The sequence below is a fragment of the Bidens hawaiensis genome, unplaced genomic scaffold (assembly GCF_021521415.1).
Source record: "Bidens hawaiensis isolate Kalapana, Puna unplaced genomic scaffold, B.hawaiensis_p1.1 tig00030279_1, whole genome shotgun sequence".
Taxonomy (NCBI): Eukaryota; Viridiplantae; Streptophyta; class Magnoliopsida; order Asterales; family Asteraceae; genus Bidens; species Bidens hawaiensis.
In genome coordinates, this window is record NW_027495051.1 from 154,709 (window position 1) to 226,797 (window position 72,089).

The following is a 72,089-nucleotide window of genomic DNA, read 5'->3' on the forward strand; positions in this document are numbered from 1 at the left end:
CTGTCAGGTGATACGAAGGACTCACCGGATCTATCGTCCCGTATCAAATGACGCTCAACGTTGAGGCGACGGTGGTCGTACTCCTGAATCGTCGGTGTCTGATACAGGACCTTCCACCAGTACGCAAAGTCCGTCCCCATTTCCGTGCTATATAGGCCCTTAAATTTTCTCCTTATATTCTCGGATATGTGCCGCCTGCGTAAATTTTTGGTGGCATTAGGGAAGACCGCGTCGCATGCGTTCATGAGGGCCTGGTCCTCATCAGTCAGGATCACGCGTGGCTCCATGCAGTCGTAGAGCATTTGTTTAAGTTTCTCCAGAGCCCAGCCGAAGTTCCTCTGCCGTTCCCTGGTCACAAACGTGGTGGCGATACAAAACGACTGTGATGTCGAGGTCACACCGATAAACTGAACCAACGGCCAGTCGTACATGTTGGTGTTGTACGTCGTGTCAACCATCAGCACCTCGGGGAACGCACGCCAGAAAATTTCCTCCGTCTTGTCGTCGGTATCACTCTCCCGGGTATAGAACGTGAAACCGTTGCCTGCGAGAAAGTTTTCCAGCGCCTGCATTGGATGAAATAAAACTTTGCTAAATATTACAAGCACGACAAGTAAACATTAAAACTACAAGTGTTTTGAACTACCTTCATAGGGGTGTCGCCTAGTAGCCCATCCCTCCTAATCTTGGTGGTGTGGTTGTATATATCTTTTAATGCAGGTTGCACACCGGGAAACTTTTCGCGGAGGGCTAATTCGATTTCTTGCGGCTTCACGCCGGCCCTGTGTAAACTCTCAACCATATCCAACTGGTCGGTGTTCATTTTTCTAAAAGAAGCACACCCCGCCAGCTGATCATGGTTGTGAGTCTCGTTTACCACTTGAACCCTCCAACATGCACCCCTCGAATCGTACCTGCCCAGGATCTTAAACGGACAGCATTTTTTGATGCTGCCGGTATGTCTCACCGTCACCTTTATTTTGGGTTCGCCTCCACGATTGCATACAAGGTCCACGGCGTTTTTCCTTGACCGCTGGACCACAACAACAAACCCATGCTCTCGTCCTCTAACTTTTACCCATTTCTCCAGCTCCTCGTGGCTCTCAAAAATCTGAAACAGTTTTACGCTAATTCTTAAGCTGTTTATTAAATAACATACAAACAAATAATATTAACTTAAACAAAACACACGGTGTCTTACAGCATCTGTTTTATACGAAACCTTCCCATCGCGTATGTAGTCTCATCGTACCCATCTTCGTTATTTGGGTTTGGCCCGGCATAATCATTTCGCCCGTGGTGCGATGAAGACTCGGTTCCATAAAACGGATCATTTGCTACTGGTGGCTGGTACGATGACGTAGCCTGACCTCCGTAATCCGACCAGGCGACATATGACGAGTACGAAAGCTGTCTACTGTAATCCGACACGAAGTACTCCTACCATACATAAATTAGAAATTCAAACAACAGTGCCAGTGGTAATAATTAATAATAATAATACCTATAATAATATAAAATATAATATTTTAATAATAAATAAGAATATTAAAATAATAATAAGATAACCGTATATTTACAAAAAGACTGTATAACAAAACCTGGTTCAAGTTTGGCAAGCCCGGCGAGCCAGTGTTACCATAAAATTGTTCGGGCTGGGTATCATACCCGACATACTCTTAACAAAACGTAATGCAGCATGTGTTAGTAAAAAAAAACTACCAAATTCATACTAAATAAATATATGACGAAACCTGGTTCAAGTCGGGTAACCACGACGTGCCAGGCTGATTGTTAGCAGCGTAACCCGGGTCCTCCTCTGGAAATAAATGGTTAAACCAAGACATTCTGGGTATATATAGTACAAATGTTGTATTGTTTTTTGTTGAACGACGAAACATAGTGTCCAACATTTATAATAAAGAAAAGAAAGGAGGGAAAGGAGGGGAGCCGGCCTCCAATAATTCAGCAACAACAAGACGCCACGTATAGACCTATACGTGGCGTCTAAGGTACGAGTTGACAACCTAGCCCAGCCTTTGCAGGTTGTAATCCAAATAAGACGCAGCGTATTGGCCTATACGTGGCGTCTTAGTCATAAAAAGACGCTGCGGATAAGACACTGCGAATAGGTCTATACGTGGCCGATAGAGGATTTTTTCTAGAAAAACCCACCCGCTTGTCTTGTTATGTTTTTTTTTCTTTTTTTTTTTCTTTTCTTTTCTTTTTTTCTTTTTTTTTTGTTATTTATAATAATTATTAATATTATTTTAATTATGAATAATATATTATTATTCACAATTCGGCAAAGCGTGTTTGGTAGCAGGCCTTATATGGAAAAATTGACATTGCAAAACGACCCTTCAATTTATTGGCTGCTATCGTTATGGACATCTTGAATCAGTTACGGTGATTACCTTGGGAAAAACTGACAGTGCCAAACGAACCCTTTCTTGGATGCTCTTGGTATCGGCACCTCAAATCCGCCTCTTCGCTATCTTCAAACTCCAACGCTCTTGACCTTCGGCCACCACCGGCAACCGTAGTTATGTTCACTCAAACACATATCAGTCGTCACTAAGCTTAAGCTTAGGCTTGTTATTAGTTTTATTTTTAGTTGGGGGTATTCTAAGTTGTTCATGTTGCGTATATTAAAGAATTATCGGCTTTTATATATACGTATACATATATAGTAGATGTGCGTTATAAGAATTCATTGCGTCGAGATAACCCGCACCAGATCGAGACGCTAGTTTGATGAGTTTCAATCTCTCGGATTCGCGTATACGTTATTGGCAGCGAGAACGTGAGCCCATATTTTGGACAGATAAGTGAAAATTCGGTCATTGCTCCAGCTCAACGAGCACCAGACTGAGATATTAGCCGGGACCTACCTGAACCGGTTGACACATATGCTGACGTGGATTTAGGCTTCGTGCTGGCGCTGATATTAACACGTTTGCATAATACACAATGAAAGCACAAACTCAAACAACAATCCATACAATAGCAATTCTCTTCAACGACCAGTCAAACAAGAATAAGAGAAAAATAACGAAGACAATTGCTATTGTATGGATTGTTGTTTGAGTTTGTGCTTTCATTGTGTATTATGCAAACGTGTCAACGAATGCTGTAAACATACGTGTTAATATCCGGGTCAGCACCGAACCTAAACCCACGTCTGCATACGTGTCAACCGGTTCAGCTAAGTGCGAATTAATATCTCAATCTGGTGCTCGTTATGTTGGAGCAATGACCGAATTTCCACCTATCTCTCCAAAGTAGGGGCTCCCGTTCTCGCTGCCGTTAGCGGATACCGCGGATCCGAGAGATTCAAACTCATCAAACTAGCGTCTTGATCTGGTGCTGGTTATCTCGACGCAATGAATTCTTATACCGCACATCTACTATATATATATATACACACGTATATATAAAAGCCGATATTTCTTTAATATACGTAACATGAACAACTTAGAATACCCCCAACTAGAAATAAAACTAATAACAAGCCTAAGCTTAAGCTTAGTGACGACTGATATGTGTTTGAGTGAACACAACTACGGTTGCCGGTGGTGACCGGCGGTCAAGACCGTTGGAGTTCGAAGAAATCGAAGAGCCAGATTTGAGATGTCGATAACGAAAGCAGCCAAGAAATTGAAAGTTCGTTTGGAAATGCCAGTTTTCCCAAGTAAGCCACTGTAACTAATTGAAGATGCCCATAACGAAAGCAGCCAATAATTTAAAAGTTCGTTTCGCACTGTCAGTTTTCCCAAATAAGTCCTGCTACTAAACGCTCTTTATCGAATTTCCAATAATAATATGTTATTGATAATTAAATATTATTAATATTAATAATAATCATAAATAACATTAATAATAACAAAAGAAAAGAAAAGAAATAAAAAAAAGGAAAAAAAAACATAATAAGACAACACTGGTGGGCTTATCTAAAAAAACTCACTAACATAAATATAACATAATACAATATAACAGAATATAATATAGTAATATAATATAATAATATTATTATATTATATTATATTATATTATATTATATTATATTATATTATATTATATTATATTATATTATATTATACGCTATACAAACGTACCTTTGAAAGTCTTGCGTCGCCGCCTAACCCCGACATCTGACTCTCTAGCGTACATCAGGTACCTAATGATAATAATATTTTAGTACTAATTATAATCCGAAACTAAATGCTTTAATACTAATAATTATATGTTTAGAATAAAAATAATAATAATATAATAATTAATATTTTAATAGTATTTTATTATAATTATTTTAATAATAAAAAAAATATAATAATTTATATTTAAATAGTATTTAAATATTATTATTTTAATAATAATAATACTATTTTAATAAATACAATAATAGTATTTTATTTTACTAACAATAATATTTTCATAACAATATCTTAATAATAATATTAATATTTTAATAGTAATAATATAATAAAAATTTTAGCGCTAACGGTAACAATACGGGAAATCTATTTTAAGTTTAGGAGGCCCGACGAATTAGAGTTACCGTCAAACGGTCGGTGCCTAGACAAATTTCTAAAGTAAACCATTCACCAAATCTCTGTCCTAACATCTACAACTATGTCCTGACATGTAAAAAATAAAGATAAAACGAAACCTGGTTTAACTCCGACTGACCGTTAGTGCCGTCCGGCATCTCCTCGTCCGACTCCGGAAACACACATGGTTCAACTCCGACTGACCGTTACCCGTCCAGCATCTCCTCGTCCGACTCCGGAAACATATATGGTTGTTGGTGTTGGTTGAATGAAGAGGGTGAGGGTTAAGAAAAAAAAATAAAGGAAAAAAGAAGAAATGGTAGAAAGGGAGGGGAGGGAGCCGGGCTTCAAAAATATACAACACCCTAGGCGCCGCATATAGGGCTATACGCGACGTATAGCCCGTACGATCCGACAACTCTATGACAGGCCAGGCTAGGACGTCAAATCGTACCCTAAAACGCCGCGTACGCGGCGCCTAGGGCGGTGCTGGGGCGGTGTCCCTAGCAGGACCCTTAATTAAACTGTCTAACGTACATGAATAGTTTTTGTCTTCATTCTGTAATTGTTGAAACTATAAGGTAGTGTTTGGTATGCAGGAATGATAGGGGGAATAGAATGATTCATTGTGTGGGAATGATAAAATGGTGTTTGATTGCTCAATGGTTAGAATCATTCATTACACATGGAATCTCATTCCATCAAAACCATTCCTTCTCACCCCCCCTCTTCTTTTTTTCATTTCATTCCTCCTTCACCCTACTTTCTCAACAACACCACCACCTAACAACAACAACCACCACTACCATTGCCACCACGAACACATGTCCGCCACTGTCGCCACCACCATCGCCTCTGCCACCACCAGCGCAACCACCGCCACCGCCGCCACCATCGTCGCCGTAACCACCACAAACATTGTTACCGCCACCACCTGACCATCACCGTCACCACCACTGTCGCTGCAAGACCACCATCACCGTCGCCACCACCCTATCATCGCCATCACTACCAATGCTACCACCGCCACCACCAACCACTGTCGCCACTGCCACCGCCGTTTTCGTCGCTGGAGCTAACACCACCACCGTCGCCATTGCAGGTTTTTTTTTTGGTAAAAAAAATATTTTGAGATAGGAGTGTTTTTATTATTTCTATTTCATTCGTACAATTTTCTTGGATACCAAACAACATAAAGTAATAATTCATTTCATTCCTATAGGTTAACCAAACAAGACAAAGGAATTGTAATGATCCATTTCATTCCTTCTCTCATTCCATTCTCCCTTCATTCCATTACCTCCAACCAAGCATATCCTAAGTTAGGGAGTGTTTGAAATTCCTTGTTTACCACCTTATAATTTTTGGGATAAGTTAATAAGTTACATCGCATAAAATAAGCAATCCCAAACACCCCCTTATAATACTTTAATAACTAAAGTATTAACTTATCATTATATATATATATAGATAAAAGGTCAAATGGTGATGCCACAACTAAACCAACTATTTTATATTTATGATTTTAGTTTCAGCATTTAAACAAGTTTGTACTGATGGTCTGTTGGCAGAAATGGGTTTCACTAACTTCTTTGTGGTTCAACTATCAGGGTTCCAATCCCCTTGTCTCTTCATATGTATCATTATTTCTTATAATCTAGATTCTTTAAAGGTTTTTTTTTCAAACTATAATAGTTTGAGGAAATTGAGTTTTAGATTTAATTTCAGTAACGAGTTTAAGTGACACCAATTAAAAACGCAACGCCTCGTCACCGCAACACCCATGTTATTGTTCATTTAGTTTCGGTTCGGTACCGTAACAAACCTAGCCAATAACGAAATTATTTTTTTATGTTTATTCCTGATACGATAACGAACCTAATCGTTATCGACCGAATGTATGTCAACTCGCCGCTGCAATGCCCGTGTTTCTTTTGTTTTTTTGCTTTTATTTTATTGTTTTAAATATGTCAATTTTTCGAAATTATTTTTTGGGTTTAGTTCCAGCGTTGTGGCGAACCTATAGATATCGACCGAATTTTCATCAAAACGCCTGTAAATTTGCCAACCGAATAAACGTCGTTTTACTTATATTATTTTTTGTATCATAAGTTATATGTTTACTAATTTATTTTTCTATTAGATACCGACCATATATGTGCCGCTTTCATCATAAGTTGTACGTGTGCTGACACTATTTTGGGCGTTCACATATAATTTTTCAATCTAGTGCAGATGTCGTGACGAACTTAACCAATACAAACCGAATTTGCGTCAAGCCGCCGCGGTGCGGCAGGTTTAAATCTAGTTACTTATTAACAAGGTCAATGATTCATATTCTAAGTAGCTGAGGCGAGAGATTCAAATAATTTATTATAAGGGGAAGTTATTTGGTCCAAGTCTCACTTGTGGCAAAAAGAAAAAAAAGGAGGTTCTAGGTTGGGTCTGGGGCTTTTCTCACATGACGGGTTTTCTCCTGATAATGGTATTTGAGTTGTTTGAAAAATGAAGATGATCGGGTGAATCAGTGGCTTGCTAATGATCCAAATAACTATTAAAAAATACTTTAATAAGAATATTATACAGTGTATATTAGGAGTATTTTTATTACAGGATAGGTCATTGTCGCCTAATGATCAAGGCATCGAATAAAATAGTATTGCTCCAAACGAGAATAAAGTATGATGGTTAATGACTTAATGCTACCTAATGCAAAATGAGTTCGTAATTAGTATTTTTGTCGAACAGATTATTCTTAACATGACATATTTATTTTTGAAAATAGTCTATGACTTAGGATTTTTTTTATCGAATACTTACATAAGAAAATATTTATAAACTAGGTTAGTTACCCATGTCATATTTATAATAACGAACAATTTTACATAATTAGATTTAATTTAAACATAATAATTATTTGATTTTGGTCAATAAAATAAGAAAAAAATGGATATAAATCTTTTGAAAATTATACAATTTATATATTGTAAATTATAAAAATTTAAACAATTAATATAATTTTGGTTTTATACTTGAAGAGAATACATATTTATATAATTTAAGTCAAAATATTTAACACAACTACCACTTAAGTGGAGTTGGTAAGCATGTTTAGTTTGAAACATGAAGTCTTAGGTTCAAGACTTGTATCACACAATAATTTATTTTTTTATCATGGGCAATAATAAGAAATAGCTGGACATCTACTTGGAATCCTATGTGGAGGACTTAGTTAAATGTCATGCGAATAATATGTATTATTTGAACAACTAGGTTAGTGTCCCGTGCAGTGCACAGGTGAAAAATATAGAAAGCATCATATATGAATTACATAATGGCCATTATAATTTTGTAAATTATAAGGTATTACATAATTAATATAATTGAAGAGTAATTGCATATTTCCTAAATTACATAGATTTACTGATTTAGTAACAATAATTTGTATTTGTATTTTAAATAAGTCAAAAATGGAAAACGCCATATATGAATTACATAATAAATGTTAATGAACAGGTAATTGCATATTTCCTAAAATACATAGATTAGTAAAAATAATTTGTATATGTATTTTAAAAGAAATAAAAATGCAATGTTGTAAATCTATACTTATTAAGGAAAAGAGAATGTTAGTATCAAAGGGTACGTGCTGCTAAATGTACACCCCCTCATTTTTACTAAACATATCTCTCTCTCAAGTTTTGCATTAATACAATTCAAATTTTTTTGTTTCTTTGTTGTCATTTTGTTATGTTTTATTATTATGATTTTTAAAACACATTGTTTAAAGATTTATTTAACTTTTCTTTTCATATTTTAGAAATGATTTTTTTAAATAACAAAATATAACCTTTTCTTATATAAAATAAACATTTTTTATTATTTAAAAATACGTTTTTTTTTCTATATTTGTTTTGTTTTTTTATAAAAAGAAAAACATTCTTGAATCCCCTTCACGCACGTGTCACATTGAGGTAGTTGTTTTTTTTAATAATTTTTAGAGATAGTTTGCATTTCTTAAAAACAAATTTCATATTATAAACGTTTTTTAATGTAGCTTTTTAATGTACATGGATAAGTCCAAACATATATCAATATATACATGCACGAACACTGATAATAATAAAATATTATTATTATTAAGAAAAAGCACAAAAAGATTGATAAAAAAATAAAAATAAAAACTTTATAGTTTTTGGTTTGATATTTTAAAAGAAACTATAAATTGTAAAAAATGTTAGAGTGGAATAATATATTAAATAAAATTGTTAAAATAATGAAAAGTCTATGGGAGGGAGTATGACAAATAGAGGAGGGAAGTACGTTTAGCATATCCCTAGTATCAAATCATATTAATTGATTTGGTACGACACAAGCATTTTAAAAGCAAACGTAATGAGCTCAATTTCCATCAACAACATATTTTTGATGTTAGCAATTTAAATTAAATCAAAATAGATAATGAAATGAAATTTGTTAAATTAAAAACTTTGTGCAATTAACATATGAAGGACCTAGTTGAATACAATGTGAATAATAGGTCTTTTTCTAATAGTAATTATGTTAGATTTAACATTTTATCAGAGATATATTTTGAAAATTCTGTAACGGATTACTAAAAAGTAAAGGAACTTGCATTTGTGTTGCCGTCTGACACCCTCATCTGAATCTCTGGCGTATATCAGGTACCTAATAAAATTAATATTTTAATACTAATAATAATATAAAAATTAATATTTTAATAATAATCATAATATTAAAATAATAATAACATAATTATATATTTAGAATAATGTTATTTTAATAATAATAATATTTTAATAAATACAATAATAATATTTTAATAACAATAATATTTTAATAATAATATTAATATTTTAATAGTAATAATATAATAAAAAAATTAACAATAACGATAATAGTACGGGAAAACTGGTTCAAATTTGGGAGGCCCGGCGAGCTAGGGTTACCGTAAAACTGTTCAGGTTGACTATAATAACCGATTTAATTCTACCGAAACGTAATGTAGTGGCGTGTTGAGTGAAAAATATTAGGGCTCATATAGGTGGTGTCTATATATTAGGCATGGTGTAGTATAACGGCCGGTGCCTAGACAAATTTCAAATCGTTATCATAACGGAACCCAAATTACAATTAAATATAGTTTGGTTTTTCAAAAGTCCCTATAAAGTATAAACCGTCTATCTTGATCTCACATAACAAAACTAAACCAGTCACCAAATCTCTGTCCTAACATGTACAACTACCGACTTCATACTAAATAAAGATAAAACGAAACCTGGTTCAAGTTGGGTAACCACAACGTGCCAGGCTGATCGTTAGCGGCGTAACCCGGCTCCTCCTCATCCGACTCCGGCGTAACCCAGCTCCTCCTCGTTTGACTCTGGAAATAAATGGTTGAACCACGACATTTACATATACCAAAAATTGTGTTGTTGTGTTGTTGGTTGAATGAAGATGGTGAGGGTGAGAGTGAGAGTGAGAGTAAAAAAAAAGAAAAGAGAAATGATGGAGAGGGAGGGGAGCCGGGCTCCAATAATATAAAAAACCCAATACGCTGCGTATTAGGGTACGATATGACAACCGAGCCCAGCTTTTACAGGCTAGGATGCCAAATCGTACCCTAATACGCCGCGTATAGCCCTATACGTGGCGTATTAGGGCGTGTGATGAGTGTCCCTAATAGGACCCTTAATAATAGCATGGTGAAAATGATGCCGTCATGCCTTGAATATAAACCACCCAAAATCACATCCTTTAAATTAACTTGCAATTAAACTACATCTTTCTAGTTGAATACATATTTAATGCTACACTTAATATGAAAATTTAATGTTTTTATGTTTATGTTATCGAGTCCCTTTACCATATCATGTTAAAACAACATAATCTTAAAACATTTACATTTAAACTTAGACGAAACGTAAATCACATTTTATTCATTTCTTAAATCGTCGTTAGTTAATATCTTAATGGGCGGGTTCTTCGACATTCCTGTTACCATATCATGATTTTTTTTCTCCTTCCTCTCTCGTCACAACCACTGTCCACCATATACACTTGTTTTTAATTTTTAAAAAGCGTGCTTTAAACGTAAAGTGACATAAGGCGATGACCTTGTTGCTTTTGCCTACACAATGCGAATTTTGGGCCAAAAAGCGCAATGAAGGCACATATTTTAAGCCAAAAAGCGCACCTGAGGCGCACGCCTTTTGAACATGGGTCATTTTTATTCTTTAAAATGTTGTATCACATGCTTTTTAGGTTGTACATGTAGTTAAATTATATATTAAATTCAATATAAAGCTTACTTATAGCTAAATATTGTTTATACGATGCTAAAATCCTACGAGATACTTTTAAAAATTATTTAAAAACCCTACACCTCACGTATGAAAATCGGTACGCTTTTACGTTTCGGTTTTAACCCTACAACTTTCATGCATCTGGCTTTTTGAAACCAAGATCATACCCAAAAGTAGAGATGGCCAAAAAAACCGGTTGGGGAACCGGTTTACCGGTTTAAACCGGAAACCGGTTTTTACGAAAACCGGTTTTTTAAAAACCGGTTTGACCGGTTTAGAAACCGCCGGTTCGTCTTTCGGTTACAAGTTCTAGATCCAAAACCGGTTAACGAACCGGTTAATGGAAAAACCGGTTTTTTTTTATTAACCGGTTATGGAAAAACCGGTTAACCGGTTTATAAAAAAACCGGTTTATAACGGCTATATGCCCGTTTTTTTTGTTTTTGGACCGTTTTTTTTTTTTACCATTTTACCCCCACAAACATCTATATATAGTTTAGGTTGGGTATTGGTTAGATCACACTCGATTATACAACTCCAAACGCTCTAAACGTTTATTTCATACGCGATTATTTTGTTATCTCACGCTCAATTATACCACATTACCACTCCATACGCTCTTATTTCGTAGTCGTTTATTTCATACTCGAGTATACCACTCTTATTTCGTAGTCGATTATCATGGCCTCCCAAAGTGCTGCTTCATCCGTCAACATGGGTGCCTCGAACACGGGAGAAACGGTCGTTCGGGTCATCCCCACGAAACGAAACCATGATGTTTGGCAACATTTCGACCTATGCGAAATGTCTAACGGTAGCCAAAAAGCTCAATGCAAACATTGTTTGAAGTTTTATGGCAAAGATGCAAACTCCACTTTAAAAGCGCATGTACAAAGGCCCTTTTGCAAGGCCTTGAAGGACGAATCGGGAAGTAGTTCGCAGCCGGAGATGACGAGTAAAGGAGCGGTGTTTACGTACGACGTTGAAGCGGTACGTCAACAGTTTTCAAACTTTGTGATTCAACAAACACTTCCTTTCAACCACTTCGACAACCCTCAATTCACGGAGATGATGCAAAACTATGTTCAACCACGCTACCAACACGTAAGTCGTTCGACCCTTAGAAGAGATTGTCTTAAAGCATGGAAAAACGCTAAATCCGAACTAATTTCATACTTTTCAAACTTACAAACTGGTGTAAACTTAACAACGGATGTGTGGTCGGTACCTCATGGTTCGCCCGACTCATACATTTGTGTGACGGCTCATTGGGTTGACCCCGAGTCGTGGCAAATGATGAAACGAACCGTTGCGTTTCAATTGTTTGATTACCCGCACACGGGTAGAAATATTTTTCAAATCTTGGATAAAGTCATTCGACAATACAAGATTGAACATAAAATCTTTTCAATTTCGTTTGATAACGCGTCCAACAATACGGCCGCGGTTGGCCATTTAAAATTAAAGTATAAACCTATTTGTGATGGAGTTTTTTTTCATAGCCGATGCATTGCACATATTATCAACTTGGCCGTGCAAGATGGGTTAAACGTGATCGAAACGCAAAGAAACAATTTTAAAAGAATGTTACGAGATGTTTTTAGCAACAATAAAACATTTTCAAGATACAAAAAATTTTGTGTAGAAGCTAATTGTCAATGGTTGGGGCCAAATTGGGATTGTCCAACAAGATGGAACTCGACTTGTAATATGTTTGAGAAAGCCATCCAACAAAAAGAATCATTAATTGCGTTTCATCAAATTTTGTCAAGTAGGGGTAAATGTGCACCGTACGATCCTAGAAACTGGTTATTGATTGAGATCGTTACGGAGGTCCTTCAAATTTTTAAATCTTGCACAACTAGTTTATCCGGGGTTTACTATCCAACAAGCCCCATTGCTTTACCAAAAATTGCTGTCATGTGCACAAAGTTGAGTGAACTTCATTGTAGGGGTGCACCTTATTTTGATATGGGTGTAAAAATGAAAGAAAAATTTAGAAAATATTTTCAAGAACTACCCGCTGTTTTGACATGTGCTGCTGCGTTAAACCCTTGCATCAATGTTGGTGGTGTTGAAGCTTTAATAGAAAAAATTTGTGATGAGCTAGGGTTAAACGACGATCAAAACCCCTATTATAGCCAAACTTTAAAGAATGCTTTCAACACCACCTTGTCAAACATGTATGATGTCTACCTTACAAAATACGGGTCGTCTTCCCAAATTCATGACTCGTTAAGAGCTGTTGCCCAATCCCAATCCCAAACCGACCTTGAAATAGGGATGTACTACATGATTTGGGAAGACGCCGGTAAACGTCAAAAGGTAAACACCCCAAGCAGTGAACTTGGAAGGTATGGTGGTACCAACTTTGTGAAACACATGACTCCGGATGAATTTAGAAGTCTTGATTTGCTGGCTTGGTGGAGAGGTAAGGAGGATGAGTTTCCGATCCTCGCCGCCATGGCCAAATATTTACTAACGGTCCAAGCTTCCACGGTAGCTTCGGAGTCTGCTTTTTCTGTTTCTGGCAGGGTTATATCGATTAGGAGGACTCGACTCACTGCACCAGCTATAGAGATGTCGATTTGCTACAAGGATTACTTGGACTCTTTAGATAGGGCACAACATCAACGCTCACTCGAGGGGGAAATGGAGTATGAAGCGGGCTTGTATGAAGACGAGGTCAATGAAGGACACACTCAACCAATGACCGATGAAGAAGCCGCGTACGACGATTACCTAAGAAATAGCTCGGGATCGGGTAGCGAAGAAAATTAGTTAAAGAAACAGCAAACATGGAGGCAAATCATGAGTAAGAAACAGCAAGTTGTTCATGTAATCGTGTCTAAGCATTCTTTTTCCTAATATGTGCTCTTATTTACTTGTTGATTTGGATTTTTCTAATTTAGTTAAAGAAACAGCAAACATGGAGGCAAATCATGAACAAACTGCGATTGGGAACAACAGGAGCATCTGCTAGTTCACGATTTAATGTTTGTATTTTTGAGTTAAATCATGAACAACAGTTCTTGGCAGAGATTTCTTCAGTGTTAATGATTTAATGTTTGTATTTTTGAGTTACGAATATGCGATAACGATTTAATGTTTGTATTTTTAATGTAAAAACTATAAATGAAAGTTATGTGTTTTTAATCTTTGGTTTGTTGAAAACACATTCACCAACACACACTCATACTCATCTTCCAAGCAAAGAACCCTAACAACGAAAGCAAAGAATGGCTTCGGTCAGTCCGTTTTGCCTTGTAGTTACCGTTTTGCCTTGTAGTTACCGGTTTGTTTATACTGTGAAAAAATAATGGTCTTCATTAAGTACAAAATATAAAAAACAAATATTCGTATTTGAAACCGCGAAATTTTTAAAAAAAAAAAAAAGAAAAACCGGTTAATAAAAAAAACCGGTTAATAAAAAAACCGGTTTATTAACCGGTTCTAACCGGTTTCTAAACCGGTCCTAACCGGTTAGACCGGTTAGGGTTTTGACAGCAAAAAACCGGTTATTAACCGAACCGGTTTTTTTTCGGGCCAAAAAAAACCGGTCCGGTTAATAACCGAACCGGTTTTTTTAAAAAAACCGGTTTGTGCACCTCTACCCAAAAGGGAGTATACGCGTAATAATCTAATTAATAATTGTGTATGTACTTATTTACAAAGTTACCTTATAAAAGTCACATTTGAAAAATCTTTGACGTAAAAGAGCATCACATACACAAAGACAAGACTTGATTTTGCCGACCAGTGGTTACACATCAACAACACCTTTTCAAGATTCAATTTTCTGAAATCAAATTGATTCGTTCGTCATCATGACTTATTATTAAAACCCATACCGCATATTATTACATATAAATTCCCTTCAATTATTTCTATTCCTATAAATATGTATCCATCTACTCTTTTTTACTTCGTGGGTGTGTGTTAAGTCTTCTCACACCCAGTTTGAATAATTCTCCGTTGAATTTGCCTGCATTCACACACACCAAGATACTTAGGAATATTATTATTATTATTTATAGGTTTATATATAAGCATACATCGCTGGCTTATTATTTGGAAGCGGAAGAGAGAGTTTATTTGCTGCCAATGACGGACGACACTCGTCCCACGAAGGTTTACTCCGATGAGCAGTTGACTATTGAGATTCCTGAAACCGCTCATCAGATTAGCAGCGGTTCGTTTCTTTTACTTTTAATGTTTTTGTTTATTAAGGTTGCCGCCTTACTTGCACTTTGAATTCAAATTTATTTTTTGATTAAAAACATTATTATGCCAATTTTGTAACTTCGTCTTGATAATATCATTTCGGAAGTTGGAATTCAGGTTCCGTACTGGAACCAGACATGTTACCAATGAAATTGACAACCAAACACTCCGAATCTTAAAGTCAAAGTTGGGGGGATAATTTTAACTCAAAGATCAGGGAAGTTTAAATCTATACTAATGACCTGCTTTTATGCCTCAATTTCGGGTTTTGCTATCCAAATCTCATAACTTTGACTGAATTATTTCAAATTGTCAAAGTTATTGTCTCTTGTACCAAACGATTTTGATTTAGTTATCCAAATTTTATAACTTTGACCAAATTATTTCAAATTGTCAGTGTCATATTCATCTGTATCCAAACATCAAGATTCTTTATCCAGTGGCTCAAACATTACTACCCTTCATTAAGGACTAAATATGGTTATATTATAGCTAAAGTAGTATCTTTTTGTTTCATAGCTGTTTAGTTAAACAGGTGGACCCACCAACCTGATTAGTCAAACAGGCCAATCCACTAACTCGTTTAACCCATTTTCTTACAACCCACGCTTGACACGTTAAGTTGAATAAGTTAAACGGGCCATGTTCAGGTTATACGATTTTAAGTGTGTATAGGTCAAGGTTAATGTTTTTAACACGAAAAAATATGGGTCGTGTTCGGGTTGACCAATTCACCATCAACTGCGATCTGACACGATTGATACCCGTAGCATATTATATTATTGTTTATTGGTCGCTATGAATGGATGTATAACATCAATCACTCGACGCAGATTCATGGTTTCAAGTGGGTTTTGTTCTTACAACGGGCATCAACAGCGCATACGTTCTGGGCTACTCGGGTGCAGTCATGGTCCCACTCGGTTGGGTGGGTGGGGTAGTCGGTTTAATCTTAGCAACCGCAATATCACTCTATGCAAATGCACTTATTGCAATGCTTCACGAGTTTGGTGGCAAAAGGCACATCAGATACAGAGATCTTGCAGGATACATATATGGTAATAATCAACAAACCATTAGTCACAATATTATGTCTGTTAATGTAATACTAAATGTAAACAAATAACCGACACTTTTTTAACCATTTCAGGCCCGAAAGTTTATTCTCTTACGTGGGTGTTACAATATGTTAACCTTTTCATGATCAATGTCGGTTATGTCATTTTGGCAGGTCAAGCTCTTAAGGTATTATCATTAAGTACAAGTTATTAGATTTTTATCACCCGGTTATAACATTATGCGTTAATTTTGTAGGCGATTTATGTACTCTTCAGGGATGATAATGCAATGAAGCTTCCATATTTTATTGCAATTGCGGGCTTCGCTTGTGGCTTATTCGCAATTTGCATCCCTCATCTTTCGGCTTTAAGAATTTGGCTCGGGTTTTCAACGTTTTTCAGTCTCGTATATATTGTCATAGCATTTGCCCTGTCTCTACGTGATGGTATATTTTTTATTAATATCTAGCACTTTCATTTGTGAGTCCCACATTTTAAACCGAATTTATATGCTTTTAAAGGGATCAAGGCTCCACCTAGGGACTATGGTATTCCCGGGTCAGATATAAGCAGGGTGTTTACAACGATTGGTGCTTCTGCTAGTCTCGTTTTTGCTTTCAACACGGGAATGCTGCCCGAGATACAGGTTAGTATTGGGTCGGGTTGGCCTGAAACGGGTTATGTTTAATATGGTTTTTTAATGATGTTTTGTTGTTTTATAGGCGACAGTGAAGCAGCCGGTTGTTGGGAATATGATGAAGGCATTGTACTTTCAATTTACAGTAGGGGTTTTACCATTATATGCGGTTGCATTTATGGGTTATTGGGCTTATGGGAATGATACAGATGCGTATTTGCTCAATAGTGTTAACGGGCCAGCTTGGGTCAAGACATTTGCTAATATTTCTGCGTTTCTTCAAACCGTCATAGCTTTGCATGTAAGCTTTCTTTTCTACTTGTTCCATTTTCCGTTTCATATGATGCAAGTTTGATCGTATTTCCCCAAATGTTTGACAATGAATACCTGTCCAAAGCAAGTCGTGTTGTACATAGGAGTGCAAATGAGCTAATTAACTAGTAAACTGCTCGAGATCAACTCGCTAAAGCTCGAATCAAGCTGAGCTCAAACCTATAAATAAGCTCGTTTAATAAATGGGCATGGACTTGAGCTACACATTTCGAGCTTGAGTAGGCTTACGAGCCTAAACGAGGCAATAATATATAGTTTTTTCAATATATGAAATTTATATTTACATAATAATAATTACATATAAAACTATGATAGAAATAGTTAAAAAGAATATATTATGTTATTTAAAAACTTATAATTATAAAAATATGTAACCATAATAAAACAGCTAGTGAATAAATAAATGAGCTAAGTTTGAGCTTGGAAAACTACTCACAAGTCAATCTCAAGCTTTAGAATAGAGCTTGAAACGAGCCGAGCTCGGGCTTGGCTGGTTTACACCCCTTGTTGTACCGGATGTCCGGATCCCATTGATTAACAGTGTGTTGGTGTGGTTCAATGAGTCTTCCAGTATCAAGTTCCCATTATTATTACAATCTACATCTTGGTTTTATTTTATAGATTTTTGCAAGTCCGATGTACGAGTATCTCGATACAAAATACGGAATCAAAGGAAGTGCACTAGCCATAAAAAACCTGTCATTTAGAGTGGTGGTGAGAGGCGGTTACCTAGTGATAACCACCTTACTGGCGGCAGCAATACCGTTCGTTGGAGACTTCATGAGCCTGACAGGAGCCATCAGTACCTTCCCACTTACATTTATACTTGCAAACCACATGTATTTGGTGGCTAAAAGGAACAAGCTCACTTCTATGCAAAAATCATGGCATTGGCTCAATGTTGTTTTCTTTGGGTTTATGTCTGTTGCAGCCGCAGTTGCTGCTCTAAGGCTTATAGCTGTGGACTCCAAAAATTACAGCATTTTTGCTGATGTTTAGAATAGTTTTTGTTTGTATTTTTATGGGATGGTTAAAATAAATCCCGTTTTAGTTATTTCATATGTCATATCGAATACTGATTTATTTTATATAGAAATAGCACACATGAGTCGGTATTAATCGCTTTATCAGAAGTTAAATGTAAGCTAAGTTATTCTAACAATTTGTTATGCTATGATATCCTGTTTGCATAACATAGATTTGATACGAAAAGTTTGGTGGGATGATCTTTTTTGTTGGGAATTATTCTTTTGAAAACTGTGTTGGACCACTCTGGACTGAGAATCGATCCCCTTGCCGGCTTTTGTTTTTCTCAACTAAAGCGGTTGATCCCACCATCACTGTTTTTTTTAAAAAGCTTATATCATGCTCAGATGAATATTTCTAAAGGTGTGTTATGCACTTATGCTTAGGGTGATTATTCTGTTGACTTTAACTCTTTTTATGTTTGGATGATTAATGTTTGAAATTCTCTTAGTTTTAGGTTTTTATTATACTTTCTATATATTTCATATATTTAAAATTAATTATAGTCTCATTCAATAACCGAACTGATTTTTAAAACTTACAATATACTCGTCTCGTTTACGTTACTTAATTAACAGATACGGATATATTATCTTCTAATTTACTAATAATATGAATTGTGTCAAATATGATTTGTGTGACTATGAAGATTTGACCCATTTCGTTGTAAGATGCTTTTAAAAACAGGTTACCTGTTTGAGCAGTTAAACACGAAGATGCTCATAGTTGGCACGTCTAATGGTTAGCTTTGTCTTCCATTTTTCAAACAATTACAGGTTCAAAGTTCCTAAAATGTGATATTCCTATTAACAAGTGAGTAATTGAGAAGTTAATCTCAACTGTAAAGCAGTCTATAAAGTGGCCATCTATACAATCTATGTTGGGATGACTAAGGTTAAGATTTTCTACTCTAACCATTTTTGGCATAAATTAAGATGATACTTTACTTAAAATATACCATGTAACTAATAGGTTCAATTCTGGAAGTAGAAAAAATGATCAAAACTAGCATGACATAGACATCTCAATTTGGAAAGGTGGAAAATGAACGGGGTTAGAATATGTTCGGCATGACCAACCCACAAGCTTACAAGCACTTTCCTTTCCTTTTTTTTTTAAGTTACGTTGATAAACCAAATTCGGCTGCAACATAGGAATAATAATATTATAGATTTATGCATATCTACATCCGGTAGCTAATTTGGGAGCGGAAGAGAGAGTATACCTGCTATTAGAATTTGTTAAAAAGTTTGTTATAAGTAGGGGCATTGTTGTAAACTTACGTTTAGAGTTTGTTAGAGAATAACTGTTATTAGAAAGTATATTTGTTGTGAAACGAAGAACAAGGGGTGGTGGATTCCTTCGTAATTCCAATGACGGACCAGCGGGACGACGGCATTTCGATTCGTCCCACGAAGGTCCACGCCGACGAGCAGTTGCCTGCTGAGAATCCTGATACCGCCCATCAGATTAGCAGTGGTTAGTTTCCTTTTACTATTTTGTTAATATGAATGTTGCAGCTTCGTGAGGAACAATATCCGTAGTTGTCTATATACAAGATTGATTGATAATATTATTTCTACGAAGTATGGGAACCGAACATGTTAGAAATTAAATTTGGATTCCAACCAAACAGGGTTTAACGGGTCGTGCATTCGGCCCCTAAGATCCCAAGCTTTGTTTTTAGTAGGACCGGTTTTGCTATCCAAAAGGTTATTGTTGCCCGTTTACCTGTCATTTTATTGTAATTGCTTGAATTTGCAATATATGTCATCCACGTTAAAAAAAACGGGGGATGTTTGGACGCTATGTTGCCAAAAGTCGTTGGAGGTGCTCCTAGGTGTTTAGGTGAGGCACAGTGAAAGCGCCTCGCTACCATCCAGATGACGCGTCGACCTTCGGGCAAAGTTCCGGCCAGTTTTTGGCGACGACCAAATCCTCAAAATTTTGCAAATTCTGGGAAAACGGATCTGAAACATCAAAAAGTGGCCGGGAACCAACATAAACTAGCTTTAAGCAAGCCTCAAAACATGTTAAAACCCCAAAAATGGTATGTTTATAGTATGTACCGTGTTTATCTCGGGCCCTTGCTGTTTAAGCGGCTCACGCCTAGGCTCAAGGCTCACACCCTTATCGCTTTGAGCGCTCTTTGCACCTTTGACAACTTTTTTTATGTGGATAATTTTGAATAAAATCAGAATAACATGACTGCCAGACAGGGAATCTATCATAATAACCTGTTTTGTATACATCAACTTCTTATTTAGCCCCATCCAAATCTCATTTGTGAGTTGTGACCATATTATTTCAAATTGTTGTCAGGAGCTTATACACTTTTATCCAAACATCAAGAATCTATAGATGTTTAAAGGCTCAAAGCTGATTACTCTTAATTAAGGACTAAATATGGCAAGATTATAGTATATCAGAAGTTCAAAACTACTATTTTTTAAATTTCCTTTGAAGAATCTTATGAAAATTGCGAATTGTAATCTTTATGGGGAAAGTATTGCGTGTAACTGTAAGAGTGTCAATCGTGTCGGACTGACGGCTTGAATTGTTCAACCTGAACATGACCCATTTTTATCTTGTTAGAAACACCAAAACCCTCACACTTCAAATCTTGTAACCCAAACACGGGCCGGCCCGTTTAACCCATTTATCCAAATGGATTGATGGATTATACTCAAGTTGTAAACGTGCTAATCTGGTTGGTGGGTTGTTAAAAATGGGTTAAATGGGTCGACTTGTTTAACTTAGCGGGTTAAACATGTCAACCCAAACACAACCCATTTTTTCAGCTTTAGATATGCCAACCAAAAGCATGACTGTTTTCGTGTCATGTTGATATTTTCAAACCTGCATATAAAAGCATGGCAAAACCGGCGGGTTGTGTGAGGCCGGGTAACGGAGAAAATTGGGTTCACGTCAAAACGTGCCATTTCGAAGAAAAAAACCATCAGTTTGGTTTGGGTCAAATTGGGCTCATCCATTATATTCTTTTAACGAGGAAAAAGTGCATAATACATGGCATTATATTATTTTTTTGGTTACTATGAATAGATTTGTAACATTAATCACTTGATGCAGATTCATGGCTTCAAGTAGGTTTAGTTCTTACAACGGGCGTCAACAGCACATATGTTCTGGGCTACCCAGGTGCAGTCATGGCTCCACTCAGTTGGGTAGGTGGGGTAGTTGGTTTAATCTTAGCAACCGCAATATCACTCTATGCAAATGCTCTTCTTGCAATGATTCACGAGCATGGTGGCAAAAGGCATATTAGATATAGAGATCTTGCAGGATTCATATACGGTAATAATCAACAAACCATTAAACAAAATAGTATGTCAGTTAATTCATACTACATGTAAACAGATGACTGACACCTATTTTTAACAATTTCAGGCCTGAAAGCTTATTCTCTTACATGGGTGTTGCAATATGTTAACCTCTTCATGATCAACGTCGGTTATGTCACTCTGGCTGGTCAAGCTCTTAAGGTACCGAATTTCTATAAAAGTGCCTAATGAAAACTACTGAAATTCTTCTCTCTTTATATCGTTGCGGTTAATTTTGTAGGCCATTTATGTACTCTTCAGGGATGATGATGCAATGAAGCTTCCATATTTTATTGCAATGGCGGGCTTCGCTTGTGGTCTATTTGCAATATGCATCCCACATCTTTCGGCTTTAAGAATTTGGCTTGGGTTTTCAACGTTTTTCAGTCTTGTGTATATTGCCATAGCAGTTGCCTTGTCGCTTCGTGATGGTATATTTAGTTAATCTATATCTATCACTTTCATTTGTGGGTCCCACTTTTTAAATCGAATTTATATGTTATTTAAAGGGACCAAGGCTCCACCTCGGGACTATAGTATTCCCGGGTCAGATTTTAGCAGGGTGTTCACAACTATTGGTGCTTCTGCAAGTGTTGTTTTTGCTTTTAACACGGGAATGCTGCCAGAGATACAGGTTAGTATCGGGCCAAGCTGGGTTGGCCCGAAAGGCATTTTGGGTCCAATATGGTTTTTGATGATGTTTTGTGGTTTTATAGGCGACGGTGAGACAGCCGGTTGTTGGGAATATGATGAAGGCGTTATACTTTCAATTTACAGTAGGAGTTGTACCATTATATGCAGTTGCCTTTATCGGCTATTGGGCATATGGGAATGATGCAGATGCTTATTTGCTCAATAGTGTTAATGGGCCGGTTTGGGTTATTTCGCTTGCTAATATTTCTGCCTTTTTTCAAACTGTCATAGCTTTGCATGTGAGCTTTCTTTTCTACTTGTTTCATTTTGCATTTCCTATGATGCAAGTTTGTACATATTCCCCTAAATGTTCAACCATTATAAGTCTCAAATCCAGCTTCCCTATGGTTTTCTGCCTTAAACCCTCTTAAAAACCGCCCAACTAACGCAAGTTGCATTGTACCATGGTCACCAGGTTACTCATGTAGATTTTTGGTTTTTATAGATTTTTGCTAGTCCAATGTACGAGTATCTAGATACAACATACCGAATAAAAGGAAGTGCAGTAGCGGTAAAAAACCTGTCATTCAGGGTGATGGTGAGAGGCGGTTACCTAGCTGTAACCACCTTACTGGCGGCAGCATTACCGTTCATTGGAGACTTCATGAGCCTGACTGGAGCCATCAGCACCTTCCCACTTACATTCATACTTGCAAACCACATGTATTTGGTGGCTAAACAGGACAAGCTCACTTCTATGCAGAAATCATGGCATTGGCTCAATATTATTTTCTTTGGGTTTATGTCGGTTGCAGCTGCAGTTGCTGCTCTAAGGCTTATTGCTGTGGACTCCAAAAATTATAGTATCTTTGCTGATGTTTAGAATAGGTTTTGTATTATCATAACGGGATGTTTAAAATAAATCCCGTTTTTAATTGTTCAGTGTTGTCATACTGAATACTGATTTAATTTATATAGTAATACACACGATTCAGTAACGTTTAGTTTATCAGAAAAGTTTAAGCTAAGTTATTTATGAAAACTTTGGTGGGACCGTCTTTTTGTCGGGAACCGTTGTTTTGAAAACAAGACTGGACCAGTCGAACCATGATCAACTCCCTTATCAGTTTAGTTTCATGCTATGAGCCGCCAAGAGTTTGAACCATCCTGGCTTTGGAGATGTGGAAGCAACCTCTCTATCTTTTCGATAAAGGTATGATTTGCCTACGTCTCACCCTCCCCAGACCCTGCTAATAGCCTTGCTTTTGACGGGATTTCTACCGAGTATGATTGATTGATTGATATTTTTTTTCATGAAACGCTTATTTCGTGTTTAGATGATTAACTTTTAAAGGTGTATTATGTATAGGGTGTTTCAAACTTGTTTTATGTTTGAAATTCTCTTAATTATAATGTATTCGGTTTTATTTTTAATACTCATGACTAGTGAACTAGTAAAATAGTTGATTCAATAACCGGTATCATCATCATCATCATCGTACTCAGTATATCCCACCAATAGCAATGCTATGGTAGGGTCTGAGGAGGGTAAGATGTAGACAGCCTTACCTCTATCCCATAGGGATAGAGAGGCTGCTTCCGGTGAGACCCCCGGCTCGAATAACCGGTATGATCTATAAAACATTATCGGTGACGAAAAAATACCATAAACACCACTATCAATGTGTTCATCTAGCTTACTTTACTTAATTAACAAAGAAGAAAATACTTGTGTTAATTTGTTCGTGTCTCTAGGATTGTTAAACATCTAATACAAGAGTAATTTAGTGTATAGATATATAACTGATGATGAAAATTGAGGAATCAGATATATTCAATTCATGATGGAGTTATATTTTGAGTTTTGTTGTCAAACTTTATAAACTGAAAGTTTAAATATATGTATTGCAGAATTACAGAAAGTTCGTCCGAAACTGCAACATGATTATTTTCAAATTATCAAACCGGTCTTTAAATTATGAGAATTTTTCGTATATTTCTATAAGATGGATTTGTAGTTAATGAGTTACATTGACTTGAAAAAACAATAAGCCTTTTTATTGTTTCAGAAATTAGAACCAGTGGATATTTACGAATGTCTAAGAGAGGGGCAACAACGAAGACCATTACTCTCGTGTGCAGGTCAGCATCTTCGTCAAAGCCTGTAAAGAACTTATTGACATTCTCAAAACTAGCATAACAAATGAAGAAGTGAATTCAAAATCTGATACTGTTGTACACAAACATGGACTGGTATGCTTAATAATTATTTAAGTGACAAATAAAATTAGCAGAAAAGATATTCTTTATATGTTGTTGGAGTGTTTATTACAATTATTTGTTCTGATCCAAGGTTTTGATATTAAGTGAAAAGCTTCATTCAGCCACATTACAGTTTGATCAACTCAGAGCCGCATGATTTCAAGATTCTATTAATCGAATATGCCTTGAAGGCTTGAAGAATACGAGATCCTGTGAACGCAAGTTCAAAGACGGGTTAAATCCAACCCGAACCCATGAAAATCAAGCAGCAACTTTTAGATGGTTAAATCATCTGCTACTCGTTACGACTAAATAAGTTTCATGTCTTGTAATCAACGCACACGAGTAATTCATAAGTCCTTTAGTCGCGACGACTAGTTTACCCGGTTTACATTCCCTACACGAGTAGTTTAATAGTAGCTAACTCGTCGCGATTAGTTTAACCTTATAATCTACTCGTCGCGACTAAATGACTTATGAATTACTAGTGTGCGTTGATAAGTGAACGTGCTCGTTACGGTTAGTTTAAGGACACATGGCAGGTCTAATTGGTTTCTACAAACTACTCGTCCTGACTAGTTTATAATACCTATTTCTGAAATTTTTTACAAATGGTACCTAAAACTAGAAATTTGTTTTCAAAAATACTTATCTTGAGAATTTTCCCATTACTTAAAAGATAGTATTTGTATATAATATAAGTATATGCATCAAGTACAATACTTTCCTTAAATGAAAAGACAAAGAGCCCTCCCCTATCCTCATAAACTTGATAGTTTTGATGATACTCGTTATGTTCACTTTTAAATGTAATTTTTGAAACAACTTGCAATTTGTGTGTTACAACTTTATATAACTATCATATCTATACTATATAATAAATAAAACTTTTTAAATGTCATGGGTCACCACCATGATGATCCTTACAAATATTTTCTCTTCAATCTCTCATATTAAATATATTTCTTTTTCTTATTAATAATTTTGTATCTCATTTTTGCTTTTTAATCTTTCGTTTTCTCTTTTTAATAATTCTTTCATGATTTAAAAAAGTTAATACCAGTATAAATATATTATTTGTTTTATATAAATATATTGTATTAGTTATTAATATTATATTTTTATAAGTAAAACAATTTTTACGTTCATTTTGAATAATGATTCCAAAAATTAAGGTTTTAAATATATTGTATTAGTTAATTAATATTGAGGTTTTGTAAGAAATGATAGGCAAGATTAATTTACAATTGAAATTTCAATAAATTCAACTTATTAAATATATGATATTTACTAAATTACAAGTTTTTTTTCTTTCTAACCCTTAAAATATTCACTATTAATGTATTCTTAGTGTTTATGTTAATTTAAACGGACGGGGTTCTTTACCCGGTTAAAGTATCAAACATGGTTCAGGTCAAAATAATTTATGATTAGAATGATTCCGGTCCACAGGTTGGTTTAAAAAAAAATAGACATTACAATTTCTTTTTTTAACTGACTTAAAAATCTACAAAAATATAAACACTAGACTATGTTTTGGTTTTTCAGTTGGATGAGACAACTTTTTACCTTGGAAATACAAATGTTAGATATTAACACACTATTAATCAAATAATAAATTGACTTTGCATATCCTTAATTATTAAAGATTTCAAAAATATAATTTCTTTAGTGAACGAGTATATTTGCAACAAAAAACAAGGTCGTTCAAGAAATTAACAAACGTTTGCTATCCATGTTTTCGGGAGATTTAAAATATTACCATTATTCAAATGGTATCATTCAGACATAAAATGAAACATTGCAAGAAAGTATTAGTTTCCTGATGTTTTAAATCGCCTCAAAATCTAAGGTTGTCGAGTCATAGGCTAGTCCTGAACGTTGAAGTGACGTTGCTTAAGTGGTCTATGCAATGAAACTAGAATACATGTGAAATACAATATGATAACCGTGTTATAGAAACGGAAATCATATCCGGAGGTAATACTGGAACTCACACTTTTATTTTTAAAAAGAAAAATCCTACACCTTTAGATAAAATAATTAATTTCAAAGAATGAAATTTTCACTTCTTTTGTTTTGCAATAAAGATTAATAAAAGCGGTTAGCCACTATAGATGGTTGCTTTGTTTTTGGACAATTTATTTTAACTCATGGCCAATTATACGTTACATTGTCTAGAGTTAAAGTACAAACAATATGAAACTACTAAGTTTTGATATAGAAAGTAAAGTACAAATAAAACTATAAATATTGTGTACAACGAAATATTTAGGGATTTATGAATTTTCGAACGACTTTTTTTTCATATTATGTAATGTGTAATTTATTCTACCGTATAATATATCTTTATATATGTTGAACATAATTTCTTGTGTTTGACATTGTGTTATTGTTTAAATAAATCTATTTATTCCAACTCGTGTGCTACACTGGTAACTAACCTAACAGTTATCTATAAGTAATAGTTTATTGGTTTAAGTTCTCATTTGATGAGATCATAATAACTAGCTGCTAAGTTTTCGTATTAAAGCCAAAGGGAATGAGATAACGATGATTAAACCGAACGTTTGAATTATAAATTCAAAGGAAATATTTGATGAAAAGATGTTCTACATAAATTGGTTATGAAATATTGAAGAGGTAGGTCCCAACAGGGCCCAGTTGGACACGCAAGACTCACCTTGAAGAGGGACGTCTGCGCAAAGACCAACTGGTTCCGCAGTACGCCAGCTGTTCCCGCAGGAAAAGCCTCCCAATGGTGAAGTACCCCGCCTGTTGTCACACCCGGCCCTGAGCGGCGGAAACAGCCGGGCGCGCACGAGTGGGGATTGATAATTAAGCACGGGCCATTGCAAACATTCAAAGATTTTCATTTCGCATGAAAAGTTTAATATAAATACATTACATTGATTAAAAATTACATAGAAACATCCAAGTATAGAAACTGTTGAAGATTTCCACGCCATATCCCCTTGCGCGGCGGGAACAACCACGCGCAACGAAGGGATAGAACTAAAATCTTCCAAAAAGCTAGTTTTAGATGTTCAGCGTGAGGTGCTCTAAGTGTGACTCCATGCGCTACCTAGTTATCTCCTGAAAGACACGTAAAAACATTTGAATCAGTATAAACTGAGTGAGTACACAAGTTTTAGTAACTTGATAAATCGTGTTTGCATCATAATCTTGATACAAATCATTCTGAAACATAATTCTGATAGCATCATTAAAACACATGCTTGGTAAAACATAGTCCTATCAACATATTCTGATAAAATCGTTCCGCGGGTTACGCGCGAACATTTCTGGGAACTGTGCTCGTCTATGCAAAGTGGCGCTGCCACTACGAGCTAATCAATAATTCCGTCCCGCGGGTTACGCGCGGACGTTGTGCCGGAAAACAAGGCGCTCGTCCATGCAAAGAGGCGCGACCCCTACGAGCGGGCTCAAACCCATAGTACTGCCCCATGACCATACTAGGCACTCGTCCATGCAAAGAGGTGCGACCCCTACGAGTGGGTGGATCAAACCAGCAGTCCCTACCCTTAGAGTTCCAATGGTAAAGTGATCACTTACTCGAATTCTGGCGCACATACATCGAAAACCATAGATACCGTTTGCATTGCTCGTAAATACACCATAATGAAACATTATTTAAACACATAATTGCTTGTATTGCTTGTAAGAGTATCACATAAAACATAGTTTTAAGTACGTGTCCCTCGCCCCGAAAACAGTTTAAAAACAGTGAAAACAGCGAAAATAGGGGCTGTGAGACTCACCTGTGGTTCTTGTTAAGGGATTAATCGAGATTCTGGTTTTCTTGGTGTTGGCCTCGGAATCGAAGGTCTAGTAACTGGAACGGAATCGAAAATAACGGATGCTTTGGGAGATGATTAGTGCAAGTTTGCAGTTCTTTGAAGTGTGTTTTGAGTGATAATTTAGGTTACATATTTATAGGCAAACTCAAGGGAACACAATCCCTTGCTTTAGGGGATTGTAATCTTTTCATATCTAGGTGTAATGATGATAAAGTATGGAAATTATTATTGTTTATTGTTTATTTAAAAGTGGAGGAGTGGTTAAAAGATCTTGATTTGATTTGGACAGGACATGCAGGTCTGGGGTTGGTGAGAATAGGGTGGCTGACAGTTGACTTTTCATGTTACAGTGTGCTTTTTCAGGTACTTTTGTCAGTGTACAGTAAAAAGTGAAAAAAAATCTCTGAAACACGCTACTGTTTCCCTTTTTGGGCGGGAGTAATCTCCTTATGTCTGGAGAATAGACTAAGTGTTCTGTGCGCATCACTTTGTGCGCATAGCTTTCTGCGTGAAGGACATTTCTTTGCTGCGGGTAGGTGCGTAACCTTCTCGCAGTTAGGGATATTGAGTTTCATTTGTAGATTCTCCAGGTGGTCTTGGTATTTCAACATAGTGATCAGTCATGTTGAAGTCAATTCCATCTTGGAGCTTCAGACAAACTAGCTCTCAATGTTCCCGCCATGCGGGGAGGTTAGTTCCCTTCCGCACGCGCATAAACGATTTAGGATGCACCCGCCTTAGCATCATGCGGGATGGTCAACCCATAGTCAACATAACGTTAAGTTACATGAAAACATAAAGCCAAAACATTCGCGCATGGCGCATATAACATATGCTCACGCTGGTTCTTAACATGGTGCGCTTGCGCAGGTTGCACATAACAAATGCACGCGCTGACTAACATGGCGCGCTCGCGCAGGGCGCACATAACAAATGCACGCGCTGACTAACATGGCGCGCTCGCGCAGGGCGCACATAACAAATGCACGCGCTGACTAACATGGCGCGCTCGCGCAGGGCAAACATAACAAATGCCCGCGCTGACTAACATGGCGCGCTCGCGCAGGGCGCACATAACAAATGCACGCGCTGACTAACATGGCGCGCTCGCGCAGGGCGCACATAACAAATGCACGCGCTGACTAACATGGCGCGCTCGCGCAGGGCAAACATAACAAATGCCCGCGCTGTATGGTGCGCATAATATTTACAATCACCTAATTATTAGGTGATTACTTAGTTTAAGGGATTGGGAATTTACCGGGTGTCACACTTCAGAAGCTTATGTCTGCGGGCCCGCAGACATAAGCCTCCTGCAGATGTTTTAAGCAAAAAACAAACACCACCTAAGAATCACGAAGAAATGGTCCGGAAACGGGATATAGAGAACAAGAGATTGAACCATGTCCTATTTTGTAGTCTAGTTTTCTTTATAATATATTATCTTGTCAATTAACATGAAAAATTGGGTAATCGTTTGTAAAGGTCAATTTGTAGATTTGTTAAATGTATGTAGATGATTTTACAAGTTATGAAATGAAAGTTTGCATTTAGTTTTGTTTATGATATGTTCGATTGGGTTATTTTTGGCTTTATGGATATGGACAAGTATTATGAATGTTTATTTTTTGATCTTCTGGTGTCATTAAAGGATTTTTATTATTTTTTGAACGGGCCATTAAAGGATTAATCTGCATTATATCATTTACCAGATCATTGCAGGGGTTAGTTTTTAACTGAAAATGACGAAAGTACCCCTGACGTATTTGGGGTTTAACAGATCTGTTTAACTTCATTTGGAAGTGGTATATAAATCGATATAATTAAAATATATTTGTATTCAAAGCGATAAAGGTTTCAAAATTGTATACAAATAGATGGAACAATCAAACCACATGTATTCAAACAGAAATTTTTTCAGAAAAAATTTATGTCGAATTTTAATCATCCTAAAAACATATTTTAGTTTTGTAAGGCTAACAAAATTTGCGTAGAAATTAAGTATTGTAATGGTCAACTGTACCACCGAGCGCGCACCGGGTACAAATATGTTCCAACATGCATGTGCACAAGAAAGTAAACAAGGGTCTTGTGATGAAATGTTCTTTTAAATGCAAAAAGGATTGGAGTGTAACTTTGATGATTTTACAAACAAACACACATGACTAAAGGTTTAGATAGAGTAAACTTTTAGTTTTAGGTAGACAACAAAAAATAATTTACCTTGTATTACTAAATAACTTTCTTTTGTGACAAACAATTAAAATACGAGACACAAACTCTCATCGTTTTTGCACAGTTTCGCGTGTCCAGTTCATATTTATTAGGTTTGATACTCTTTTTGTTCTACATATTTTTCATAGTCACTTAAATTTGGGATCCGAAGTTCAAGAGAAGAATATTTTTCATATTTTTCATACTTTCATATTTTTTTCATTCGAAGCAAATTGTCGATCTCTATTAGAAGGAAACATCCAAGACGACAACAAAGGAAACACATGCCACTAGTTCGTCTCGGTAATATTCAAAAAAAGTTAGTCTCAATAAGGCTATGTGTAGTGGACAACAAAATAGAGCGAATTTGCACGGTTTTAAAGAGGAACCCCCCCCCCCCCCCCCGGCGATAAGAGGGCGACAAGGGGGCAACGTGTTTTTGTCGCCATTTCATGTTTGAAGAATGTTATTATTATATTCTTTCGTGTGTAGCATGCATACATACCCCCCCCCCCCTACACCCCTAAAACAATAATTCCCCCTTTGCTGATTGTGCGCCATATAACACTTACCCACCCCCAATTTGTAGCCCCCACTACACATAGCCTAAGAGCATTCTCAACAAATCCCCTATCTCAATTTCTATAATTACACTAAAAAACAGTAAGTTTATCTCTTATGTTTACTTAAATAATATTTATTTTGTACTTTAATCATTACAGTTTTCTAACTCTATCCTATAGTTTACAAATAATCACTACCATTTTCTCAAACAAAAAATCACTATAATTTTTCTCTCCACCATATAATTTACACTCACAGCCACTCAAAACCTCATCCTATAATTTACAAACTCCTCTCATAAAATTTTAGAAAATCGGATGAGAACGCTCTAATGAATCAATGGCTTCATCTACCATCATCTCGGGAACATAAATCTAGGAAGATTCGATGGATGAGGGTGGACCGTGGATGTTAAACGTATAAGACTTCTACTGTTGTGGGGACCTTCATGGGAATGCTTCATTTTATTCATATTTCAGATAAAGACTCTTTTGAGTGTGAAAAGTTCTACTCTGAGACACTTCAACGGGAATAACAAATAAAAAGGCCAGGTTAAGGACAGAGAAAAAAAAAAAAAAGGAGCCACATTAGTTTTATTGATTTATAGTACTGTTTATGTATGAAATTTTGAATGAGTAAAAAGAACTAATATTAGCTTGACTGAAACTAGCATACTAAATAGATTTATCAATGAGCAAACTAAAATCATAAAAAACAAAGCAGTTACTAGTTAGACATGATAATGGGTCAATGGCTTCGTCTTCCACACTCAAAGAAACATAAGTCTAGGAAGATTCGACGGCTAAGAAACAAACAAGAATCATAAAAGCAATCCCTAGAACACAAGAACTGATTTTATGTTGGGACTCTCTTGATACTCTTTAAACGATTACAATGTGCATGCATGACTCTACCCAAAAATCATTGTGAAATAAATTCTGTTTATAGAATGTTTTTCCTGATTTTTGTAACTCGAATAGTGCCATGTATATGCGTTTATCAACGAGTTGTAAGAATAAATACAATAATATGTATTTATTATTATATATGGTCATGATAATCATTTATATTATGATATATCAAAATATTAATTATACCTTGTTATATATATTAGTTTGCTAAATCATATTACCCTTAATTAACTAATAAAGGATTTCCAATTGGATGTATATAAAGAGAGATAAAGATTAACATCATAATCAACCCAAACACAATACCGAAATCGTGCTCCTCTATCTCTCACGGTTTCAATATCAAGATACCATAAACCTCATCCTTAACTACATATCTTAAAGGGGAACTCAACCAAGCTGACAATCATGTTGGTTTGCATCATTCTCCGTCGCAGTTACTACTCTCCCTGCTGTAATAGGTTCGTAGGTTTAGTATAATTTATCATGCTTTCTATTACTTTCATGAAGAACTGATCAACACTAGCCTTTATGAAGATATGAAACTTTTTGCTAGATTTATGATTAACCTAATTTTCTAGATTTTTCAGTGTTTGTGATCGACATATGTATAGTGTTAAAAACACAAAGTTTCTTCTAATAGTTCCTAGATAATAATTTTTAGCAATACTCTCGTTACATGTACTATCATATGCATCTTACGTATCTATTTCTTGAGACACAGTTATCGAGTCTGATAATCGATCATATCTTTTAACCCTTGTACTTCTTGTTTTACTTTGCTAATAAAATACATGCGTACGTACACAACTATAAGTTTATCATCCTTTACAAAAGGATGCTTAAGATGTCACTATTTTTGGCCATTTGTGATACTATCTTCATTTTTAATATTTATTCACTAGTTGGTGATGATGAGAGCATTTCAATTTTACTTTCATTTTGTTTAGTTATATCAATATTGGTGATGATAAGAGTATTGCGATTTCACTTTCATTTTGTTTAGGTAAATCATTATTGGTATGTTTCATAAGTCGTAGCCATTCCGTGATTATTGATGAAAAGGTTGTTGAATGATTATTCCAGCCAGATATTACTCGTATCAGAGTACGTACTCTGACGATTATATCAATTGACCTTTTGTTCCAATGGCGTGGTGATGATGGTTAAGGTTTGAGATCTTTGAGGTCCCGTGTTCGAAGACTAACTGAAAAGGTTTTTTTTCTTACAATGGTGGGTTTCCTCCTTGATGGTGCTCCAGGTGAGTTAGGTCTGGAGCGTCAATAGGGGCGAAGGTTCATGGGGACCAGGGGTAGTCCCAGACACTGCCGTTTTTTGGTTAATAGGGTAAATTTCATGATTTTTGTCCGAAAATTTTTATAGGTATTGAGCGGGGCCACCTCCATATAATTTTTCAAAAAGCTAACGGTCACCACTGAATTTTTTTATATGATACCCCTTTTGATTTTTATAAACCCTCGCATGTTTATAAATAAATACTCGTCAAATGCTAAAAGTTTTGTTTTATAAAACTCAAACTTGAAGGGGGCTATTTGTAACAATAATAATAAACTTGTTAAAAAAAAGGTATTGCCCATGGGTTAGGATTTGAAAACCATCTAGCATTCATTCAGTTTATAACGCAAAGGCACTATCTCACTAGAGACCACCGGTCACCACTAAGCACACACCGCCACCCGCCGTTGTCGGCCACCGCCTTGGAGACCACCGGCCACCACACACAGGACAACGCCTTCAGCCTTGGAGACACCACAAACGTCGCAGCACCGAGTAACCGCACATCGCAATCACTAATCAACAAGGTAATTGTTAATTTTAGTTTATTATTCACCATTGTTGAGTTGTTAAACATTGTATTGCATCTATATTGATTATTGTTAAAGGATTATAAAATTAGGTTTATAATTATGGCATTGATGATTTAGAGAAATTGATCAATTAAACTTATAACTGATATTGTTTGGTGAAATTTTGGTTTAACTCAATCCTATTGAATCTTTTTAATTAGGTAAATCATGAGAAAATAAGATATTATTCATTCTTTTTTTTTAAAAGGATGATGAATAAACGGGTAATTCTTCTTCTAGGTACTCACTATTCTACTCGTAATATCATGAATATTTTAGGTATTTGTTGGTTAAAAATTTATCTTTTTTTGTTTTTTATTGTTATTGTAAGAACAATCGTTTGAACTTTGAATGAATGAAGAAAAATTAGATACTTAGATTTCATATTGTATGACCCGACCTAAATTGACTTACCACCCAAATTGAATCTCCGACCCGAAAATTTTTGGGTCCGTAACTTCGGTCACTGCTGTGACTATGACCAAGCTTCGCAACTGAGCGTCAAAACTCAAAAAATCAGTATTGACGGTTAACATTTGTCCCAGGAAGACTCATGAAGAGGTAGGGTCCAGGACCCACTTGAAAAGAATAAAAGCCTTCACGGAAGGGTCTACACATTCCAAGGAGCATTGCTAGTTACCAATAAATCTGACAACTTAGAAGGAATACGACGGGGGTAGAGGCCCCACCTTACGCTACGCGTTACCTCCGACATTCTAGAAGGATTGATCAAAAGATTATCCTAGGTATGGCATGAAAGGGACTCCCAACCAATAAAACAACAACACATCATCAATAGACTACATAGTGCGAGCTCAATGATTGGTGGATCTTCTGACAATGCAGCTGACCCATTCCCTTCTCTCCTACCCTTCGGCTATAAATACCACCCTAACACCAACGATAAAAGGATTCTGATTCATACGCAAGTATTCTCTAGTGCCTAGCTCTCTTATATTTTACGGTTACCCATACTGGTTATCACGCTGGAGGGTGGTTACGAGAAATCTCTCCCTCCTCCTTCTCGTGACGAGCTCACGGTCTATTGTTGTGTAGGTTACTCCACTCAGATCAACAGGATTATATATTACCCCCGTAAGAAAGACTAACTTTAACCTAAAAGCTAGCTATCTAGGTCGACGGTTGAACTAGTGTTTCTTCAGCTCATTAGGATATTGAGGGTAGTCTCGAAACCATGTTCGAAAAAAAGTACTATGACAATTATAAACATCTCGAAATTGATGGTATAACGGAAAATGAAATTTGTGAAGAGCTAGCCTATTGACTAGAATGTATAAAGAAAGGGCCATCATAACAAAAGTTATTCCATGAAGGATTTAAGAAGATTTAATGTTTACATTTATCTCTTGTATTAAAAAGTATATTTGAGATTTTTTGTGATAACGCATTAAATTTAAGAACTCTTGTTGTATAAATTATTTGTTGAAAATATAAGATCATAACAAAGTGAATATGAAATAAATAAATAAATAAACACTTCAAAGTTTTTAAATATCATCCATGACTGCATGTGGATCGTTTTTTTAACATTTACAAAATGTAAAAAATAAAACTGTGTATCGTAATGGAAAAAAAATTCACTGTTAATAATTTTTGGTCATCTAGAAAAGTCAGAATAATAACATAGTAGGAATGGGAAAAATTAAGGGGATTGGTTATACTTTTTACAAGCTCCGAAGCTCGTATTAATGAACAGACAGAAAAGCTTTCCGATTATGGATTAAAGGTCGTTAAAGACGAGCTAATCAAAATTTAGCGGGTTATAAAATCTTCAATACTCTCATACAATAATTTAAGAATTGTTTTTAAATTAAACTATGAGATGTTAAGTAAGGGTAAACTATTTTCTTTAGGTGAAATAAAGAAAAAGTGGATGAAGTTAGAAGTGATTAATTGTAACATTTAATTTCTTCAAAAATATTATCGTTCTCTTCTCTGAACTTTTAATTGTAACGAATAATATGATAGATGATGACACTGATAATCATCTTTATAACTATTCCATTTAGCCTAGGTATGAGCTAGGTAGGGGTGCAAATGAGTCGAGCTGCTCGCGAGCTATTCAAGATCGGCTCGTTAAAAAGCTCGATCGAGCTGAGCTGAATCGAGCCTGAGCCCGAGCTCGAGCCTAAAAGTAAGCTGGTTTAATAAACAAGCTCGAGCCCGAGCTTCACTTAATGAGCTCGAGCCGGCTCGCGAGCCTAAACGAGCCTGCCATTTTTATATTTTTTTAAAATATATATTTAATATTTATTAACTAATATAAATAATATATGAAAAAATAAATAAAAATAACTAAATAATATATATTATTTTATACATAAAATATTATAATAGAAAAAATATATAAAAATAATTATAATTAATAAAAAATAACTGATAAATAGTAAACGAGCCGAACCCGAGCCGAGCTCGAGCTTGAAAATCTACTTACGAGCCGAGCTTGAGCTTTGAAAATAGAGCTCGAAACGAGCCAAGCGCAATGTGTAAGTTAAACTAGTCGAGCTCGGGCTCGGCTCGGCTCATTTGTACCCCTAGAGCTCGGTACCATAACAGTACCGAAAATCCCGATCCCGAAAATCGTAAAATTTTGGTACCGGTACCGAAATGTTCGGTTCGGTACCGGTATTTAAGGTAAATTTCGGGAAATACCAGTAACATACCATACCATACCGATCCCGAAAACTCAAAATTTTGGTACCGATTCGATACCGACGGTACCAAATCGGCAGGGGCGCAGCTATGAAGGGACCGAGGGTGGCCCCGATCAATGTCGTTTTTCCATTAATAAGGTAAATTTCGTGATTTTTTTCAAAAATTTTTATAGGTATTAAGCGCGGTCACTGCCAATTTATTTTTCCAAAAAGCTACCGGTCACCACCAAATTTTTTTTAAATATAATACCCTATCGTTTGATTTTTTTTTTATAAAACCTCACGGGTTTTATAAACAAAAGTTATAAAAATTATAAAAAACTTAGTTTTTAATATAACTCAAATTTGGAGGGGCTTATTGTAAATTGTTACATAACAAAACTTATAAAAAATGAAACGGGCATTTTAAAAAAACACGCGTCATGCTTGGCTGCTTTTGCCTTTTGAGTTATGCCTGCCTTCTGCCGTTTTCCAGGTTGGTCGTCACCACCGCCATCTGCCACTCATCCACCGTCGCCGCTCGTCCACGGTCCCCGATCCACCGCAAGGTAATAGTTTATTTGCTCTACCTTTGTGTTGTTAAACATAGTTCAAGGATTATACAATTAGGGTTTATAATTGTGAATTGGGGATTTGGGGAAATTAGTCAATTAAACTTGTAATTGGTATTGTATGGTAAAATTTACTCCAACTTACCCTATTGAATCTTCTTAATTAGGTAAATCATGAAAAAACAAAGATACAATGATTCGGAATCCATAATTGAAGAATTCAAAAATCTTAAAGGTCGTCGAGATACTTTGTAATTCTTCTTCTAAGGTACTCACCCTCCTCTCGGCTCTCGTATTATTATGGATATTTTAGGTATAGTTTTTTTTAATTGCAAGAACAATCGTTTTGATTGAATGAAAAAAAATTAGATATATAGATGTCATATTGTTTGATCCGACACGAACTGAACCACCGACACGGCCCAAACCACAGACACGTACCGAATCGCCGACCCGGAAATTTTTGTGTCCGTGACTTCGGTTACCGCCATGGCAAAGCCCAAGCTTTGCCACTGCTCTTCAAGTCCCCCAGCCCATTGTTTTTCTTGTGTGATAATAGCAAGCAGTGTGAAGGTGAGAGATGGTGATGTAGGGAGAAGAATGAAGGGTGAAAGATGGTGATGGTGCGGGGTGTTAAACAAGGTCGTCTTTGCAGGTTCAACCTGACCCGAACCCGAAAATTTGGCATGAGCACGAACCCACCCTAAACCCAAAAATCGTGTAGTACACGTAAACCTGAACCCGACCCATTTAGTTAAAGGGGTTCACGTGTCCGACCCGAACATGTTTATACCAACTTAAACTCACGAATTTCGTGTTAGATTTTCGTATCATGTTATAAATTCACACCCCTAATTAGTGAACAACTTGAAAATAAACAAAGAAGAAAGAACAGAAACAAGTGAGGAAAACGATGATAGAAGCGGAACAGCGCCCGCCTTTCATGCGAAATCACTCCGGAAGTGAATACGATATGATTCCCCTGTCGCTATTTATAAAATTTAATCCCACTCCTTTATTTTTGTTAATAAAAATATATTACTAGAAAATCAATCAAATAAAATAAAAAGTCATGTTTGAAAAGTCAAATAAAAAAAGTAATATGCAATTATGTCTAAAACACGTATTATATAAATTCCAAATCTCAAACCCCTCTTTCTTTCTTTCTTTCTTCCCTACAAATAACAAGACCGATCGACCAATCATAATCGCCGCCGGTCGTCGATTGTCGGTCACCGGTCTTCTCCACCACCAGCACCCCCCAAATCCAATCCAATCCAATCAAACCAAACCCGATTCAATTCACCAAAACCCATTTCAATTCCGATCATTTCGGATCCAATGTCCGCCTCAAAACCCCAACCCACGACCCGCCTCTTCACAATCGGACTGGTAACCTCATGGTACTCATCCAAGGCGTCTTACTCCTCAACAAGTACCTCCTCACCAACTACGGGTTCAAGTACCCGATCTTCCTGACCATGTGCCACATGACCGCCTGCGCCTTGCTCAGTTACATCGCCATCGCCTGGCTCCGTATGGTGCCCATGCAGACCATCAGATCCCATGTCCAGTTCTTCAAGATCTCCGCTTTGAGCTTCATTTTCTGTGCATCCGTTGTCAGTGGGAACATCTCGCTCAGGTATCTGCCCGTGTCGTTTAATCAGGCCATTGGTGCTACGACGCCGTTTTTCACTGCCGTGTTTGCGTATTTGATTACCTTGAAGAAGGAGGCCTGGCTGGTTTATGTGACGCTCATTCCGGTTGTCACCGGTGTTATTATTGCCAGTGGGGTAAGATATTATTATTATTATTATTATTATTAATTGATAATTTATGAAGCCTAATTGAGTTATTGTGTTAATTTATATTATGTTTAGGAAAACTATGCAGACTGAATTTTGTGTAATTAATTGGAGATTGTGTGTATAAAGTATAAACCCTAATTTTAAACACCTTGATTGGTTTGTTAAATATTTTAGATTTATTATTGGTTTTGGATTTATGTAAATAAAGATTATTTGGAATCACCTATTTTGTGATTGGTATTGCTTTATATATGGATGTAAACGAGCCGAGCTAAGTCCAAGAGCAAGTAGGCTCAAGCTCAGCTCTTTTTGACTTGACCTCAATCTCAGCTCATTTGGAGCTGTTTTTCTAAAGTTCGAGCTCGGCTCATTTTGACTTACGAGAGTTTGAACTCTATTTCGGCTCGTTTAAAGCTCTTTTTCTAAAGCTTGATCTCGGCTCGTTAGTTAGTTTTTCAAGCTCGAGCTTGGCTTAGGGTCAGTTCGTTTATTACTAATTAAAATAATGAATTAATGGCATTTTTAATTATTTTTACTCATTTGGGGAAAAGCTTAACAAGCCTAAGCTCAGCTCGAGCTCGTGTGCGTAACTTTAGATGAGTCAAGTCTTGACTCGAGCTCGGCTGTACAGTGTGAAATTAGTACATAGTAGGTCAAAAGAGTTGGAACTTAAAAATGCACTAAGCTCTGTAAGGCTCAACAAGCCTAAACGAGTTTTATTTGAGGCGTGGGCCCGGCTCGGGCTTGTTGAGGATCGATTTGTTTTGAGTTTTTATCAATCCGATATCGAGTAACTTGCAAATGGCTCGGCTCGTTTGCAACCCTAGCTTTATATGAATTGTTTATATGAATAATGCATGTTTAAACATTATAGTTGACTTTAGAAAGTGAAACCGGATTTTTATGGGCTTATTTATGAAAGATTTGATTTTGATTATTTGCATTTGGAATTAATTTGTTATCAGGGCGAGCCGAGTTTTCATCTGTTTGGGTTTATAATGTGTATTGGTGCCACTGCTGCAAGGGCTTTAAAAACAGTGGTTTAAGGGATATTGCTATCTTCTGAAGGGTATATAATTATTCATTTCATTTTTCATGGATTTTTATTATTTGTTTAAATAAAATAATATGTTGTTTTTCTAAAGGGAAAAGTTGAACTCTATGAATCTGCTTCTGTATATGGCTCCAATTGCTGTTGTGCTTTTGCTTCCTGCAACATTATACATGGAAGAAAATGTTGTTGGCATAACAATTGAACTTGCAAGACAAGATTTTGGGATTGTTTGGTTATTGCTTTTCAACTCTGCGCTCGCGTATTTTGTGAATTTGACCAATTTTTTGGTTACTAAACACACCAGCGCTCTTACTCTTCAGGTGCGCTTGTTTGTTCATTTTTTATTAAGTCTAGCAAAACTGGCGGGTCGGGTCGGGCAGAATGATGGTAAGAACAAGGTCAGGTCAGAACGGGTTGTGAACAGGCTGTTCTGAAAAAGATGTTAATTTCTTTCGGGTCAAAATTGGTTCTTATTTTCGGGTCAAAATGGGTTCTTATTTTTTGTGACTGGATAGTGAATATAATTGCATACATGTTAAGTTAAAATATATAGATAACAGAAAACTATAAATTTGAAGTAAAAGGATTCTTATTTTTTACTGGGATTTTCAGGTGCTGGGAAATGCAAAGGGGGCGGTTGCAGTGGTTGTTTCAATATTAATATTTAGAAATCCGGTTTCTGTAACGGGGATGGTGGGATACACGTTGACAGTGATCGGGGTTGTTCTTTATAGTGAAGCGAAAAAGCGTAGCAACAAATGAGCATTATAATCTTATTTAGAAGGTTAGATCATATGTGTTGGTCTCTTGAGGTTTCCGTTTTTGGTATTTTCAAAATCGTTTAGGTTGAGGATTGTGAAGCTTCACGCTTGTAACAGGAATACAAAAAATAAGCCATTAGTTTGATATGTGTTTAGAGATCTTAGTTAAGGATTGTAGATTTAATACCCTTAGAAAGTATGTTATGTTTAAACTTCTTACAGATTATTTATTCAAAACTTCGGTTGTTCGTTGTTCTTTTTCTGGTTCTTGTGACTGTTACTGGTTACTGCATCTTATGTCGAACTGCTCGTGTGTCAGTCTGAGCTCAAGCTTTGTTGTGGCTCACTTAATAAATGAAGCTCGAGTTCGTGTTTTACATATTCAGCTTACTATGTTTGTGAGTCTAAACGAGCAAGTTATTTATATAAATATAATAAATTATATATTACAGAATAAAAAACTATTATATATGTTTGTGCAAACTAACTATATAACATCTATTATATTTACCTATATGTATAAATAACCTATTTATAAACAAGAAACAAGCAAAGCTTAGGGAATAAGGGGTAAACAAGACAAGCACTCGTGTACTATTTGAGTTCAACTCGTTAAACGCTTGCATCAAATTGCACTTAAACAAGCTCCCTAAAAATAAGCCTATTTAATAAACAAGTCGGAACTCAAGCTTCACTTATCAAGTTCAAGTTGACTCACAAGTCTAAACGAGCCTTTTGTTTATATCATGACAGAACTTACTGAGTATACTATGGTATATATAAAAATTATAATTAAAAATATATAAACAGTAATACAAAATATATATATATATATATATATATATATATATATATATTGTAAATCACATGCAAGACAAGGCCAATCTTGAAAAACTACTCACAAGCGGAGTTAGTTTTAGAAATAAAACATAAAACGAGTTGACCTCAAGCTCTAGGCTCGAGTAACAAATCAAGTTGAATATTGAGTTTGGTTTGGCTTGCTTATACCACCCAATCTCAGCTTGGAAAAACGCTCACCGATTGTGCTTTAGCTTTACTTATATAACTCGAAGTAAGCTTAGCCTGACTAGTTTACATGCCTAGTATGAACTATGACCCTAGTATTTTTTATCTTTTTGAACAGCTAATTTTTACTCTTTGCCACCAACCACCATCTCTTGTTCAATATCTTTTTAATAGTTTCTCTTGCCTGCACCACCATAGTTGTTACTATATCCGTTACTACTAACCACCATAAAAAAAATAAGGCAGATAAAAACAAGTTTTAACCCAAATCGAATTTAGTAGTTAAAAACACATTAAAAAGAAAATTAAAAGAAAAAACCAAATTCAACCAAAAACTAGCATCAAGTTCGATAAACCAATTACTAGCGTAGGGTTTACAAATCTGCTTTCACTACTAGCACAAGAAAATTAACCCCATCATCATAGATTATAAACAAACAAACAAATTCTACTCTTCATCCATTACTTGAGCTTCAACATTTGTTTCCGTCTCAATCTTAGGCTTCGCATCCATAACCTCATCGCCATCACCATCAGCCTCCACCTTAGGCTTCACAATCCCATTCCCGGGCTTAGAACCAATAACTTCAACATAACCATCTGCTCCACCATTCGTGTTGGTTTCAACCTTGGGCTTCAATTCAGCCTCTTCTTCATCATCAAGGTCGATCTTCATGACCCTTCGTTTGGGCTCGCCATTGGTTTTGGGCTCAGCTTGGGGCTCAGTTTTGGGCTTTTTTACTGGTTGTTTCTTGGTTTCCATAGGCTCGGGCTGCTGACCGCCCATCTCCTCATCTTCTTCAATCTTTGGAGCTAGATAAAACCGCAAGTAACCCATCTCTGCAATCTTGTATTCCACCACAATGGGCAGCTCAGAAGACAAACTCACTGTCACTTGGCTCGCCAATGGAGTCGCCTTTGTGAAGGAGTTCATGTACCTCAAAGCAAATGTCAAAGAAACTGGTGTCTGCATTTCAATTATTGTAGCTTCTTCTGGCTGCAAAAGTGTACACAAAAAGTAATCAGAATTCATATAATCTTTTGCCTCAAAAAGTTTGTATTTTCATATGATTATTGAATATCAAATACCTTGTCGACAGAAGTGTTTTGTCTGCACACAATATTTGCGGTGCCAATGTCACCTTTGGTGGAAAACTTTATGCCTTCCTTTGCAACAGAAATCATAACTACACAAGTTTGATTAAAATATTAGGATTTAGGTTAAACTTTGGCAAGTGATTGTATGAAAGTATGGTGAATGAAAGCATGAAACAATACCGGTGTCTCCAATAGAGCTAAGGACTTTGCAGATTCTTGCAAACTCAGTTGATGGCATTCTAACAATGGCTTCATATTCTGCTTCTGGAATCCCTAAATGCTCACTGTCAATGTCCATTAGCTTCATCTCAAAGTCAGATATCTTGTCTTGATCTGTACCATTTCAAGTAATTCACTCAATAAACACAGCAGTCAACATTATCCTAAACTAGATACAAAACAGAACTAAACACTCAAATCACAAAAAAAGAAGTGAAACCACACATGTTATACCAAAAGGAATCCTAGGTCAATCATCTAGACAACAATTGTGCTTTTAATTTACAACAATAACAAATCAAATGAACGTTTAACCTGTTAAGATAAGAGTGTGCATGAAACCAAAACTAAAAAAAAACAAGCCAGAAAAAAAAATGGTTTGGTTTTACGATTCAATTTTAACTTAGCATGTAATAAAAACTGAAAAACTAAACCAAACCGAATTTTTATAGCTTACCATTTTTTTTGTTTTCACTTCAAATAATATAGTATATGAACTTAATATATATATATATATATAGGGTTTGGATCAAATACACATGAAATTAACATGCTGCTAATTGTAAGAATCAAGTAGAGTAATTGTGTATACAAGTAAAGTAACTATGTAGTTGCATTATAGTGTAATTACAAACTTACTCTGTGATGTAATTAGATAATTACTGTATTTGTATATATAATTACTCTTTTAGATTCTCACAATTAACACATTAATTTCATTTGTACTTTAACTTTCTCCTCTCTCTCTATATATATATGCAACTTAAATATTTTAGCCAAAATGTATAATAATAAATTAATTATCGATAAAAAAATAAATTGTGCCCAAATATATAATTTTTAGCCAAACATTTTTTCGACCCGAAATGTTCAAGCTTAATTGGTAAACCCAAAATAACCAAAACTGAACCAAACCCGACCCAAAAAACCGAAACCAAACAGAGGTTTTAGTTGAATTTTAGCCCAAAACCGCCCAAACCAAACCCTAGAAATTCTAGGATTTACTGAACACGAATGTTAACCATATAACCCTAGAATTTAATTAATGACTTCAGATCTACAAAAAAAATTAAAATTAAAAGGATAATAAAGTTAACGCGAAAGAAACATTACTAGGGCTTTCAAACATGAAAGTGACGCAATCACCGCCGTCATCAGCCTTAATGGTGACAATATCATCATTTCCAGCACAGCGAAGCATCTTGGCCATGTTACCCAGATTCATTCCCATCGACAGGTTCCGGTCGCACCGATAGTGCTCGAACCCCTCCGATCTCAGAAGCAGAGACACCAGGGCCACGTGGCTCGAGTCCATGGCCTGCAGCGAGAAGCCGGTGGCCGAGCAGTCGAAGTTGGCGTCGTTCACCAGGTCCTTTATGGACTCCATCACCTTCTTCAGCAGGCTTCCTTGAACCAAACGAAGCTCCAGCATTTTTGCTTTGTTTGTGTGTGTTTTGTGAGAGAGTGAAGAGTGTTGTATGAGGAGTGGAGGAGAGGGGTAGAAGACGATGGGGTTTTGGCGGGAGAGAGGATTATGTGTTCCCGCCAGTGTGATACGGTGTCGTTTTGGTGGAATGTGTACCCCGGAAAACCAGTTTTATTTTAGCCGAAAAGTTTAAATGTTTATTTAAGAATAAAATTAATCGGATTTAGAAAATGTATTTAGTTACATATGATATTCAATTTTTTTTATTATTTTTATTTTTAACAACAAACTTTTTAAATATGCATAAGTGGATACAAAATTATATTTACGTTAGAGGGGCAGGTCAACTATTTTAGAGGACGAAGGCTAGATGAACGGGCCCTATTCGAAATTATATTGGACTTAAATTTTATATGTGTGTGTATATGTAGTATTTGTTTTGCTTTTCTTTTTTTAGTTTAGTTGGCGCGTGGATAACTGCTTTCTTGCTTACCAAGCCATCCTGACAAGTTCCCCCAGCTCGATTATGATTTTTGAAGGAGAATCCATGGACCAACCCCATCGTTTGTTTCACTTTGCAACGCTATCAATATATGTAAATGATGGATTACATCTAAGAGCGCGTTCATTTCACAGACTTTTTTTAAATGATTTGGAATTGAATGTTTGAGAATCCCTATCATGTGTTTAGTTGGCTAATATATATTGGAATTGGAATCTTCTTCATTCTCGGCTTTTTTTAAGAACGAGGGCAAAGGCGGAAACGTTTTAGTTTTTTTTTACATTTTTCGTTTTTGATTTATATTTTGAGTTATATTTTTTTATTAATTTTTTTGAATTTTTTTTGGGAAACCAGACCCGAAACCCGTTTTTACCCATTCCGACTCAGACCCGTTCTGACCCGAACCTTTTGACTCTAACCCGTTCCGACCGAACCAAAACAACCTTTTTTAGTTGACCCATTCCGACCCATGACTCGTTCCGACCCATGACCCGTTTCGACCCAATCCAACCCATTTGCCACCCCTAGCACTACTGATTAGGGTTAATAAAACAATCATTTATTTTCCATAACAATCCTTATAAAATAGGTGGGATTTAGTTTCCATTCTCATTCTTTCATTTAATGAAATGAACATATCAATTCATGGGATTTAAAATCTCATTCTTTAGAATTCCTTCCAAATCTTTTAAACAAACAGAACCTAAGGTTCTAATTTAATCAAAATTGGTTTAAAAGGGTTTCACTTGAACAATCTTGTTTGGATTTCAGTAACAGCATAGTAGTAACTAATCAACACATTTATCTAAGCAGGAAAAAAAAATAAACTGCACTAGAAAATGGGCCTTGGCCCACCCTACTAATGGGCTAAATCCGCTAAAAATGTGATGCATAATTTGAACCTCCCAGTTCTAGAATAGAAGGGAGACAACTTAAAAATATTAAGTACTGATTATCATCATACATGTTCAATTAGTTTTTGAAGCTGAAATAACTATTAGAATTACGTATTCAAAAAACTTGGCACACCTTGATATAACTCTGAAAAGTCCCGTCTCTAAACTTTGAAGTAGATAATGTCCACACTATATGATTTTAAGTGGGCAAATCTTTCTTTTATGTTTTAGTTGTGCGTCATTTGCATTTCAATGTAATAGAATGTGATTACAAAATATAACTATATCATTTCTATATAAAATGAAGTCAAATATGGTCAAGGATGTAAAATATAGGGATATTTACATATTTTTCCTTCATAAGATTATTTATTACATATTTCCCCAAGCCTTAAAGTCAATTACATATTTCCCCTTTCTAAAACAAATATATTGCATATTTACTCATTTCATTAAAATTTTCTTCTTAAATGACTATTTTACCCATCCTGTTCACTAAAATAATTTTTGATATTTCCTCCTTTATAAAAACGCATACACTATATGCTCTTAACAAATATATATTAGACTATCAGTAATTCCTAATTCACACATTATATCATATATATTTTACATTAACCAAAAAGAAAAAGAAAAAAAAAACTATATGAATAACACATATTCATGTTTGCTGAACAACACAGATTGATGCCCCACGTGAATTATATGTAAATTTTTTGTTAAAATAATTCTTTGCCAGATCCACATGCATCGAACTTACCCTATATGAACAGTGTAAAAATCGATGTCATGCCAATAGTCGCTATGAATTGAACGATGAAATAGAAGATACAAAAGGAAAGAAAAGAAACAAACATACCAGATCTTAACCAAGCATAGTCGAATAAATACGAAGATGTTGCCAAAATAATCGAAGCCAACGTTGAAGAAGATCGGAGAATGAAGAGTCAATGTTTTGGTTTTTCCAATTGTTTATCTTTTAAATTGTCTCTTTTTTAATTGTTTGGTTGTAAATAGGGGTAGATGGGTAATTTGATAAGAATAAGGGGAGACATGTAATTGATGTTTAGGATTGGGGAAATATGTTATTAATGGGTTTAGTAAGGCGAAATATGTAAAAATCCATAAAATATATCATTTAGAATCGGGCTTTCTTCAACATAATTACCTAAATGGGCTAACACCAGTAAGTGGGCTTTTCGTTTGAATTGCATGGCAGCATGTATTGGTCTATACTTACTGGATTAGGCCCATACAGATACAGTCAGCAGTCAAAATTTAGAGGTGTACAAAGAAAACCGGTTTGGAAATCCAAACCAGTTCGCATCTCGACCTGGTGTCGTTTTTAAACCGGTTTGCGCCAAACCGACTCCAATCCAGCCCAAACTGCCAATTTGTATGCATGTTCTTCCTCTCGTCATCAACACCGGTTTGTAACCCAGCTCAATTTTCTTCAAACTGGTTTCGAGCTACATTATTTATTAAGCAACATATATTAAACTAAATTAATAAAATAATTGAGCCAATACCCAACTTAGCCCATTAATAAAGAATTAAGGTATCTGGGTCATTTTGATTTTTAAACAAGTTAGCCCAAAATAGCACCATTTATTTTTTAATTTTAGAAACAATTTACAATGAACTAAACTTAATCCAAATTAATTAAAATTTAACACCAAACCTTTCAATTTAGCCAATTCCTGCTCAATTTGACTCCAGTTCCGCCATTTCCAACCCCAATTCAGGTTTGCGGGTTTTTATTTTAATAATTTTTAACAAGGGGTGTTTGGGTTAGCTTATAAAACTTGTTTATTTGCTTGATAAAAAACAAAAGGTGTTTTTGAGAAAGCCTTTATAAAAACTTCAAATCAGAGCTTTTCAAAAGTGGTTTTTGTTTTTTAAAAGGCAAATAAGCAAATTAAAAATCTTACCCAAACACCTCCTAAAGACTATGAGTTTTCATTAAGAATGATTGGTCCTGAATTAGGACGTTTTAGTTTTAATTGGTTAAAAGTTATGTGAATCAGTTAACAACAAAGAAATACATTTCATTTACATTTGCATTGATGTAGTGTTTATTGAATTTAGCTCTTTTTTTATATATAAACAAATATTTTTCATTAAACTCAAAACAATTACAATAAAGTGGTAGGCAAACAAGCAATAAGTTGCGCAGTAACCCCATTTTTGAATAGCAAAGCCAATCCTACTCAAACGAAGCTTTGGGACTTGAGAGCCATAAAAGTACCATTCACAGCCTCCGTGGCAAAAAAATCAAATGTATCAAAAACAAATGGAAGAAACACATGTTAATTCTCTAAATAAGCTTTCTTATGTTTAACAACTTTGCCCGATTCAACCTTCAATGCAGTCTGACCCACAACAAACCCACGATCCCTGAGCCCAACATGAGTAGACACTCCTGTAAGATCCACATAGGCGCACTTCCCTCTTGCCCACCCAAACACATGAAAAACAGAGATCTCCTTTTAGCATAAATTCAAACCTGTTTAAAGTTACTACCGGTACAAGAATCGTAATTTTAGATTGTATGCATCACTTAACCATCATACTGTTCCTCGAGAATTTTAAACACACATATTTAACAACTTGCCTTTTTGGAGATAGAATGTAACAGAACTAACAATCGTAAATGTTGCATACAAGTTATAGTAACAATAATAAAGTAACCATCCGGTTATTTTTTATTCGATTTATCTTTGTGGATTCCTACATTTAATAACTTAAAAAAATAAAAAATTATATCTCTATGTTAGTCGAAACTAAAAGAAGGGGAATTATTTTCTTGCATGCGCTGTAATAAATATTGATTAGTGAAGGTAGCGTTGGCATTTGACAGCATATCGACACCTAATACCTATATAGAAGATAACATTTGAGTTGTACCAAGAGTCCAAGACCCACATCAACTCCCAACAAAATAATTAATTTCTTGTCTTAAATCATAAATTATACATTGAATATTTTATTACTATTTCGCGATAAATAAATAAAACATGAAGCTTGTGTGTATTAAAATGAACCATTTATGATGTTTCACATTATTAAGCATGGAGCGAAAGAGATATAGATATAAAAACATAGGAATTAACAAAAACACGAGGTTGGAATATGTTTTGATAGTAATTTAATTCTCAATATGCTGTAGTGTTAGGGAGTTTGGGTTTTTAACGAAGACTCAAGTTTAATTCACACTTACAACACTTTGGGGACATATGTGGCTCAATGAAGGAAAACTGGGATCTTTGTGATCTCCGGTTCGATACTGAGGGCATCCGGGTTTTACCACTAGTGGGCCTTCGGGCGGGTGGGTTTTCCCCGAAACTGAAGATAACTTGGAGGCGCTTAAGGGCTCCGTACGGCTGGGTTGGGCCAGCTAGCGCTGGCCTTTAGCCATTGAGTCACCCCATACGAAATACCTAGGCATTTTATATTTATTGGCTGCTAAAAAAACTAATTCTCATCTTTGATGTTAGGAAAATTATTAGCTTGCATTCGCTTAGTATATCATTGTTAGACTTATTTAATCAATTATTTTCATTTTTCAAAAATTGCTAACTTTTAGTAGCAATACTTAACCTGGCATCACAATAAGACCGGGTGTTGTGGGCTTCATAGGACCGTATGAGGGGGTTTTAGCGTTTCATACTGTAACATCTGTGCATTTCTATGTAAGAAATTGCTAGTATTTATTCTCGTATTTAATAGAGTTCATGTATTAGTTCACTATCTATATTATTATGTAATCATGTATTATTTATTTCTAATTAGTAACATTATTATTGACTTATTGTGTGCACAATTACATGATTCTATGTTTATTTCATCATATACATGCTTAATCATTAACGTGCACGTTTAACCGAGAATGGCTAGATTAATATTTTATAACATGTAACATTAAAATTTTATCATTATTAATTTAACTTAAAACAAAAGGAATCTTCTAGAATATTCTATTCTTGATCTCCAAGATTTGTCTTATCTAAATTTTGAATTCAAAACCTAGTCAAATTATATATCTAATTCATTCTAATCTCTTCTTTAAACACCCTATAAATAGACTCCGTAGTACCATCAAAATTCATTCCAAACATGTATATTCCAAAGCCCCAAGGTTGCAAAGTCGTGATCCTCATCCTCTTAAACTCAAAGATTCACAAGTCGTTTCCTTTCCAATAAAATCTGATTTTCGTTTAATATTTTGTTCTTTCATTATGCAGAAAGCCTTTTATTTCAATGCTTAGATCTCGGTCATAATATATCCAAATAACGAATTTTAAAAGCTTAAGTTGGTTCTTTATGCGTCTAATATCTCTGTAATTTTTGGTGTAAAATTTTATAAAATTTAAAAGTTTTTACTATTTTTCTTTTTCTTTAACAAAGTGTCTTGCTGAAAATCCTAACAGAAAACTTTGGTTTCAAAACGAATGTCATAACTCACCCATGTTTACGAATTATGACCCAGTTTTTGGATATATTATATAACTGTGAAGTAGAAAAATTATCCAACTGGAATCGCCTTAATTCGTAAGATCGATTTTTAGTGATTTTTCAACTAAACTGAGTCCGATTCAGACCCCTTGGTTGTCTACAAATTTTATATATTTTTTAATAAACATTTAAATCTTATAAAAAATATATAAGTTAAACTACTCATACGGATACAACATACAAAATTTTCGTAATCTAGCTCAAAGGTTTACTATTTTTAAATTTGTGTATTGAACAGCAACATATTTTTTTTCTGGAAAAGATAATCTAAAACCTTAAACAATAAAGTTATCACATGAAATCACAAAATCCAATTGTACTTCAAAACAAACACCAAATCTATAGATATTCACCAAGGGTTTTGTCACCAAGGCTACGGCTAGTGGCATGTCTGGGCATGAATGGACCCACTTACCTTTTCCTGGGAACCTGAGGTCGGAGATTCTATTCCACCGAAATAAAGTAACATCCTAATAACAATTTTTCTGATCATTAGGGTTCTAAACCGAAGTGTTGCAAGTCTCAATTCATGAAAAAAGGTGAGTTCATAGCCTCTTTTACATGCTTTTAAACGTTTTATACTTTAGGGTGGAAAACATGCATAATCAATTTGTTTTACATGCTATTTGATTTAAGCTTTATTTCATGATATTCATTGTGTGTAATTATTACAAGTGTATACTTAATCGCATGTACAACCATTAACTTGTAAAGCACGTGGTAGTATGATGACAGATTTATTGGCCCGACTGGCCAACGCAAGCCTCGGGTAGAGGCCTGTGTGTTCAGAATCCGATGATCATTAAACATTAAACATAATAGTCTAATCGTATATTAGATGACTCGCTAAACGTGTCAGAGATTTGGTTGTAATCACAAAGTTTACAAGTAACTTAACACATATGAAATGCTTTCAACTTAAAACTTATTTTTATTAAAACCTATGTTCTCACCAACTATTATTTTTAGTTGACACTTTCGCATGTTTTTCAGGTATTGAAATTTGTTTGTTGAAGATTACTTTGTGCAAGATGTAGGATTGCATGATTGGACCTAGCTTACTATAAAACAATTTATTTTCTTGTATCTCTGTATTGTTTGATATTGAATTGAATTAAGCAACTATTGCAACTCGTAGTATATGTCCTATGAGCAATCACCGTCTCGCCTCGACGTATTCAGCCGTCGGTTGGGTTGTGACACATACACCGTGCGCAGGGCAGCAATAGGGGGAGGCGGTACCCGGATAATGGGGGCAAGGAATAAATAGTGGAGCCAGATTTTTTACTCACTCACATACACACACATATAACATAAGGGGCTTTAAATCATATAACAGGGCTTTAAAACCGCATTTCCTTCATGACGATTACGTGGAGGGGCAGTGAAACCCGTTCACAACACATAGCTTAATGGTGAAATTTGACGGTTTAGGGGCTAGGGCATATATAATTGATACGACTAACTAAATGTTTTAAGTTATACAAAATCAACTTTATAACAAGAAAAAGTATTTTCTACTCTATTTATTTTTTAGAATGACCGATTATATAAGAAGCATCCGGCTAGCAAGAAACTAGCCGGAGCAAAACAAAAAGGTTACATAACCATATACATTAACTTTTTGATTGTGAGTACTCAATTAATCTATCAGAATGTTCCTCGGGAATTTTAAACACACTTATATAGAGCAAGACACGTGGTACTTTATACCAACCGATTTGAAATCGTATCTGGCTGTTATTGGGAGGATTCCACAAAATGTCTCTTTTGAAGACAGAGATTCGAGAATTTGTCCTCAAAACGAAGGAATTCAAGGACTATCCCATCAAACTTATCGCTGACGACGTGTCTTTTAGGCAACACGACAGCCCCTTTTATTTTTGTCCAACAAGAAGATAACACTTATCAACAAAGAACTCAACCCAATGTGTTTGTCAAAAATTTGGTCGGGCTGCATAAACTTTTGTTCTCATTTGGTCGGAACACATAGATTTTTTATACTTTTGGTCAGGACGCATAGATTTTTCAAACTTTAGGTCAGAATACATAGATTTTTCGAAGTTTAGGTCAAGACTAGGGGTAGAAATCTTGACCCAAACCATTTTAAATGGGTCAATTTGGGTTGTTCTAAAAATCATATGGGTTGGTTTGGGTCATATATTTTAACTAAATGGGTCAAAATGGGTCACCTGAAATTCCACTATCTTATTTTTGGGTCAAAATGGTTCGACAAATTTAAATAAATGAGTCGATATGGGTTAATGTCTTAAGGAAAAGTGGCAGGTTCGGGTTGCAAGGGGTTTTGGATCGGAACGAGTTCGGCTTAGGTTTTGGCTCGGATCAGGTTTCAAGTCGAAACGCGTTTTCGCATTGGACGGGTTGGGTTTTGGTTTCTTTTGATCGATTTTTTCGGTTTCAATCCATTCGGTTCATTTTTGGGGTTTTTGTTTCGTTTTCGTCGATTTTTCGGTTTCGGTTCATTTCTCGGGGATTTTTTTTTGTTATTTGTTTTTTTTGGGTTGAATGAGGATAACAGAGGAAACGCTTTAGTTATTTTATTTTATTTTTGTTTTTTATTTATATTTTGAGTTGTGATTTTTATAATTATTTTTTTTTATTTTTTAGGGGTTTTTGATCTTAATAAAAACCCTTAAAAATATTCAAAAAAATTATAATAATAAAAAAAATCATAACTCAAAATATACATCAAAAACGAAAAAAGTAAAAAACTAAAACGTTTCCTCCGCTGTCCTCGTTCAAAAAATAAATAAATAAATAAAAACACGACCCGAAACCCATTTGACCCGTTCCGACCTTGACCCAATTTTGGCCCGGACCCGTTCTGACCCGAACCTGTTGACCATAACCCGTTCCGACCCGAACCAAAACAATCCTTTTTTTAATTGACTCATTCCGACCCTAACCCGTTCCGACCCATAACCCGTTTCGACCCAATCCAACCCATTTGCCACCTCTAGTCAAAACACATAAATTTTCTAACTTTTTTGTCGTGACACTGATTCTCAAATTTTTAGTTTGACCACCATATTTTTGATGGCATGTGTCATCTTTTTGTTGGACAAAAAAACTTATAACAACTAAACGACACGTCACTAGTGAAATGTTAGGAGGGGACAAAACTATAATTCAATTTTTAAGGGATAAAACAAGAATCTGTCTTCCAAAATTGAACATTTTGAGAATTTTCATGCTGTCTTGACAAATACTCAACCAATGTATATACTAATTGAGATACTTGGTTTGAACATAAAATATTTGACCTAAAACTTAATGCCTTTTTCTAAAAAACATTTTATAAATAATAAAAAAAATGATAATAAGAATACACTACCTCAATGATCTCAAATTAAATTGGTCAGGTGTGGCATCTAAATACTTCAATTTATAAATACGGAGATCTTCGTTTCAAGTTTTACATTTGGCGAAAAAAATATAATAAAATAAAATAAAATAATGAGTTCCATATTGAGCCTGAGAGTTTTCTCAAATATGATAAGTTTTCTTAGACCCCTCGTTATGTGACGTTATTAGTTAAGAAGAGTGACAAAATGACATAGTAGAGCTTTAAAGCCCAACACCATGCCATGCAGGTAATGGAGGGGCTTCAAGGCGTTAACACCTGACAAAGGAAGAAGTGTCGACTAATTGTGAGGGCTCAAATCAAAAGAGGTGGGCTTTAAGGGGCTTTTCAACCACAAGTCTTAAAAGAGTTTGAAGTTAAAGTTTTTGTTGTCTACGTGATTATCACGTGACATTTTAAGATAGATTATAAAACCCTTCCAAAACACATAGCGTAGAGTGAAATGAAAATGTAACTAAGATTTGGAAAAAAAAGAAAAGAAATACTAATGCAATATGACAAACCAAAATGCAATGACAGGGTGTTTCAGTGTCATAATAATACAAATAATAATAATAATAATTCTCCGCCCAAACTCCATCATCACCACCACCACTCTCTCTCTCAATGGCCAGCCTCTGGCGAGCCGTGATGGGCGACTCACCACCCAACCCGGACGACTACGACGGCGTGGAGTACTGGTCCAACCCCGAGCGAACCGGCTGGCTCAACAAACAAGGCGAGTACATCAAAACCTGGCGCCGCCGCTGGTTCGTTTTGAAACAAGGCAAACTCTTCTGGTTCAAGGACGCCGTCGTCACTCGCGGGTCACGCCCGCGTGGCGTCGTACCAGTGGCCACGTGTCTGACCGTGAAAGGCGCCGAAGATGTTATTCATAAGCAGTTTGCGTTTGAGGTGTCCACTCGGGCGGATACGATGTATTAGGAGAAGGAGGATTGGATTAATTCGATTGGAAGGTCGATTGTGCAGCACTCGAGGTCGGTTACGGTTAATGAGATTGTGGATTATGATCATAGCAATCGATCATGATGTTCATGAGTTGGTTAATTAGTTTCTCTCTGTGTAAAATTAGGTGTTGTCATAATTTGATTTTGATGCTTTAATTATTAATCGATCTGTTGTTCGTCTGGTTTGGTGATCGTTAGTGATTTGAGATCTTGATTTTGGTTGGAAATTAGGAATTTTTTTTTCTTTTTACTAAAAACGAATAAAGGTCTCGGGTAACTCAATGGTAAAAAAGAAGACTTTTCACGCTCGCGATCGCAGATTTGCAATTAATGCTAGACAGCTCAAGCCCACCATGTTTTGAAGAAAATCTATTGTTTAAAGGCTTACTATGATAAAATCCGGTTAGAATTGAATTCGAACGAATCTTTTATTCTCCTCTGATGCTAGTTGAGCTATAGCTCATTGGTTTTATTTTATTCGACTTGCAAACCAAACTTCAAAATACTTTTATTAATAATAATAGGTATTTATTTATTTTTAGAATAAGTAATTACGCATATTTATAATACACATTAGCCATCTGTATCATTTTTCAAAATTTTTTAACCATGTAAGATAAAAGATTTGAAAAAAGAGTTAAAAGAACTTGTTCATCCAGATCAACCCGTTTTGATTGGTCTAGCAAGTAACCAACCCTAGCTGTTCGATTTGTCGTTTTCTTGAAGTCGTAGTTAGCATTTGATATAGAACTCTTATCAAAACTCGCCAGACCATGAACACTCCTAGAACAATTGAAATGCCCATGCCACCCGACTGGTTTAATGCACATTCAGTAAAAGCCAAGTGTTTCGTTTAGAGCAACTTGTAAAGTAGCTATCGAAGCAGTAGCAGCTTGACATTCGAATATGGCATAATCATACGTGCAATATTTATGAAACATTTCTATCGGTTAAAATTTTATACAAAATAGTGATTTTGAAATAATCCATAAACTTTCAAACGTCCAACCAGACAGGTTTGGTGTGCTGTTTTCCGGAATTGTAGTTACTAGTTAAAGGTTTGCCCTTATATTCATTAAGACCAGTCGAACATGATCATAAAAGATCCTCGTTAAGCTACACAAATTGCCACTATTCTTAAAGCTTGTAAACAGTAAACTACACCTTTCATTTTACACTAGCAACACAATTTCATTTCCAACAACAAAACACCGGTCACCTATTACAACTCTTAACCTATATATTATGATAGTGATGCTAACTCACTCACTCACAAAAAGCCGACTCTGCCAGATCAATGGCTCGAGCTAAGCCAGCTACTTTGTGTTCACACTCTTGCTGCTCGTCATCTGGAACACTATCGGCTACAATACCGGCTCCAGCTTGAAGGTAAGCCACCCATTGCTTTTTTTTGCTATCTTTTTTGTATAAGCACACTGTGTCAAAACGGGCCTGGGTCGGGAACACCATTGTCCTTAGAGAAAGAGCCATATCCATATCTCCAGAAAATGAAATTGACCCGAACCCACCACTGTAGGGCCCGCGCCTTGTAACTTCCAGTTTATCAATTAGTTCCATTGCCTTCACCTGTATAAGAATAATACTTTCATCAAATTTGAACGGGCCGTTGTGGTTATGATTTATTTCTAATGGGTCAAACCTTTGGAGCACCACTAACTGTCCCGACAGGAAGTGCAGCACGAAGGGCCTCCCAACAAGTCATATGATCGAGCAACTCACCCGTTACCTTTAAACACAAAAAAAATGTAATTATGGTTAACGGGCCATTGTCTAAATAAGCGGGTCGGGCCAGGCTGGGTTGACCAACATATATTGACTTACAGTGGAACTGATGTGCATCACATGGGAGTATCGTTCAATGGTCATTAGCTTATCTACTTTAACCGAACCAGGTTTTGTGACCTACATACCGGCATTAACAAAGTCAACATTGTTGACAACGAAAATATTAGTTGACCTGTAAAAGTCAAAATAACCTTTCCAACATCATTCCTTCCCAAGTCAACCAACATGATGTGTTCCGCACGCTGCTTTTCATCATTTAGTAACATCTTTTCTAAGTGTCTGTCCTCAGCTGGAGTCTTTCCTCTTCTTATGGTCCCAGCTAAAGGTCGATTAATAACCGCATTCTGTCAATAAATACATAATATTAGTGATTTTTTACAATAGTAGGAATACGCATAAAGTTATAAACAACTAACATTTTTAACACGAGTGAGAATTTCTGGGCTTGAACCAACCAAGATACACCCTCGAGCCTGACAATTTGAAAAGTTTAGTTATAGAATGAATTAATGAATATGAGATAAATAAACAAATAGTATTATTTTTATAAATAATGCACCTGCAAATAAGTCATGTAGGGACTTGGATTCACAACTCTTAAAGCTCTGTAAATCTCAAAAGGATCCGCAAATGTTCTGCATTCAAAGCGTTGACTTAAAACAATTTACTTGGATTCACAACTCTTAAAGCTCTGTAAATCTCAAAAGGATCCGCAAATGTTCTGCATTCAAAGCGTTGACTTAAAACAATTTGGAAAATATCACCTGCAAGAATGTGCTCTTTTGCTTGCAAGACTGCTGCCTTGTATTCTTCTCGGGTCATGTTTGACCGGGTCAAAGGATTCCCGAATTGCTGGGTGCTTAATTGCACTGAGCCCGCAAGTAACTTTGGTCTAATGAGTAAAAACTTAAGTAAGGATAGTTAATGTGAAAGTGACAAAATAACGAAAGGTCAGTAACTTACGGGTCAACATCGTGTACTTTAGACACTAATTTTTTCAACCGTTTGATTCCATCTTTATAAGCTTCTTCGGTAGATGAATACTGATCAAGTCTCACCCAATGAATTATGTATGCTTTCTGAAGATCAAAGTTGTTATGATAAAGTTTCATAGAATTATGTTTAAAAGGGTATACAATTATGTTATCGAGTACCTTTTGCACGTGATCAAACACGATCACGTCTTTATATAATCCAAGATGGATGTCTGGTAGATTCCTGTCATCTTGTGGTGCATTTACAAACAACAGTTTTTTCTTCTCTACGTAACGAACCGTGTCATATGAAAAGTAACCAACCCAACCACCTGTTCATGATTGAAATTTAGAAATTGATGACATACTCATACTGTAGTTTAAAAACATTATGTGAAATCTTTAATGTTAAATCGTTATGGACGATACATAATTCGGTCCTTCCTCAAACATTCAATGTCAAATAAGTAAGTTTATTTTATGAGCAACTAATGTTTCACCAACCAATAATGAAATTCAACATAATGATTTGATGTGTATCCATAAAATAAGTGTATGTTTGGCCAAAGGCATTGCAGCATGATATGAAAGAAAACAGTTGCCAGTAAGGCTCCCTGTTGTGGGCTAACTAGGCGTCAAGATGGTGCCACATGGGCACTCTAAGACGCTACGCACCTCGCTGTGGAAGGTAAGGGGGCGCCAAGGGCTTTGGCACACCTTTGAGGGGATTTTGAGGTGGGGTCCGCATCATTTCAACCAATCACCCTTTTTTTTGTTTTTTTAATAGTAGTTAAAACATAACGCGCTTGCTAAAGCCTACCGCCTACGTGGCAGTGACATGGTCTTTTTAACTAGCCTTTTTAGTTAGCCCACAACACATAGCCTAAAATCCAAGGTTCATTAATCATTAAGCACTATATCTCTAACAACTACCTCCATCTCTACATGAACAGTGGCATTTATGAGCAACATTTAAGGACCATACTAGCTATAGTAAGTTGTGAGCAATAACTACAAATACAACTTCTACAAATTGAGATTCAACTGTTAGCAACAGAACTATCATATGTAGAAAGAACATATCAATAATTAGAAAGAAGTCAAGAACCATATATGCAAGTAGCAATAGTAAATAATTGGGATTTTTCTGTTAGCAGTTGAACAATCAGATATAGAAAGAACATATCATAAATGTTTCAGCAGACAAACATTTATTTCACATTAACATTAGACCAGGCCATATCGTAAAATGTATCAGGAAGGCCATCAACAAGTTGAGGCTTCCAACCATCAGATAGACTTTTCGGTATTTCCAAAGGATCGTCAACGACTTTATGAATCAAACTTCCTTTGTTATGATCCATAATGGTGACATTGTTTTCTTTAGCAATAACTTCAACTGATGGATCAGATCCAACCACACTGTATCGTCCCTACAAATTAAAATCAATATATTGAAGCCATTCGGTCAAAACAATGAGATTATGTTAATTAAATTCTCACTATAAAATAGGGTTGTGCATGAAAACAAAAAAAATTAATAAGAATATATAAAAAAAGAACCAAAACAAAAACCCATATTATGTTTTTGTAGAAACCATACTTTAGGTTCGGTTTTGGTTTTGCGTGTAATGAAAACCCAAAAAAACTGAACCAAAATGATTTCATAGATTTTCATTTTTTATTTTGAAGTAGTTTATAAGAAATTAATAAAGACTCAAACCCAAATATTTTAGTCCAAACGTATAATAATCCAAACGTACTTTTGGTTCGGTTTTACTGCAGACTCCCCTACTATAAAACAATTAGGTTAACATTCTAGTTCTTTGCCCCAATGTTAAATGAGATTATATTTGTTACTGTATGATTATTATTACTATTTTTTATTTCCAGGACAGGAATTTGGAATAAGAATGATTGATACAACTTACAACTTGTGAAGTTCGCAATCCGGGCTCAACAGACTCACACAGAAAGCTAGGAACCTCTCGGTCGTCTTCTTTAACCAGACAACGGTAAGCTAGCACCGGGGTTAAGTGATCAGCGAATATGCATCTATGAAGCGGTATTAAATTTCCTTTCCGTGAAGCTGCAATGAAGTCCGCTTCCTCGGCACCTTCATTCAACATCAATTTACAAAAGAACTCAATGCATATATAGAGATTACAAATCTACTACACAACAGGCATGCAAATTAAAGGAGATAACCTATAGATGGCGACTGAAGAACACATCGAACGGGGAACGCACGGCTGTTTCTGCTTGAGATTGCGGGCGAAAAAAGGCCGTGAAACGAGGGTGGTGACCCGAGATTAAGAGCTACAAATTGCATGATTCTTGGAGTACAAAATGCAGATGAAAGTTCCGAGTAGAAGGTTCCTTTGCATACATACATGTGTAATGTGTGTTTATTATATAGGCAACAGGAAGCTAGTTAATGCAGGTTTGGGACATGTGACCGCCATTACCATTTACCACGTCCACGTACAATAACCTTATTTCTTGCAAATCACCTCAAATTAGCCACTTGTACATCTTCACTGAAATCTGTACTTATGTTTTCTTTCTTTTATTCCTTTTAGCTTTTTCAATCATCTATAAGATATGAATTATATTATTACTGTATTTGTGTTTTTATACGATTTTCAATCTCAAAAGATGATCAAGGGTAAATCTATTCTTTTGTTTCTTTAGTGCACAAAGTGATTCTTGGTGTAGTACTTGCAAAGGAGTCATGTGGTGATCATTTAGTAGTTATCATAAGTTTTAAAAGGCTTTGAGCTATTATTACTTTTTTTTAAATGACCAACAAAAGTTTTATTCACAATGCCAAATTAGCAAGACACTAGACACCACAATACAAGCACCCATACAAACACAAAAAACATACAAGTACTACCCATAGCACCTGTACGTTACAATGAGAAATTAAAGTTAGATCACTCACCCACATTAGCACCGCATTCTTTGATCTATTCTTCACCCGTAGGAAACTTAGCGCCTTTATCTCGCTAGTGATATTATTTATGATTGGTTGTTTCCCTTCGAATCACCGTCCAAAAACACCAGATCGTAGTAAGGCACATCACATGAAACACCTTAACTTTCGAGTCGACAAACGTCAAGAGAACTTGTTTAGCTAGCTCCAACAAGTCCCGGGTCGAAAAAGTATAAATGCGTGGGACCTTACACCAACACGTAATGATGCTCCACACCGTTTGGGCAAACTGACATATATGACACAAAAAATGTTCCACCATCTCCAACTCTTCCAAACATATTGGACATAACATGAGTCAACTGAGATATTATGTTTCGTCAATGCAAACAAAGATGGGATCCTCTTCATTGCCGCTCTCCATGCAAGAATTCCTACCTTATTACGAACAAAGAATTTCCGCTTTGTGCTATTAATATGAATTAATAGCAACGGGTAAGGGCGTGTTCATTTCACATAATGGAATGGAATTGGAATTTGCATAGGATTTGGAGAAGGAATTGGATTTGGAATCTAAACATTTTAATAGGAATTGGAATTTGAAGGAATTGAAATCCAATTCCATTCTTGGTGTGTTCGTTTGACAAACGAATTAGAATAGAGTTTTTTTTTTTTTTTTTTTTTTTTTTTTTTTTTTTTTTAACGAGGATAACGGCGGAAACATTTTAGTTTTTTTTAGATTTTTTGTTTTTTATTTATATTTTGTGTTATAATTTTTTTAATTATTTTTTTTTATTTTTTTAGGGGTTTAACGTTTAGGAGCATTTACATATATCCCCTTGCTAAGTTATCTTATTACATATTTACCTATCCCTTAAAAATCAATTATGTATTTCCCCTCCCTAAACCACACATATTACATATCTCCCCATTTTATTAAAATTAACTAATTAAATGACTGTTTTACCCTTAATGACATAATTTAATAAGTATTTACATATATCCCCTTCCTTAAAACATTATTTACATATCTCCTCAAGTTCAATCCAAACCGAGTCGATGTAAAGACGGACATATCGAAAACTAATAAACCAATTGGCATCGAAATTTTTAATCAATAGTCAATATAAAAAAATTTGGATTAAAAATTTTTTTACCAACAAAACAACTTAGGTATAAAAAAAAGTGTACATGAGATGGCGGAATTCAGAGGGAAAAAGTGGTGGTAGTCATTTAGGTGATGAAATGACCAGAAGCTTGCCGGAAAAATCGAGCTCGTCGGAAGTAGGTTGGAGAAGATTATTTGATGGTGTGGGTTTAACTCTATAATTACTAATATAACTTTGTTTTTTAATTAATTTATTAATGGTAAGAGATATGGGTAACTTGGTAATGTGATATGAAAAGGGGAAATATGTAATTGTTTGTTTAGGTGTGAGGAAATATGTAATTAAGGGTGTTAAATACGGGGAAATATGTAAAAATCTCATACAATTATACATATGATTAATCTAATTATCTCTATACCGCTCGGACCTTCTGTGTTTCTAAACCTAAATGCCGGCCTCCACTAATCCAGCATCCTCTTTCATAGTTTGATTTTACTATCTTCTCTCTTTTGCTTGACAAAACCTGATAGGAACCCGACGGGATTTGGCCGGATATACCCGACGGGTTTTTTTTTGTCAAAACCCGATGGGAAAATCCGAAACCCTACGGGTAATTACCCGATAAAAACCCGACAGGTTTGGGACTAGCTATAATAATCGGGTATGGGTTTGGGAATACCTAAACCTGACCCCATTGCCATCCCTAGTAGAGAGAGAAATGTAGTGATTTTTTGTAAATTTGTGGAAACTTTGTTTGCCCCTATTTATTTTTTAATATTTGTTGAAATAGTTGTGAGTATAGGAGTGAGAAAACTGTAACAAAAAAAGATATAAAAAGTATTATTTAATTAAACAGAAGATATAAATGTAGTAAATTTTAATGTAATTATAAAAGTAGAGATGGAAGAATTGTTCGGAATGCTCTTAAACAATGAAAGGTTTAAGGGCGCGTTCGTTTCACGGAATGGAAAGGAATTGGAATTGGAATTTGCATAGGATTTAGAATCGGAGGGAATAGGATTTGGAATCCGAACATTCCAATAGGAATTGGAATTTGAAGGAATTGAAATCCAATTCCATTCTTGGTGTGTTCGTTTGACAAAGAAATTGGAATAGAGGTTTTTTTTTTTTTTTTTTTTTTTTTTTTTTTTTTTTTAACGAGAATAATGGCGGAAACATTTTAGTTTTTTTCAGATTTTTTATTTATATTTTGTGTTATGATTTTTTTAGGGGTTTTCTATTAAGATCAAAAACCCTTCAAAAAAATATTCAAAAATAATAATAAAAAAAATATAACTCAAAATATAAATCGAAAACAAAAAAAGTAAAAAAACCAAAGTATTTTATTCGTTGTTTTCGTTTAAAAAAAAATCTCTCGAGAAAAGATTCCAACGAATTCAATTGAAATCCTCCACATCTTGAAAGGATTTAGAATCCTATCATTTAAAGGAATTTGAAGGAATTGAATTCCAATTCCAATTTCAATTCCTTGACAACCGAACGCATCAAAAGGAAATTAAGATTTTAATTCCATGGGATTTTAATTCCAATTTCTTTGAATTCCCACGAATTTTATGAAACAAACGCGCCCTAAGTCTTTCTCGTAGCTGTCTATCAAGCCACTAATCACCATACGTTGGGAGCCAAACCTCTCTTAGATTAGTAGCTATTGTTGTTTTCAAATTCGTTTTTAGATAAGATAAGTATTTAATTAGACAACGACTATAATAAAAAAATAATTTTTCAAAGCTCGTGGAGCAATTTCAAATTTTGTTTCTTAATCTGGGTTATTATCTAATTTCGATTCTTTGCTTTTTTTGTTCATCTTATTTTGTTGCAATTTGTTTTGATTTTGATAATGATTAAGCTTTTGCTCCTTTTTAATATGGTACAGTGGTAGGAAGCATGTGCTATTTAATAGAGACTCTGGTTCGATCCGTATAAACAACACTCTTGAGATGGCATGGGTGGCTCAATGAAGGAAGACCGATATCTTTGTGATATTCGGTACGATCATAAGGGCGTTCGGATTTTACCATCAGTGGGCCTTCGGGCGTAGGTTTTTCCTGGAATTTGAAATAATTTGGAGGCACTTAAGCTCCATATGGCTAGATTGGGCCAGCTAGTGGTGACCTTTTGCTATTGGGTCACCCCGTCTAGTACCTTGATAATTCTTTATTTGTTTACCGTTATAAGATGTTTGAGAAAATTAGGTTTTGTGAGTGTATATATCATAAATTACAACTTTGTAAATTATAACTTATGAATTAAATAAGTCATAAGGAGGTAAAATAAGGAATCCCAAATACCCCTAAGCTTTTGATCCGATCATCTTATAACACGTTATCAATTATCGTCCTGGCCCAACGATCATGTTTTATTTTATTTTTTCTTTTTAATCCTTAACATCTTATTATTCTTCATTATACACGTTAACGTTAATTAATTAAGAAAATCGTTACTAGAGTTAGCTCTTCTTATTTATGGATTATAGAGTTGTCCTAAAACTAGTCCCCGTATTTACTATTTTTTTTAAATAATAGTTTTAAAGTGAATTTATGGAACTCAGTATAATATGTGTGTGTATATATATATATATTATAATTTAGAAGTATGTTATCACACACTATTTCACTGTTCATTGTTTTTGGTGCTTCAGTGTGTTGTACTTGCTGCAATACATGCTGTGTCTTTTCTATTGTATTCAGACTTTTACACGGCTTTACACGTGCTTTAGTTGAGAAGCTACACCTCTACCTTTCTCTGTCTGCGCTCTCGCTCTCTCTTTACCACTGATGAAGCAGACGCAATCCTCTTCATCGTTCTCTTCTGTGGGTTAGGGTTTCATTGCCCTTCGCCTACCTTTCTCCTACTCTCATATGTCGAAGTTAATCCGGCGTTTCCTCTTCCGTAAGGCCTCCCACTCCCATTAGGGTTCTTCTATTCTCGATTTTATTGTTTTACTAATCGTTAATTGTAAATTGTTAAGTCTCCTCCTACTCCTTTCTATATATCTAAAATTATTGTTATTATTATGTGTTTAACCTAAGATGTGTAGGGGTATGGTACTAAACCCGGTTTTACGACCCTAAATTTATTATGTTTGGCTTATTTTATTATATGGACTAATACAATGTTATTGGGCTGAGGGGGTTTTGTGGAGGTAACCCTAACTGGGCTAGGCCCATTAGGGTACCATGATGGTGGCCATGAGGCTCTCTATATAAGAAGGTCTCCACCTCCTTATTTGGGGGTCATGCTCAATAAGAGCCACCACCATAACCATTTTTGTGTCTGTAAACAAGAGATCCTTGAGATTTCTTAGCAGTCACCTCCACACCCCCAAAAGGCCATCACAGATCTCAAGCAACCGGAGAAGAAGATCAAGACGTGGTTCGTTCATCTCGACATCCGTGGAAACATCGTCATGGATCAGGTCAGATTCATTTCATGTTTTGACATTGGCGCCATCCGTGGGACGGCAACGAACTACCTTTCGATTTTCGTCTCGGTTCTCAGATCTCTCCCAAGAAAAACCCAGATCTGGAAGTTTACAGAAAGAGGCTTCAAGACTTGTTCTATTAAAGCTCAAAACGATCCATAGATCTAAAAGAGGCTTCCAGATCTGTGCAAGAATGAAGCTGAAAAGGATTTGTAGATCCAAAAAATAAACTACCTGATTCGGATGATCAAGCCTCCGGATCTGTGATGGTTTTAAATTCTCTCCGCTCCGAGCTTCAGATCTATCTAGATCTGATTTACAGATCTAGATCTGGATTACAGACCTGGATTTTAGGTTTAAAATTACAGTCTAGATTACGGAGACTTCCGCCGCCATGCACGCGCGCCCGCGAATTCTCACTCCGCGGAAACCACCATGTGGGTTTTGCGCAGAAGACTGCCACCATGCATGCTCGCCAGCGGGTCACCAATCCGCCGACATGCGTGAGCGCCCGTGGAAACCACCGCGGAAACCACCATGTGGGTTTTGCGCAAAAGACTCGCCGCCATGCATGCCCACGCAACTCTCCGCCATGCATGCGCGCCCGCGAGTCACCACTCCGCCGCCGTGCATGCGCACTGCCAAGGATCAAGCTTCGCCACCATGCATGCACGCCCGCGAGTCACGACTCCGCCGCCATGCATGTGCAAGCCTGATTTTGATTTTTGCATACATGTTTCACACTACCTTTTATTAATTTGAGCAATATGACAACATTATATTGACATCAAACTAAAAATAAAACGAAGTAAAACATACATGCGCGAGCTTCAAGCTCAGACGCGTTGATGAGTTTTAACTCTAAAACGTCAGGGCCTTAGCCCAATAATATGAGCCTTAGCTCAAATTACTCATAGCATCCATCCCATGTATTGCGCAGCTGGACCATAACATACCTAAGCACAACTAAGGCAAAGCACATGCCAAAACATAGTTGTTGAGGTTTCAGGTCGGGGCCGCGCATGGGATTATAATGGATATAGGCAGAGTAACACATACTGACACGTAAAGGCTAAAAAACTCATTCATAATTCCCTATAATAAATGCATGATAACGTCGCGCAAAAGAGGAATAATGAAATGCCAAGGCGCGTGTCAGCATATTCAAAATATCGCAAAATAGCTTGAAATATGACAACTATTAAGGGGTACTTAATAATTTCCTTACAACCTTGTTCAAATTTCAATGTGTAAGCATACCTTATATTCAACAAGCACACGCGCGCGCCATCGCGCATGCGCCACCATGGTTCGATGTACCGCCATCACGCATGCGCCACCGCGATTCAATACATCGCCATGAAGCAGCAGCGCGTCACCACGAATCACGATGCGTCGTCACGGGTCAATAATCCGCCACCAAACATGCGCACAGTCGCGGATTAACATTCCGTCGACATTCATTCGCGCCACGACAAGTGAACCTCGCCACCGCGTAAGGTCATTGCGCCACCACGCCACCGCGGATAACCATTTGGCCGCCATGGTGCATCCCACCATGCATGAGTGCCACCGCTATGAAGCAGCAGCGCGCCATCACACATGCGCGCTGGCGCCGAGCACCGCACCACCGCGATCCAACACCAACCAACCACGTGCATTGACGATTCGTTTTTAACCAAAGGGATGGAATTGCGCGCAACGCGCGTGCAAGAAAAGAAAAAGAAAAAACAAGCCCTATTGAAAAAGCAAACTAGTCTAATATCTATCTTATCTCGCTCGCGCGAGACAAGACACATTAGACTGGGGGGCTTGAAGGGGGTATGCACCCGCCTTAACATCGAGCGGGGCGGGTCAACCCACAAAATATAGACGAGGCTTAAAATCAGGATGTCATGAAGACACAAAGCCAAAACCTATGCGCGTGGCGCATATCACATATGCTCACGCATCACATATGTTCACGCATCACGTATGCTCACGCATATCATATGCTCACGCATCACATATGCTCACGCATATCATATATGTTCACGCACCACATATGCTCACGCATATCACATGTGCTCGCGCATCACATATGCTCACGCATCACATATGCTCACGCATCACGTATGCTCACGCATATCACATCTGCGCATGGCGCATATCACATATGCTCACGCATATCACATCTGCGCGTGAGAATGAAGGAGACCTTGCGCAGGCCGCGCGTAAGCGACACAACAAATGAGGAACAGTCTAATCCAAATCAGGATAAGGACAACCATGATTGTACTCATCAGACGAGACAATAGTCTAATTCAAATCAACAAATGAGTCACTCTCCACTCATCAAACAACCTTCCAGAAGGTATCTTTTAAGGAATAAAGACTGTGCTGGTGTTGACAGCTGCCATTGAAGGGTGGACAACTCAGCAAAGCCCATGTGCCACCACGTGATGGCACATGGGTCAGGTGAAATACCTTGGTCAGAGAATAATCAATGAAAAGCACCAAGTGTTCCTCAGTACACGTGGCGCGAAGCAATAGGAGGAGGCCAAAAAAGGCCATAATTGGGTCTGAGCCCAATCATTGGAAATCCTAATACTATAAATACCACACCACCTCAACAGTTGATCGCCACCGTGCATGCGCATCGCTAAGCAACACACCGCCATGCACGCGCGCTCAACTCCCGCCATGCATGCGCGCTCAATCCTGCGCCACGCACGCGCGCTCAACTCCCGCCATGCATGCGCGCTCAATCCTGCGCCACGCACGCGCGTTCAACTCCCGCCATGCATGCGCGCTCAATCCTGCGCCACGCATGCGCGCTCAATCCTGCGCCACGCACGCGCGCTCAATCCTGCGCCACGCACGCGCGCTCAACTCCCGCCATGCATGCGCGCTCAATCCTGCGCCACGCACGCGCGCTCAACTCCCGCCATGCATGCGCGCTCAATCCTTCGCCATGCATACGCGCTCAACTCTCCGTCATGCATGCGCGTACCGCAGACAAACACTCCGTTAGGCGAACACCGATAACCGCGGATCATTATGAACGCCGCGGGTCACCTAGGAACATTCGCAGGTCACTGATGCAAGTCAGTGGATAAAAGCGACGCGGCACGTGAATGTTACAGGTTTTCCAACAAAAAAGAATTAATTTTCAAAATCTCAAAAAAGGCCCCTAAACTTTTGCCATTATATTAATTATCATAACAAAGTAAGGGTCTAGATATTGACATTCTACCACCCTCGGGTTACTACAAGTATGACAAGGAAACCTCCCTCAATCAGGAAAGATGCTCGTGTCAGAGACGTGGAATACTGGTAGCCAAATCCCAGAACGCTAACAATAGCACATGCTTGGTTACAAATTCCCCAAGTAAGTGAATTACTTCACAAGTTTTTACAAAACCTCAAACTTTTTGCCTATATTGATTTTTGTTTAATAATAAAATAAAACAAAATGAAAAGCATGAGTACATAAGATTTGCATGAAATGACACAAAAATTGTGCTTATATTAATGCAGAACACACAGCTATGCACCAAATACTAGGTTGGGCTCACCTCATAATTCGCCTATGGAAGACGTCCTAATTATAGGTGGGGAATCCTTACAAACCCATACGGCTATAGCGCCAAACTTAAAGGTTGGGAATCCTCATAAACCCAAACGGCCACGCGCCAACATAGGTTGGGCACACCTCATAATTTGCCCGAAGATGGGAACCATGCAATACATCCACTTTTAGTTGATATGTTTTTGCAGGTTCGGCTACGAGTCGCACAAGCACCTATGACATTATTATTATTATCTGGCCGTTTGTGCCTCCATTATTATTTTGAAGACAAGCCGGGATAGTCATCCTGCGCAGAAGAGGCCCTTGTGGGCCAGTAATTATCATTATATTATAGCTCGTAAGTCGCCTCGCGCGCAAGCTTAATTATTTTTATAGCTCGTAAGTCGCCTCGCGCGCAAGCTCTATTATTTTTACAGCTTGTAAGCCGCAACTCGCGCATGCTTCATTATTGTAGCTCATAAGCCGCAACTCGCGCATGCTTCATTATTTTTATAGCTCGTAAGTCGCCTCGCGCACAAGCTTTATTATAGCTCGTAAGCTGCCTCGCGCGCAAGTTACATTACATTATTATCGAGATGCGCACTCTATCTTTTATCAGGCCCCGCGCTACTATTGTTATGATGCGTGCTATATCTTATTCATGCTAGTGCACCATCATTATCATAAGGACCACAACATGTCACCATCATGGAGAAAACCTCTCAAAACTCAAAGACAATAAAGACAAGGCCGAAGAAAAGGGAAAAAACCGCCTCATGTCCTAACACACCTTATAAAGTCCAGCGCTCCACCTAAACGCTTGCACGCCTAGGAGCAACACCGGACTTGGGGGGCTTGTAGGGGTATGGTACTAAACCCGGTTTTACGACTCTAAATTTATTATGTTTGGCTTATTTTATTATATGGACTAATACAATGTTATTGGGCTGAGGGGGTTTTGTGGAGGTAACCCTAACTGGGCTAGGCCCATTAGGGTACCATGATGGTGGCCATGAGGCTCTCTATATAAGGAGGTCTCCACCTCCTTATTTGGGGGTCATGTTCAATAAGAGCCACCACCATAACCATTTTTGTGTCTGTAAACAAGAGATCCTTGAGATTTCTTAGCAGTCACCTCCACACCCCCAAAAGGCCATCGCAGATCTCAAGCAACCGGAGAAGTAGATCAAGACGTGGTTCGTTCATCTCGACATCCGTGGAAACATCGTCATGGATCAGGTCAGATTCATTTCATGTTTTGACAAGATGAATTTAAATTTCAGTGCTTTTTGGAAAGGAATTTGAGAATTAGGGTTTAGCAAAAGCATATCACGTACGATTGCGCAAACAAACTCATCGTTGGTTAAGTAGTTTGATAATTGACAGCTTGAGGCAAACTTTAGGGGATCGGGGACTCTTGCATTAGACACAAACTGTGAGATGATTTTACGTTTTCTTCTTGCTATTTCAGAAGTTGTAATAGCAAACCATGGAGCATGTATGCAAGTTGGAGGTTTTTTCTATGTGGTTGTAATGACACTTAACCATTATCAATGTAAGTTTTCAAAACTATGGTTTGTTGATTTGTAAATTATTTACCAAATTTGAACTGAGTGTGGAACTTGGGCTTCTTTGGTTTGTAGTTAAACATCATCACTGTTTAGGTATTATGAATAGATGCAAGTCTTTGACACTCATTTGATCAAGCTCTTTTACTTATTTACCATTCATATAATGTGGTCTTACTATTATATGCAGCTATTCACTATTGAAATTTATAACTTAAACTTATGTTTCATAGTTGTAGAGTGAGACTTTGTGCATTCAGTTGTCAATTAAGGATCAGTCCAGGAGGCCATCCACAATGCCAAACATTCAGAGGCTATGTCGGTAGGCATTTGTCATTTACAACATAATTCATATTTAATTATGTGTGATATAACAAAATATAATATGTAGGTAATCTAATAACTTGATAATATGGGTGGTTACAGGTGGCAAGGGAGAGTTCCAAGTTGGATTGTCAAGCCTATTACAATCTTAAAACGCAATTATGTTGGTTTTGGCTCTTTTGACTCTTTTAAAGTAACTTTTGTTGATCCATTTTATCGCTGTTTTTCAGCCATGAATTACAGTAGTGCTGCGTATTTATGACATCGGCTATGGTTGTTGTTGTGCTACCTATTTTGAGATGATTTGGTTGTGTATAGGGTGCGAATTTTTGAGTTTTGCAGGTGGGTTATCAAATGCATCTTTCTTGCTTTTATGGAGATCTTGGGGTTTTTTTTCTACTTTAAAGACAAAAAGCACAAGTGTAAGTAACAATTTTCTTTTGAAATTATCAACCTTTTTTTTACAGAACTTTATTGTTTTTAAATTTTTGTGTTTCAGATAGAACTTGAAAGAAATTAAAGTAGGAAAGGGAAAGTTACAGTATTTGTTAATTTTTCTTGAAGTCACATTTTCAAGTTTCTTTTGTATTTGGTTATTAAACTTATCAAAAGTTAATCAACTCCTTTCACTTTTTCAGTGATTTAGATCATTATGTTTCTTGGGATTCTTGGATTTCGAGATTGGTGGTGGAGGGGACGAGGACAAGGCAGCAGTTATGTGGACTAGGAGGAAGAGTTTTTAGGCGAGATGACATGGGTGTAGTTTTGAAGCCATTTGATTAGCTACTTTTTATTGTGATTTTCTAATGGTGTTGCTATGTGTGTGTGACTGCTTTCTAGCTGCAAATCCTTTTTGTAAACTACATCATATAACAACTCAGTTGTAACAAACATAATCAATGAAATTCTGCTTAGCCTGATCTATTAGAAGGAGTTTCACAAGTTCAAAGTTGACACTTTAAATTGTGGACAAACTACTAAGTAATAGGTTGATGTTTGTAAATTACCATCTTATGAGAGCATGCATTTGCTGAAATGCATAGGAGTAAGTATGAAAGGGAGCAGTCGAAGAACGAGCGGTCGTGCGGAGTAGTGAAACTATTCTGAGCATTACTTAGACACCTAGAGCGGTCGTGCGGAGTGGTGAAACTATTCTGAGCATTACTTAGACACCTATTCAGAGCATTACTTAGACACCGCAAAGTTTCTTTTACAACTTACACCACCCGCCGCAATGCGGCGGGTCTAAATACTAGTTCTCATTTAATCATCAACATCATAATATACTTAACAAGAGATAACTATCTAACTGAATGTATAAAAATACAGGAGACAAAATAGGAGAGAAAATGAACATATATATGCATTTTATAACACTCCCCCTAGATATATTTCTACTAATTATACATCGTTAACAACACACTTCAGGATGATGTTAATTAGGCACTCCATGACCTATAAACTAATACTACTAGATTAGTTAGCTACCTCATTAAAAACCTTACTAAGAAAATTAGTAGGACGGAACTTAATTAAGGGAAAAAGAGTATATTGTGCATAATTCTCCCCCTCAAAACTAAAAACTAGTTGATGTCTTTCAGTCTGCGGAGTCCAATTTTCTATGAAAATTTTCTGAAACTACTTCTAGGTAGTGCTTTTGTAAAAAGGTCAGCTATATTTTCACTTACTTGATCTGAAAAGCCTTGATTTCTCCTTCTTTCTGTAGGTCATATGTTGAGAAGAT

General features: G+C 36.3%; 5 protein-coding genes and 2 pseudogenes across 6 annotated transcripts; 5 read left to right on the forward strand and 2 right to left on the reverse strand.

Moving 5' to 3' along the window:
* Positions 1 to 14,940: 14,940 nt before the first annotated feature.
* On the forward strand, positions 14,941 to 18,185 carry LOC143580208 (proline transporter 2-like). Its single transcript, XM_077063301.1, has 7 exons — positions 14,941 to 15,071; positions 15,937 to 16,161; positions 16,254 to 16,348; positions 16,418 to 16,607; positions 16,683 to 16,807; positions 16,884 to 17,099; positions 17,753 to 18,185. The coding sequence occupies exons 1-7, from the start codon at positions 14,984 to 14,986 to the stop codon at positions 18,128 to 18,130; spliced, it is 1,317 nt and encodes a 438-aa protein (XP_076919416.1). The 5' UTR covers positions 14,941 to 14,983; the 3' UTR covers positions 18,131 to 18,185.
* A 1,345-nt stretch (positions 18,186 to 19,530) lies between these two features.
* LOC143580205 (proline transporter 1-like) lies at positions 19,531 to 21,943 on the forward strand. Its single transcript, XM_077063299.1, has 4 exons — positions 19,531 to 19,636; positions 21,248 to 21,472; positions 21,566 to 21,660; positions 21,740 to 21,943. Exons 1-4 carry the CDS (start codon positions 19,531 to 19,533, stop codon positions 21,941 to 21,943), a joined length of 630 nt encoding a protein of 209 aa, XP_076919414.1.
* Positions 21,798 to 23,044, forward strand: LOC143580210 (proline transporter 1-like). The gene is made up of 3 exons (XM_077063302.1): positions 21,798 to 22,132; positions 22,215 to 22,430; positions 22,637 to 23,044. The coding sequence occupies exons 1-3, from the start codon at positions 21,995 to 21,997 to the stop codon at positions 23,012 to 23,014; spliced, it is 732 nt and encodes a 243-aa protein (XP_076919417.1). The 5' UTR covers positions 21,798 to 21,994; the 3' UTR covers positions 23,015 to 23,044.
* A 15,294-nt stretch (positions 23,045 to 38,338) lies between these two features.
* LOC143580211 (putative sugar phosphate/phosphate translocator At3g11320) lies at positions 38,339 to 40,875 on the forward strand (annotated as a pseudogene). The gene is made up of 4 exons (XR_013143603.1): positions 38,339 to 38,790; positions 39,771 to 39,874; positions 39,951 to 40,179; positions 40,472 to 40,875. The product of XR_013143603.1 is annotated as a putative sugar phosphate/phosphate translocator At3g11320 (transcript).
* Positions 40,876 to 41,971: 1,096 nt separating this feature from the next.
* Positions 41,972 to 44,410, reverse strand: LOC143580212 (proliferating cell nuclear antigen-like). The gene is made up of 4 exons (XM_077063303.1): positions 44,077 to 44,410; positions 42,925 to 43,077; positions 42,736 to 42,833; positions 41,972 to 42,643 (listed from the first exon to the last, which is right to left on the reverse strand). The coding sequence occupies exons 1-4, from the start codon at positions 44,393 to 44,395 to the stop codon at positions 42,095 to 42,097; spliced, it is 1,119 nt and encodes a 372-aa protein (XP_076919418.1). The 5' UTR covers positions 44,396 to 44,410; the 3' UTR covers positions 41,972 to 42,094.
* Positions 44,411 to 54,256: 9,846 nt separating this feature from the next.
* Positions 54,257 to 54,716, forward strand: LOC143580206 (pleckstrin homology domain-containing protein 1 pseudogene; annotated as a pseudogene).
* Positions 54,717 to 55,900: 1,184 nt separating this feature from the next.
* On the reverse strand, positions 55,901 to 59,809 carry LOC143580207 (anthranilate synthase alpha subunit 1, chloroplastic-like). Its single transcript, XM_077063300.1, has 12 exons — positions 59,623 to 59,809; positions 59,346 to 59,530; positions 58,662 to 58,847; positions 57,595 to 57,750; positions 57,404 to 57,519; positions 57,159 to 57,332; positions 57,000 to 57,072; positions 56,857 to 56,913; positions 56,632 to 56,784; positions 56,477 to 56,557; positions 56,295 to 56,381; positions 55,901 to 56,221 (listed from the first exon to the last, which is right to left on the reverse strand). Exons 1-12 carry the CDS (start codon positions 59,807 to 59,809, stop codon positions 55,901 to 55,903), a joined length of 1,776 nt encoding a protein of 591 aa, XP_076919415.1.
* Positions 59,810 to 72,089: the final 12,280 nt, after the last annotated feature.

Bases quoted from the DNA above. Each gene is read 5' to 3' on its own strand.
- LOC143580208 (XM_077063301.1), top strand. From the start codon at position 14,984: ATGACGGACGACACTCGTCCCACGAAGGTTTACTCCGATGAGCAGTTG. The intron at 16,608-16,682 runs GTATATTTTTTA...ATGCTTTTAAAG, and splicing joins TGCCCTGTCTCTACGTGATG to GGATCAAGGCTCCACCTAGG. The intron at 16,808-16,883 runs GTTAGTATTGGG...GTTGTTTTATAG, and splicing joins GAATGCTGCCCGAGATACAG to GCGACAGTGAAGCAGCCGGT.
- LOC143580205 (XM_077063299.1), top strand. From the start codon at position 19,531: ATGACGGACCAGCGGGACGACGGCATTTCGATTCGTCCCACGAAGGTC. The intron at 19,637-21,247 runs GTTAGTTTCCTT...CACTTGATGCAG, and splicing joins CGCCCATCAGATTAGCAGTG to ATTCATGGCTTCAAGTAGGT. The intron at 21,661-21,739 runs GTACCGAATTTC...TTAATTTTGTAG, and splicing joins TGGCTGGTCAAGCTCTTAAG to GCCATTTATGTACTCTTCAG.
- LOC143580210 (XM_077063302.1), top strand. From the start codon at position 21,995: ATGTTATTTAAAGGGACCAAGGCTCCACCTCGGGACTATAGTATTCCC. The intron at 22,133-22,214 runs GTTAGTATCGGG...GTGGTTTTATAG, and splicing joins GAATGCTGCCAGAGATACAG to GCGACGGTGAGACAGCCGGT. The intron at 22,431-22,636 runs GTGAGCTTTCTT...TGGTTTTTATAG, and splicing joins AAACTGTCATAGCTTTGCAT to ATTTTTGCTAGTCCAATGTA.
- LOC143580212 (XM_077063303.1), bottom strand. From the start codon at position 44,395: ATGCTGGAGCTTCGTTTGGTTCAAGGAAGCCTGCTGAAGAAGGTGATG. The intron at 43,078-44,076 runs GTAATGTTTCTT...GAAATGGTACAG, and splicing joins TTTCATGTTTGAAAGCCCTA to ATCAAGACAAGATATCTGAC. The intron at 42,834-42,924 runs GTATTGTTTCAT...AAACTTGTGTAG, and splicing joins TAGCTCTATTGGAGACACCG to TTATGATTTCTGTTGCAAAG.
- LOC143580207 (XM_077063300.1), bottom strand. From the start codon at position 59,809: ATGTATGTATGCAAAGGAACCTTCTACTCGGAACTTTCATCTGCATTT. The intron at 59,531-59,622 runs GTTATCTCCTTT...TGTTGAATGAAG, and splicing joins TCTTCAGTCGCCATCTATAG to GTGCCGAGGAAGCGGACTTC. The intron at 56,222-56,294 runs GTTTGACCCATT...ATTCTTATACAG, and splicing joins CAGTTAGTGGTGCTCCAAAG to GTGAAGGCAATGGAACTAAT.